A 72,089-nucleotide genomic window follows, 5' to 3' on the forward strand; every position below is an offset into this window, starting at 1 on the left:
AAGTTATTTTTTTATACTGATTTTGATTGACATGTTAACAAAGAACAGAAACAAGCTTACTACTTAATACAGTAGTTTTATTCAAAAAAATGTAATGAATATTGTAGCAGAAAACTATTTAAATATAATTTAAATAATAAATTAGATAATTGCGAGTATTTGATGTCTCGAAGGGCAGCTTTGGCAACTCGGCTAAGCTTTTCTGCGTGATCGATGAGAATGGAAGCACTACAATAAATTACCAATGTGTAAAACAATTCAACCCTTACCCTCTTACATGAGTGCATAATGTTTTAAACACAGTATGTATTTAAAATATTTTTCAACTCAACATTGAAAAAAAAAAAAATACTTAGTAAAATTTACTAAATATTAATGGAGAAATTTTTTTATACGTAAATGAATTATCAAAACTCTTATATTTTCCATTTAATGAAGATAGTTATAAACCATTATATAGTTATTTATAGTGAAATTTCAATTGGAATATGCAGCAGGTGCAGTAATATGGTTTTCATTATAAAAGTGTAGCTTCCAGTAAGAACGCCGCAAAAAAGGTTTTTTAAATACCTCGAAAGTTTTACTACAAACAAAAAAACACATAACGAGTGTCATATATTTGCATATAAAAGACGATGATCGTCTGTGTGTCCTCGATAGACTAAATAACTACTGGACCGATTTATGTGTGGTTTTTAGCAAAATGAAAAGCTTTGCCATGGGTATATTTAATATTCAATATGTTCTGTAGAAAAACGTTAGGAGCGTAAATGTTGTATTCATCTATCTATTAGGGCAGCATTTGACGAGAATGCATGTACTAAAAAAATGGGAGGATTTTATTTATTTGTACATATTCGTTTTTAAAAAAGTTTGTATTTGAATGTTTACAAACACTTTTATTTTTTTATGGATCAATCAGACGTTTTCCCGAAATTCATTTTAATTTCATCCCATTTACTTCTTTTTACTGAATCGTTGGTAATGATAAAATAATATTAACCGACATTTAATACATTCTAGAAAATCGACGGATAACTGAGTCTAAGTAATTTCAAGTTACGAAACTAGAATCTGCATCTTTGGTAGTAATGGCGTCAGGTTAGTTCGTCGTCGACCGGGCGATGATTTGTTCTCTGAGTTTACCACGGCCATCATGAAATACCCCGTTAGTATCATGGTGTAGGCTAGCATGGCAAGGTATGATGACTGATATCTGACACTCATTAAGGGCAATATCAACGCCAAGAACTACCAAGATGTGGTCTTGAAGTCAAAACTGCTGCCCACTATCGATGATTTGTTTGATGTGGATTCTGAGCCGTACATCTTTAAGCAGAATGGTGCGCCATGTCACACCGCACGAAGTGATCATATTTGGTTCAGTTGCCATCGTATCGTTGTCCTTCAGTGGACTGGCAATAGTCCTAACCTCGATAAAAATTAATATTAGTGATTAAAATGATGGTGTCGCGTAGGAATCCAAGCGATAAAAGGGAGTTGATCGAGGCCATCATCCACTCGTGGTTCAAGGTTATCATACCTGAAGATCTCCAACTCAATGCCTCGAAAATCGAGGAGATAATCAAATTTATCAGATGCCCAACAAAATTTAGAAATTATCAGTTTTACCAAATGTTAAATATTGTACCGAAAATCGATAATAAACCATTCTGGAAATATGTTTCTGTTACTGATTTATTCTGCTTGACGTTTTCGTAGATTTTGGTGCTTAATGAAATCATAAGCATGCCAACATATCATAGAATAATAAAAAAAAAACTCAAATGTACGGACTTACCATACCAGAACATATATTTTCAACAATGATTAAAATTAAATCACAATTATAACAAAAAAAATCACGATGAATGCCACCAGTTTATAACAAAGCATACGCATAAGCTGAAATGGGTAAATTTTAGCAATTGATAAATTTTGTCGAAGCTTTCTTTCTTTTTTTTATTCAATTGCCTTGGGCGGAATATTTCCTCGAAAATTAACGTTGGAGAATCAAAGCCATGCTGTTCTTTAATTTTCGAATAATAATAAAATGAGTCACTTATTTCCGGAATTCAACATGTCCATTTTTAATACAAAATAAACTAAGAATGGCATATCAAAAGAGAAACACAAGACTTCGACGAAAATTTACAAAACTAGTATTTTATGAAAACATAGCTTAATCAAAAATGTTTTCACAAATTATTAAGTAAAGTTTGATTTTTCCTCTCAAAACTACTTTCATTACGTTAGTTCATCAAGTCCCTTTAAATCATTTTCAAAGTGCTATAAAACAGTACCAAAAATCTAATTGTCCATAATATTTAACTATTTATCATCATTTCACTGACAAGTCGTATAAATTGGCTCGGTGCGTCCTGTAATAAAAAATAAACAAAATTTAATTTAAATTAAAAAATATATATTTATGTATTCCCTTTCCTATAGTTAGATAGATATAGATATAGACTATATAAATTTCATTCTGTCAGCACTGAAATTACACTTAAAATTCGTTAAGCAGATTGAGGGGCAGACTTTAGCAGTCTAAATAATATGTATTTTTTAATTATCCCTTGCCTTTCTTATCCTTTATACATAAATCCCCGTCCTAATCCCGCCCCAATTACTGCACGTATATTTTTGGTTTTTTCTTTTCTTTTTTTCAAAATGTAATCATAATATCTTACCTTATATAATTTGTAAAAACCTGTTTTTGGTTCTCAGCCCATACAATATTTTTTTATGTTAACTATAAAAATGACTGTTGGTTTTCCACGTGAAATAAAATACATAATGTTTGAGCCACTTTTAGGTAGAATTATATTTTTAATTCAATGTATTTCGTGAAAATGAGTAGTCTTGGGGAATAAGCGCTGAAAATAGAACAGTCGAGAATTTTTAGTCTCGTCATTTGAATTCCCGAGCCCTCGAGTCGGAATTGCAGCCGACAGCGACACCTCTATTCGTTGTGTGTTTGCACATTTTGGTACAAATACACGAATAGCACCGAGCGGAGCGCAGAATTTTAATTAAGTCTGGATTAAAGGGTGATATCCCAGAGAAAGAGTTCTTCCATGCGTGAAATGTAAATTGCAGACCTAGAAATTAATTTTAAAATGGCGAAGGAGGAATAAGAATCGGAGCTACTCGCATTCCGCTGACCCATTCGAAAATCTTCCCATCTCGAATTGTGTACATTGCGAGTAAAGGAGTTCATGAAATATTAATCCGTTCGCGGGCTAATAGTTTTTCAGCATTGTTAAAACCCCGGCTTTTTATTTCGATTTCAGTAAAGAACTACTTACTATTTCATCAATTAAAACAACGTTTGAAACCATTCAAACATTTTTTAGGTATGATAATGTGCTAAATGAAAATTAAAAACCTCTTCTCTGTAATTCAACATTGAGCAGTTCCAATGCATCATATTTTAAAATTATTTCGGTGGGGCTAGTTGTGACAGTTGATTTCAACTAGAGGAAGATGGACGGAGCAATACAGCAACGATCCGTACTCGGTAAATTCTACAGGAGGAGAGAGAGAGTGTAGAGCTTAAGGTTTTAGGCGTTGACCCTAGCGGTGGCGGAAATGTCCTAGTGTTGCATCCTGAAGGGGTTATCATCATTCTCTTTTGGATGATACCATGTGTGTTGAATTTGTTCCTACGTTTCGGGTACCATTACAGGAGCCATCTTCAGGGTAAACAGTTTTCATATTGATAACAGTGACCGTGGAAGCTTTGCACGGATATTAAAAATTAATAAGGTATTTAATTTTAAAAAACTATTTAAAATAAAATATCCAAGCAAAAGAATTTGACGTAAGTATTTTCTCAATTGCCAATAATGCAGGCAAAAGATACTTCGAAACTAATATATGTTCGAAATATATTTCGAAAATAATATTTATAAAATAAAATATCTTATTTCGTACTGACGGGACAGAAAAATACGAAGAACATTTGTAGGAAAAGTTAGTAGCACTTGAAAATCACAATTTAGAGTCTAATTTTATCGAAGTCAACTGCGCGATTCCGTTCTTTTGACAGCAACTGACGGTACCGGGTTCGCACGAAATGAAGACGTGCGGGTGGCGCTAGGTCAAATAACACGAATTTCAAAAGCGTTGTCACAACCTGCCCCCGTCACAATACGCCCCACCCCTTTCCCTAGCTACGTACTAAAAGCAGATTTTTCGTATGTACTTACACAAAAATATAATCTTTCAAAGATGCCTTCATGTTTGTATTTCAAAGGAAAAAAAAAAAAAATGCGTAATTCCAATGCTTTATCTTGAAATTGGATGAAAACAATTGTTTTCTATGGCGCGGTAAAAATTGGGACATTAAATTGCGAAGTTTCTTGAAAATGTGTGAAAAAAATAATAAAAACGATTTAAATAGAAACGAATCACTTTGAACGACGTCATTTATTATTCCGAATCAACCATTCATACAATGTTGTTATAGATTTCCGGCATACGGGAAGTCAAATCACTAATCAGCAGAACTCACAGAAGAAAAGTTGTGACGTCACAAGCGGAGTGATTTTAACATTTCAAAAAATCATAGCGCTGATAATAAGATACAACATTTTTTCATTTTTAGCTTAGATTGACAGTCTAATAACAAATATACATATTTTTTGAACTACAGAACTTCGTAATTGGTGGGAAATTAGACGATTCAATTTTTTTTAAACGTAAGGTGTGTACAACAATATACCTTGTAGCAGTGGCGAATGGTGATTTTATTTATAGGTAAGCTATAAACAAATATCATATATTTGTACCTACATAGAAAGTACATAATATAATGTAATTGATATGTACTATAAATTGATATTTTTCTCTGGTTCTGTGTGATACAACAACTCTCATCCATGAAATCAACTCAAACGACGTAACTTCGTGATATATGATATATTATAGATATATTATCCATTGTTTTAATACATAACTCATTAAAAAATAGCACTGTAAATTCAGTCGATATTAGGTATTCAACTGAAATGTCAACTGGCCAAATTGTTCTAGAAATAAATAGTGCTAAAAACGGCAATATGTCCTGCAATATGACGCATGAAAGTAATTATGGTCTTGTGTCAAAAGTACCTATCTCAAAGAAAAATAGCCCTTAAGAAAAAAATATTGAAATACTGTTTTCCAGATCGAGAATCTTCAAATAATTTGTGTAATCTGAAAGTTTAATCTAGGAGAAAAAATCCGCACTGGGATTAAGACATTCAAAATATAGTATACTTATTTGTATAAAAAAATAAGCTGGAATAATCGGCTAGTTTCTTGGCTCACCGCAGGCGCTGGGCGCGCTTTATTAATATATTTTTTTGGACCACAAAAGGCCAGGAGGCCCAATTACAGTGGTGAATTACATCACAGAACACCCAGGCTTAAGAAAAATCACATTTATTTTTTTAGTTCTCACCGGGAACCGAACCCGGAACCTTCCGTGTGTGAGTCAAGCATCTTGACCACTACACCACGAAGCTGCCAATTATATTGATATTTATATTAGGATAAAAATAAAAACGGTGGAATTGATTAAAAATAAATAGTAATTATTTATTTGTTTTTCTGTAAATAAAATTACGGTAGAACATTATTATGGTTAGTCAAATATAATAGTAAGCTGCGCATAATTGCTTCTATAGACGGTTCGCCCCTGTCTTGTAGGTATATATTTCTATTTCCGGATCACAATTTCAATTATACACTGCAATCGATCACTCAGCAATATCCAACAGATTTCAATCATCTGTGAATGGGATCTAATTTAGAGGAATGTGGTGGTGATCAGTGATCAGCAATTCTCCGATGACGTCTAATAACAAGAGAATAAAATATACCACACAGAAGAAACCCATTCGCATGTTCCATTAGGTCGTCAATTCAATTTACTAGACGGATGAAATAGGTTTTTGGTAAGAGAAATCATAACCATTTCATTTTTTTCTTATTTATAAAAATAAAGTAAATACAGAGTGTGTCATTTTACAATTTGTGTTCAGTGACGATACTTTGTATTTATTATCTATATGTAATTTCGTAGAATTGTAATGCAATTAAACCTACTTTAATTGACTGAAAATGCACTGAAATTTTTCTTATTTCATTAGCAAAATGATTTTTTTTCCTTAATCGAGACCTCCTGCCTACACATGATGATGCCGACCGAAAACAAGCTACATAATATCGCAGCCCAAAAACAACAAATATTAAAGCATTATAAAAAAAATAAACTACTAAATTAAAACAAATCAATTTTAAAAACAATATTTTGAGTTTGTCCAAATTTTTGTAGACAAGGACTGGATTAAACTCCCCGGGAGCTGTTAATATCAACATATTACAACAGAGATGAAGAACATTTTAGAGAAGGTAATATGGAATTCTAGGCATCTACGGGCTTATGACCTGTTATTGGCTGGTTTAAATGGCCACTTTACACACTGTGTAACATTCACCATTCTGCCTGTATTTGAACATCTTTATCCCTTCAATTCTTTCATCTGTTGATGTTTGTGAAGTTGAAGAGCTGAAACCTTTATTTATGCGGGTGAGATTCGTGTAAATGAATTATTTCACCTACATACTAGGCAACGCCTGAAATTTTTTTTTTTTCAATTTCTATACTTCTTCATAGACCAGGTGGATTTATCAACAATACTTTGGATTTGTTCAAATTTTTCTGGAAAAATATCATTTTAAGTCAATTTAAAACTTAAAATAAATGTTAAGTAAAATCGAATACGGGACCTCATGCCTTGCAGAAAAATCCGCCTACTTACATCACCGAAAAAAATTAACATTTTAATATTAATACAAATTTAATGTTATAACAATAAATTAAATGTAAATAAAAATAGCACCTGTCTCTATAAAAAAATATTTATTTTATTCTGAATTTGCGGCATAGATGATTTTTAACTGCAGAATCTACGTTCGAAAAAACAATACGTCCAATAGGGTGGATTAGTCTTGTATGGAGAAAAAAAAAAATGAAATTATCAAAACGGCCTTACGCGGAAAGGTGTTCTGTAGTATGTAGAATAAGGGGAAAATAAGGGTAAGATTTGCCTCGAGAGGTTTGAATTTTAGATTTTTATTGAAAAAAGCCATGTTTTGGTAACATAATTTTGGGATACTAAATTAATGTTCTTCTGCAATATGCATAAATTTTCATCATTAATTAAAAAATACATTAAAATTGCTTTAATTATCGACCCTTTCCTCTTATCCTCTCAAATCAGTTCGTAAAACTGCATTAAATTAAGCGAGCGACCGTCAGAATAGCATGTGCGACCGCTGTTCCCGATAAATAAATTACTATTATACTCAGTGGATTTTGAGTTGATAAACTTGAACTAGTTTTGCACTATAGCCATATTAAGAAAATACATGATTTGCTATATTTTCGGGCCTGGTTGTGATATGCCACCAAATATGCTTTCTACCCGTGAAAACAAAATCTGGTACGTATTTTGGCATTTAAACCGACATACGATATAAGGAAGGCATTTCTGCACCGTGTAAATAATTTTTTAAGAGGTTAGACAATACCTAACAACGAGCATCAATCTCAAAAATTATGAACAATAAAATTGACAGTTTCTTAGTAAATTAGTGTATGACACTCATGCACTCACAAAATAAATTGTTTACACTTAAGACAATAATTTAAATTATGTTAAATGTAACAAATGTAAATGATAAGAAAAAAAAATACGAGCAAACAGAACCAGCGTGTGAGCGAGACTTTTGACTTTCCTATACAGTCGGATATTGTTAAAACCCCATTCTAAATTTTCAAAGACCTCACACTTGGAGAATATTAGATCACTATAGCGTTTTTGATCAAGCAGGGGTAGCTATCGTGTCAGCTGAACTTCAAGATGTTGGCCTTACATGCGCAACGTCATTGATTGAATTTTAATTCGGCGTGAGAGAACAAAAACAACAACCACTTTACCATCTCAGCCAGTTGTAGCAAATTCTGATCTGATTAATTTTTATTTTTACTAACGTAAAGACTAAACCATAGTAGTAAGAAAAAACGGAACAAAGTCAAAACAAAAAACACGAAAGTCTGGTAAAAAGAACTTGAGTCCGGGTTTATTGAAAAAATTGTAAAACACAAGATGAGGTCTGATATTGTTTTCACAAAGCTGGTTGCGATTGAATTCGATGGAATAGTGGTTTGTGTGCCAGTCACATGCCAATAACGTTCCATATTGTCATATTTTTGTAAATTTCGATGGAACTACAATTGGGCTCAGAAGGTTCACGGGAGAAATAGAAAATTTTTCATATGGCGAGAAGCTGCCTATAGTTTTATTTGCACGATAGTTCACGACTGAACCGACAAAGTGCAATACTGTCAAAGAAGCGTTTGTAGCAGCGTTGCCAATGCTAATTTTCCAAATTCCCCAAAAATCAAGATCAAGTTATCCAAATGGGGAGAAAACAAAGTCCCGATTCCCTACAAATTCCCCACATAATTATCTCAAGAAAGAAAAAACATTTTTGATAAAATATGTATACAATAACATAAAATAAGAACTGGCTAGAATCGTTGGTGTAGCGAGGGTCCACCATCGGTTACTTTGCCATTTATGCACGTATAATATTAAAATATTTGTTGATTCAAACAAAATAGACTTAAGATCTAATCATCCTCGATATTTCGAGGGCACATCTGTGGGCTCTTAGAAGAATTTAAACAAATTTTGTTAATAACCTACCTTAGGATTATCTTGCGCTTTTTTATCAACAACTTTTAACAACCATTTATATTTTTTTGCACAAAACCAATAACGGTTTTGAAAGATAATAAAACAAAATGTAAGCAGTCGTTTGTACTAGTACATAATGTGCTCATTTGACTGTGATTGTTTTTATTTCCCGTTAAAAAGGGAATCCCCGAATTACTATTTGAAGTTAATATTGTGTTGCTATTAAAAAATAAGGATTTCATTCATAATAATATTAATGTTTTCATCACTTACCATCAAACCATCGATGTGTTAGCTAAAGGTTAATTCATAAATGGTAAAATGTGAAAATCTCCGCATTTTCCCCGCACAATACCAAACCCCACAAAATCCCCAATCGAGTTGAAATTCCCCGCAGTTTGGGGAATTCCCCACAAATCGGCAACCCTGGTTTGTAGTATGCACTTAAACCTTAGAGTATATACGTATATACTCTTAAGACTCAAACTTTTACAACGCCGTATCGTATGATCCAATGTGACCAATAATGAACGAGATATATTTAGTTGAAAAAAAGGGCGCGAAATACGAAATTACTTTTTCCCCAACCTATTATAATACATATTTGTACAAATAATCGTAATTTCATAAAAACAATCCTTAATTTTGTAAATAAATCTAATAAGTAATTGAAATCATCATCATCATTCCCTTTCCACACATAATGGTGCATAGGGCACTGCATTGATACATCAATCGCAGCGCATCTTAATTATTATTTTTTAACACAAAGGTAAGATGATCAGTTTTACGATTCAGGTACCAGTCCAGGGATATTGTAGTATAAAAACACCTTTTTATTTGAATATTTCATCTCAACAATGTCGGGATCCAAACCCGAAAATTAAAATAATATGTACATCCATAGGAAAATATTTAACATTAAAGTAACATTTTTTTAATAATATGTCTCCACTTGTTAGTAAATATAAGTGTCTTTTATAAATAAATATAAATTAGATATTTTTTCATAATACACTAATTTGTAATCAATATACATTTTTGACGTAGGTGAGTATGTCAAAGATTGTCCGGAAACAAAATTATAAATACAATTATAGTGAAATCTATTGTGTTTCTCCCTTTATTTCCTCGTTTCCCCCTCAAACTTGTTTTGACATTAATTTAAACTTTTAATTCAATTATCCGTTATTTGAGCGGAGGAATTTTCTGGGCTTTGTTCTCGAATCTTCTGTTGCGCCAGTAATAAAATAGCGAGAAAAATAACCAATAACACAAATAAAGTAACTGTATGTGAACGCGTAATCTCTTATGAATAAATTTTGACTATCAATATTTTCAATTTCTTACCAGTCTACTAATGGAAATCAAATTACACTAAAAAATAATTTCCTAAAGTTATTTCCCGATAACCCTTGACCTATGTAGGTTGATGTTAAATAATATTTTACAATTTGTTTTTAAAAAGGTTTTCGAGATTTGACCATGTTTGTTTTGATTTTGTTCAACTAAAATGTATTTTTATCTGATAATATTTGATTGTATCTATCCCAGAATGAGTTTGCTAACTCACGGGAAAACAATTATGTTTTGTACATTTTTGTATTTTGAATTAAAATAATAAGTCGCGTGTACTACTTATTGTGTGCTTGTAAGAAATATTAAAAAATAAAACTAATGCCGATTGTAATTCTACCCATTCTGTATAATTCTGTTGTACCTACTTGAAGATATGTCCATGTGAAATTGTGATTACGAATATCTTCAAATAACCTACTTTTTTTAAAAGTATGCATCTTTGTTGAATGACATAATATATTTATTTTTACTTTTTATAGTGCCATGGCAGTTTTATGGTAAAGGTTGGTTATCATAGCAATTTCTGTTCACAGCCGCTCTAAACGAGGATTTGGAGCTATCTTCAATAGAACCACTCTTTTAAGTTTTTTAAGCCAGAAAAAACATCTTCTTACACTGTATTTTCCTTCAACGTTTCTTTATAATACGATTCATACTGTATTAGAGGAAGAGGAATTTAAGACCTTTTCCAACGTGTTTTTTTTACTTAAGGCTGAATTCTGGTAAAACGAACGCAAATTAGGAAATCATATGATTTTGCCGTTTCAAAACGAATGTTTTTTTTAAATCGCGCAATAATAAAAAAATAAAATAAACATAAATTAAAATATTTTTTTTAGGTATTTCTGTAAAAAAAATATACTTAAAAGTTTTATGTAACTAAAATAAAATTACTTTTAGACCGGCAAATTACGCCATTTCAAATTTAGACTGAATTTAGGTAACTGGGATCTTAATAAAGACTAAGTATTAAACTAAAATTTGTTATAATAATTTAAAGATAATAAATTGAACATGAACTTTACCGAAAACGTAAAAGGCAGGTCTGAAGGTCATAAAAACGTTAATAAGATGTTGCTATAAATTGAAAAGTAATATTTGTTGTAAAACCAATTTTTTTTTTTTTAAAAAAAAGGGGGAATACTAAAGTATTTCAATAATTTTTAAAAAAAAAGTATTACCGAAGCTATGATTTTACATAGAAATAAAGGAAAATATCACAAAAATGTGTGTATTTCTTTTCAAAATCAAAAAATTAAAATTTGACTTCGGCCACATTCATGTTCAATTTATTATCTTCAAATTATTGCAAAAAAATTTAGTTCAATAATCTGCCGGTCTAAAAGTTATTATATTTTTGTTACATAAAACTTTTAAGTATATTTTTTAACAGAAATACCTTTAAAAAATATTGTTTTCATATAATTTTTGATTTTTGATTGTTTTATTATTGCGCGATTTAAAAAAAAAACATTCGTTTTAAAATAGCAAAATCGTATGATTTCCTAATTTTGCGTTCGTTTTACCAGACTACAGCCTTAAACTTCGAATAAACAAATTAGTACTGTTCTGAACCAAAAATTATTCTTTTTTTTACTAAGTTTTATTTCGTCCTTATTTGCGTACGTGAAACTTTTGAATTGGCGCGCGCACCCGCCTAATAACGGTACAATGGACGTCTTTACGCCGTCGCCAGTTCCACTCAGGAAGGCTTTAGATACACGCGCGCCGTGACGCCGACGTTATTCCTACTACCGAATAATTTCGCACGAAGTACTAAACAACTTAACTGCAAAGTTTGAAAGAAGTGTTTTAACTAATGATGATTAAACGTATTGAAGACCATAAAATATTAAATAACCTGAAACTTCATTTTTTCAACACATAAATCATACTCTTATTCGCATGTGATTGTTCATGGGACACATCATTAATACACCAAACGCATGGTGATGAGTTTTACGCTTCGTAAAGCAGTTCGGGGAAAATGAAATTTTACGCTTTTCAAACCATATTTAAAACCAATATTTATTATTGGCCTTGCCAGAAAATAAACTGGGACCTCGAGTATAGTAGGCGAACGAGCCAACCAGTAGACTACGAGGTGGATTTTTCTCCTCAAGATTTTATTTTTAAGGATTTTTTACCCGAGAGTAGCCCGTCTGAGTTTCCGGATCTACGTGTTTTTATTTGGATTTTATTTGAAATTTCTTACATTTAAAACTACGAGTATACTTATGTAGGTAGCTTTACCTGCGACAGCAATAAAATTTTTTGTATTTCAACAAACGTGTAGGCTAGATAACATAAACGAATGAACATAAATAACACATAGTGGGAACAGGAAGATAGATAATACTTATTCATATTGTATTCATTAAAAATATGTTAATAAATTAACTTATTGACTTAGCAATGTTTGAGTATGTCCAAATACTTGCAGACTGGCTGGATTTCTTCCCTAGGGAGTTGTTCATATTTAAATTTATTTTAACAGAGGGGGAAAACATTTTTGAGAAGGGAATATGGAAGTCTAGGCATTTACAGGGCTTATGACCTGTCATTGGCTGGTTTAAGTGGCCACTTTACACACTGTGTAACATTCACCATTCTGCCCATGTTTAACATCCACATTTCCTCAACTCTTCCATCTGTTGACTTTTGTGAAGTAAAGTCCAGTTTGCAAGCATTTGGACATACTCAAACATTGTTGAATTGACTACCTGGTAAAAAAGAAGTATGAAAATTGGAAAATTGTTTTCAGGCGTTGCCTAGTAGGTGATTTGGTTCAGCCGGATGAATCTCACCCACGTGATTAAGGTTTCAGCTCTTTTATTATCACTGGACATTTGTAACTTATGTTTCTGATCTTAATTCCATTACGAAATTTACCAATTACAACAGGATGAAGAACACTTGATAGAAGGGAATGTGGATGTCTAGGAATTTACAGGACTTAATGACCTGTTATTGTCTGGTTTAAGTGGCCACTTTTCGCTTTGTACTAAGCCATGTAAATGCCTTGACTTTCACATTCCCTTTTCTATCCCTGTTGTAATTTGTTAATCTTAATGACTCCCTAAGGGGGTAAATCCACTCTTTTGTCTGCAACCATTTGGACCAACTCATCATGAAATTATAATGATTGATCGTAATAAACTCCGATTAACTAGTCAGGCTCAATTCCATTATGAAATTATAATGATTGGTCGTAATAAAACGTAAACGGATTTTGCATATTAGGAAGTATCAAATAATTTAAAAACACGCCTAAGTCAAAGCTGACAAGATATGTATAATTTCTGAAAATTGTAGTGATGTGATAATCGCTTAAATCGGCGATGTCATAAGCCATGTAAATGCCTAGATTTCAACATTCCTCAGTAATTCTTTCATCTCGGATGAGATATATATCAGTTATTTCGTTTGCCTCTGTTAATATATAGGTTAACTTAAAAAATATTACTAGTTTTAAAACGAACGAAATTAGTTATTTTAACTATACAAATAATATAAAAATAAACTTTATCTGTCGTAAAATTTTTGGGTATTACATTCGATCTAGTTCATGTTCCAACTTACTTAAATTGAAGCGGTAAAACATTTTTTAGAATTAATACATTTATAAAAACAAATACGTCTATCGACATTCTGCAGTTTGCGAAAAGTTTAATACAGTCAACCCTTCTATAACGCAAACGAGTGGAGGCGTATAAAAAAAAAAAAAAAAAAAAAAAAAAACCCTTCTATAACGCGATATTCATATAACGCGAAGTGAAAATGGCGAACCACCTAGGAGGGTATAGGATTAATGAGGTTTCCTTACAACGCATTTTTCGTACAAGATGACATTCCAACTACATAAATGACTTTTAAAAATATCGATTGCGTTCATCTGTACGTTGTTCGATTAGTACAAATGTCATGTATGTACAATCAGGGAATTTTTCAAAAGATAAGCAAACGATAGCGCACAAAAATATGATTGTCTCTAAAAAGGGTTAGGTCAAAAATATAGTATATTTCAGAAATAATGAATAAAAAGCATATAATGTGTATTATATTATGATCTTTTGTTAGAAATTTTTTTTTTTACTTAATAATTTTATTATATTTATTTATTTATTTTATTTATTATCATTATATTACATACACAAAATTATAATTGATGTAAAGTTGCTTTGACTGTCTAACTAGGGTTATTTACCCCGTTTTAAGACAGTCAAAAAATATAAAAAAACAGTAATCAATATATAGAAACAGTTATAAAGATACAGGACAAAGTGAAAAACAATGTAAAAAATGGAATAAAAACATGGTAAAAAATGTAGTAAAAACAAAGAAAAGTGTAATAAAAACATAGTAAAATTGTAGTAAAAACATAGTAAAAATGTAGTAAAAAAACTTAGCAAAAAAAATATGATAAAAACAAAGTAATAAATGCAGTGAAAACATAGTAAAAACCATTAAAATATATAAATATGTCTATAAAAATATTTTGAAACTCAGTATAATGCAAAATAAAAACAGAATACATAGTAATGAAACATGTATAATTTTTAATAAGCCTACAATTAATTTTTTAAATTATAAATATTCATTACCATTTGTATTATGTGTGTAAACAATTTTATTTATTAAACGTATCCTTCAAATCTTGAGCTTTGAGAATAAAATTTGTATCAATGTAAATGTAATGCAAAACAAATCCATCTGATTTACAATATATTTTATTAGTTCTGAAATTCGCTTAGCGTGATTTCTATATACGCGGTACGAATAAACTGATTTGTATTAATTCCGAGTTTTTTATAGCGCGGTCTCCATATAACGCGACAGTGGTTTCTATATAACGCGGTACGAATACTCTGATTAGTGTAAATTCGGGGTTTGTTTTAACGAGGTACGCATTAATAGCGTTATATGAGGGTTGACTATAATAGGATCATGAATTACGTCCATTAAAAACAAGTCTTGAGCTTTTTAGTTAGTTACTTTTGATTTTGTGCCCCACTTGACACTTAAGTATGGTGAGATCCTAGCGTTGACAATAAACAGGGTGGCCAAATATTTGACGTAAGAAAAATCTAGGTACTCCCTTTTTACTTGTTCTACTGAACACCTCCGGGGCTGTAAAAAAAGGGCAAATATAGTCCATGAGTTGTAAACCCTTTCTGAGACATAATTTTTTTAAGTAGATTTCACCACTGTTGTCTGAATTTTTTTTTTCCGGAATAAATGTTAACTTTTTTTTTTTAAAAATCTTCATTTGTTGAATATTAAGTGTGTTATTAAAGAAAAAAAATAACACGTGTCGTACAATCGATAATAACAAATAATTCTCATTTTTTATTGAATAATAGTATTTCTCAATAGTGTATCGGAGACGGCTACTTTTGTTATGAGAGAGTTTATTTATTATTAAAGTTTTTTAAATACTTTGTGGCTTTTTACACCTGATCTTTAAAAAAATATTCGTATCAGCGTCTCCGATAAAATATTGAGAAATATTCAATAAAAAGTGAGAATTTAATAATACTTTGGATTGAACGACACGTGTTATTTTTTTTCAATAACACACTTCTTCTTCTTCTTATAGTGCCTTGCCGGATTCCCCGACGTTGGCGATCACTACAGCGAAAGCAAATGTATCTGTCCTGTGTTAATTTTACATTTCGCAGCCGGGAGGACTGCTTATTGATGTACTCGCCGTAGTGATTCCTGGGAAAAGATGACCAGAGTGTTTTCCCGTTGCCTTCTCTGGTGGATTTTCTGTTGGCGTTACCTTCCCTTAGCTGGTTGGTTTTGGTTTTGAGGCGCCAAAAACTCGCCTTTCATACTCTCGTTATCTGTTGCGATCACACCGTGATGAGTGTGATCACATTGCCCGGGGTTCGCGACGTGGACGCTAACGAGTAGGACTCGTCAGTAGTGTTGCCTGTGGAATGCAACTAGGGGTTCGCAGCATTTTATAGAATCATATCCTCCAGCAAGATGTGACTCACTGCGACCTTACTGACAGTTCGAACCTCAATAACATACTTAATATTTTCTTTATTTGTTAAATAATAACATACTTAATATTTAATAAATGAAGAAATAAAAATTTAAAAATTTAATCTCAGAAACGGTTCTCAATTCATTGACCATATTTGCCTTTTTTTACGGCCCTTAAGGTGTTCTACTCCTTACATTTTTTTACGTCAAGTATTTGGCCACCTGTATACGATGACTTGTGAGTGGTCGAAAATTATTGGTCACGTATTAGAAAATAAACAAGATCCTTTGTTCCTTACGTCAGGTAAACTTTAAGTATTTTAAAGTTACTTTATAAATGTAATAGAGTGGGAAATATATCCAGTGGAGGATGTACCTAAATAATTATCTATAAAAGGCTGGAGAATGTCTTGCACCGCACTTCCCGCGTTGCTGATGTTTGTTGCAGGTAAGACTTTTACGTTTTATTCTCCTAAATGTATTCATTTTACTATTCTGATTTTATTTATTTACTTTTAGGTTCACAACCAGTAAAAAATACCAATATACATAAATGAATATTCATAAAATACAAAAAAAATTACATGTCTTTTAAAAATCAATCCAACATTTTTAAAAAACTTAATAATAAGTAGCCTACAGTTATTAATACTAATGTACTATAAAAATATATGGTGTTTTGTAGGAAAATATTACAAAGTTAATTTATGTTATCAACAAGGCATTTAAAAAAAACTTACAGTACCTACACCATGGCTAGAAAATAAAATATTGAAGAAATATAGGCTGGATGTTAAAGACTCATATACACTGTCCACACGTTCGTGAGTCGTTCTTTACTCAATCACAAATAACTATAGACGTGCTTAAAAACATGCTAAGCATTTGAGCGATCGCAATGAACAATAATGAATATGCTTAAGTTATCTGTGTAATCTCTAAGTCAACGCTCGTGTCGGTTTGTTTTTTGTTTTTATCATAAATAAATACAGTTCACTGGCAAAAAAATGGCGTTTACTATAAAAATCAATACAATAAATTGCATTTTCAAAATAGTAAAGAGTAACTTATACAAAAAAGGGAAAATTAAATAACAATTACTATGGCGACTGCTTTTCTTGACATTTGGCTTGTCAACCGCCGGTTAAATGCAATAAATAGCGTGAATAAATAAATAAAAAACAATAAAAGTTTTTGAATATTTTCCATATTTACACCGGCGAAATTCAAATATGTGATTGCGCAGCAGGAATATACGTCGCGAAATGTAAATATTTTGACATTTAATATTAGGTGTGTACGGATATTGCACTCTGATCGCGAATACGATAAACACGTCGCTTATTAGCACGTCGATAGTTATTTGTGATTAAGCTACAGGTCGTTCTGTTTCTCTCCGACCGAGCCAATGCGCGGGCGTGTCTAATCTCTGGCGCGTGTGTCAAAAGCGGACACAGTTGCAGCTGCTACGTTTTTATAATTTTATTTGTTTATTTTACTTTTTTTTCAATATAATTTATTTGCTTCGAGTAAAAAATATGTGCACTTTAGTGGACTTATTGCTCAAAAAAATATCTTCTAGCTAACCAAAAAACAAACTGGTGGAAAATGGATAAAAAAAAATAGTAATAAAATGAATGAACGTATTTTCGAATCACGGCTTAAAAAAATAACATTTTTAAATATGTTTGTTTAAAAATACGATAAGAAAAAAATAAACCAAAATTAAAGGTCAATTATTCAACAAAAGGCAGATACCTAAAGCTTAAACACTTATTTGTTTTCCACAATTAAATTACGAGCAATGTAGGATGAAAAAAAAAGAAGAAACATACAAAAATGTTTCAAAAGTTTACTTAATAAATCATTTTTAAGAAGAAAAAGGGTTTTTTAGTTTGGTTAAAAAAATATTTTTTAAAATTCAATAAATAAATATACGCATTATTTACCCAAATATTTCAATTTTGGGTGCCAATTTCAACGAGTAGTAAATAACTCACGATTAGAAAAGGAGAATCAAGTTGTGGTAAGGCAGGGTTCAAACCTCGGACCTTTTATCCGTGAGATCACGACACTAGCCACGGGACCGCAACCCGGTTCAAATAAATACATATATTTATACATTTGAATTCTGAAATTCGCGCAAAGAAATTTCATATTTTTGGGCCCAAAAATATTCAATATGTTACCCAAACATTGCAAAATCATAACCAAGATTCTATTTAATAAATTTGTGGGAAATTGGTAACTGGGTTTAGGTCGATAAAAATCGGAAATTTACTAAAAAACATATTTACATAATAAATGGTATAAATTAATATTTTATAACTGTATTGTTAACTAACTAGTAGGTAGTAATATTATTGGTTATTTTGCATAAAAATGTCTGCCTTAAAACAGGTTGTACCTAGTTAGGTGGACCAGACATGATCCAGAGAAATCTATTACTTAACTGTGTATGTAGTAAATAAAGTAATTGTTTTTTTTGTTAATAAACCACGATTATAATAATTATTATTTTACAATGTGTATAAATAGTTTTCTCAATGGTACACCTCGATAAATTAAAAAGTTTCTTCGTTGCTCATGGCTCAGGTCGCCATTTGTCTCAAAACAAACAAAAATATGTAAAAAATATATTATAAATTACTTGAGCCCTCTCCGGTAGCTCGTTGACAATAATGTAGTTTTAGTAAAAATGACCATTGGGCGTATATATATATATATATATATATATATATATATATATACTTTATACAGGGTGTTCTTGAAACCTTGTTACATCCGAAATCACGATGATCAGTATGAGCAAGAAGACATATTGGCATATTAAAATATTTTTTTAGAACGACTAAAATCTTAAAAAATAAAATATACAAAAAAAACAAATGGTTGCTTACTTTTGCAGGGGTGAAACGAGGAGGGGGGAGGGGGAGTCTGAAACACACGGCCACGCCCCCCTCGCTTCTCCCCTGCAGAAGTAAACAACCATTTGTTTTTTTAAATATTTTCTTCGATCCAAATATTTTTTTAAATATGCTAATATGTCTTCTTACCTATACTGATTATCGTGGTTTCGGATGTGACATTGTTTAAATAACACCCTGTATAAATAATCAGTATCATATTTATTTGCTACTTTTTTTTTTAATTAAAGAAGAGCAAAAAAATGCTGCAATATCGAAGATTCAGTTTAAATATTTACGTATGAGTCAATTTATTATACGTATTATATTATGGAAATTATATTTTTCAGAAACAGTAAGTTCAAAGTTCGAAAGGATTCTAGTGGTTTCACACGAAACAATTGTGATGAATTCACTAACATTGCTTAGAATTTGTCTGTCCCAAATAGGTTTATAAGATCTCCAGAGTGGTTGGTCGTGTAGCCTAGGATTTCTTCTTATGTAAATCTCCCCGGTTAAATATATTCCAGCTGACATGAGGTATTTTTCTTGAGGGTTGATGTATCTACGGGACGTTCATATTCAAACAGTGGTTGTTTAGGATTTGTCTGTTCTAAATAAGAAAGATTCCGGACATGGTTAATATGAAAAATTTATTTGAAAGTGTGTTTTTACACCAGAATATTTCATAGTCCTTGGACAGGTACCCGAAGCGTAAGACTGATCATTTTTCCTTCATGTAACAAAAAATATCAAATGACACTTCAATTGGTGTACCAATGCAGTGCCCGATGCATCATTAGGTGCGGAAAGGGAACGATGAATGATGAAAACAGGAGTGAGACGTGTGCTTAAATTATGGTTAATCTAAAAAAGTTTTTTGTATTAGTGATAGTTTTTAATTTATAATAGTGTAATAAAATATGATGTAGTACGTAATGTTTTTCAAGTAAAAATATTATTAATGTAAGTTAAGTACTGACTACTAACTAATCCAACTCGTTAGCGTCCACGTCGCGAACCTTGGGCAATGAGATCACACTTATAGCGGTGTGATCTCAGCAGATAACGAGAGGATGAAAGGCGAGTTTTTGGAGCCTCAAAACCAAAACCAACCAGCTAAGGGAAAGTAACCCCGACAGAAAATCCACCAGATAAGGCAACGGGAAACGACTCTTGTCATCTTTTCCCAGGAATCACTACGGCGAGTACATCAATAAGCAGTCGTCCGAATATATATGCTTATGCTTTCGCTGTAGTGATCGCCAACGTCGGGGGGACCCGGCAAGGCACTAGAAGAAGAAGTATGAATAATCGAAGCAATTTATAAGAACCTGCGGACCAGTTGTATGTATACAACTCAGCAGGACTTTAATTTTAAGACTCTTATGTAAATATTTTAGAAAAATGAATTAAATAAAAATTAAGTTCATTGTGAGCTAAGTTTTTTAAAACCCACTCATGCGTAAAGTGTTCAGTAAAGTTCAGCATAAAAATGGATGTGGAGTACCTAACTTTGAACCTGGTGGTGGTCCCGCGGCGAGTGTAGCAGATTTACATTATCTTTTTCATTAATATTTATATTTTTTATTTATGTTGAAATATTTGCAGATAAGGCTATTGGATTTTACATTTTCAAAATTGCTAATTATAGGTGACTAGGTAACCATATTCTCTCTTTATAAATATTCTCCATCTATCAATATTTATCAATTTATTTATTCATTTTGACGCCCATAGGGTTTGTTCATATAAGTGGTAGGTACTCACGAACAACATAACTACGTTTAATAAAACAAAAAAAAACTAAAAGCAAAAAAGTTTAATGAAATATAAAAAAATACAATACAAAAAAGCACACACAAAACTATGTAAAAAATACAGTGTACAAACAGGCACACATTTTTTTAAATAAATGACTCGTACTATGTAAGTACATATAAAAGACGAAGACATAATTCATGTCCTTTTATATATTATCTTCTATGAAAAATAAGAATCTTCGCATTGAGAAAAACTAAACAATATATATATATATATATTATATTAAACTAAATTAGGTTTGTATTTTTTCAGCAGTTATGGGGTTGAAGGACATCCAAGTGTCCATTCCCGAAGCCGCTGCAGCAGGAGACACGGTAACCCTGGGCTGCCGGTACGACCTGGAGCAGGACGCGCTGTACAGCCTCAAATGGTACAGGGGACGCGAGGAGTTCTTCCGGTACATCCCCAAGGAGTTGCCCCACACCAAGGTCTTCCCTCTGCCCGGAGTGGATGTAGACGTAAGTAACCACTACGTTTTCCGAGTAACAATCCTCTGGAGCACCAGACAAGGTTGGACCTGAGTTGCTGGTGAGACCTGGAACACCATTACACCGGTATCTCCGCGGTGGTACTCCGCTCCGTGACGCCGCCCATCTCCGGCCGCTACCGCTGTGAGGTGTCGGTGGATGCGCTTTTATTCCACATAAGCTAATCCATGTGCATGCAATGTATATAGAATGCAGTAATAACACTTACGGGCTGAACATTCCACAGTTGGGAAGGTCCGGTCCCTCGGCGGTGGTGCTCCGCTCCGTGACGCCGCCCATCTCTGGCCGCTACCGCTGTGAGGTGTCGGCGGATGCGCCTTCATTCCACACAGCTATGAAAACAAGCTACATGCATGTTGTTGGTAAACTATTTCTCAATTCTTATGACACTAATGCCTAATATTTTTGTTATCATGTGTTCGTATTTTTTTTTTGCAATAACTATTTGTTAATTGAATTTAAAATCGTTAATGCATTGTTGGCGAGCCCTGCACTGTCGGCTCATATTAATTTTAGGTATATGTGAGAGTGCCTAGGCATGTTCAACCGTACAATTGCAAAATTTATAACAAAATATAAAATATACGGCAACTAGCAATTAAATACTGAATCAGTTACATGCGCTGGGCAATAAACACTCGGATTTAGGTGATGTATTTCAGATTAAATTTTAATCACATAAACAATTACTAATAAAAAATTTATGTACTACTAGAATAGAATAAATCATTAATAGGGAAATATCACATACCATAAATACCGATAAAAACATGAGAAATTGATTTAGGGTTTTTTTTGTATTCAAAATTGATTTGGATATTGTTGAGAAATGTTTTCATGCATTTTTTTTTGTATAAAATTGTTAAAAAATATGACATGTTTGGCCTTGCCGATTGTGACGGCAAGTTTCGTGGCGATGTTCTATTCAAATTTAAATGGTCACAAACAAAGTTCAAAATTTAATCGAATCGAAACGTATTAGGGGCGTGGCCAGTGCGCTAAACTGTTTTCGCGGAAATTAAAAATTTAAAATTTAAAAATATTTTTTTGCTACTGAGTACTAAGTTTTTTTTTACTCGATAGTATTTCAAAGAACCTTATTAATTTAAAATTATAAAAAAACATTATGTTTCCCGATTGTATTCTCAGTATACTAAATTATATATTTAAAAGTAGATCGTTATAGAAAAAAACATGTTTCATGTAACTACCTATACATTAATTAATAAAAAAAAGTCAATTTAATTTATTTCAAAACGTATTTGCTATTGTTATTATCTATCACCAACTGATTCTGTATTGTAAACTTAGAGTAATAATTTTCTAGAGAAGCCCTTAAGCTCTATTGCATAGAACAAAAAGGTTCCAAATTTTTGGTTTGGTTTTAGTTAGGTTTTTAGTTTAACGACAAACGTGTAATGGACAGTTTCGGTTAGCGCTCGCAATTTTCTACCCGTACCTACTGGTGGATTTTTTAAAGCTGGCGCGTTCGCAATACTTACACAGATGCATTGTGTAGTATCTGTGAATAAGCCCATGGTATGACTATCGCACGACATATGCATTATGAAAATAATATCTGTCTCTCTCGCGCTCATGATGAGATAAAACAAAAAAACTAACCCTTATTACGAATATGTAAATAGCCCAAAAAAGTCCAAAATAAATAACGTGTGTCTTTATTTACGAAAAAACGTTTGCTGAACCAGGTTAAAGCATGCAAGCCAACGTTCGGGAATATTAATAATTTTTACTTTTGGAATTCAATCATAAACAAGTACTTAGGTACCTACCAACTTACCAATGAAAAGCCTTTCTCCTTTTATTCGAACTGTTTTTGAACGTTTCCATAACACAATCAGGCATTTAAAAAAATATATTTTGGTTTCGAATTAAATGTCAAGGTCACATAGAAACGCGGCTGGCGGTAAAAGAATGACTAAACTCACGTTGGGCATAGGTTAAGTGTCAAAATTTTAGAGGGCTCAGGGTAAATCGCGTCTCACTTCTCTTTATTAACACGTATTCCCGTATTTTATTCATGGATTATGGCACTAGAGTAGTGATTTTTGCATGATTTTGATTTGAGCACGACGAGACCTCTTTACCAATCACATGAGGAGATAACAAGGAAAACTAACCCTTATTACGAATATATAAATATCTCAAAAAAGTCCCAAAAAAAACGTGTGTCCTTATTTACGAAAAAACGTTTATTCAACCAGCTAATAGCAGGCAAGCCAACGTTCGGGCAGAACAACGTCTGTCGGGTCCGCTATTGATAAATAAATAAACAAACATAAATATTCCTTTTTTTTGCAACAGCGGTAGCGAGGTAAAACCTCTTTGAGAAGGGAACATCAAAGGCATTTATAAGGCTTACGACCTGCCATTGACTGGTTATGTTTAACATAGCATTAACGAAAAATTACTCTCACATGAGGTTTTTTAAATACTCAAAAGTAATGTTATCTAAGTTATATTAATTATTTTTTTCATGGTAAAATAATTTATACAGTTGAGAATAGAACCAGGGCCTCAATTATAATAGGAAGATAAGGACGTCATACCTTCACCATGACGGTATAGTTGAAGATAAATTCCCTCCAGTGATTAGGAAGATACACTATCGACCCCCCACCTTCAAGTTTTGTATAGGTACATCGATATGTACGTAAATATGTCAAAATATGTAAGAAAAATACGTAAATTTTGATGTCGAATTTAATTCCGACATAACTGTCAGTTTTGAAAATGAGTGGCTAGATGCAGTGGCTAAACTGACTAGATGCTGCTATATTAAGATACAAGAGCATCTACCCGTAAATTTAACATTTTAACCCACTGTAAATAATAAATTGAGTTATATTTTTTTTTCTATTTGTTTTACTATATTTTTGAGTGTACGTATCGAGAGCGGCTTTGTAATTGCTCAGTAGATAAATACAGACGATTGTTAAGCATATAAAATCATGTTCAAGCGAGCATTTTTTGCTTGAATTGAGAATTATTGGAGTTTATAATCCCTTTGAAGTGGGCACTTTTTATCGCAGAAGCCTATTTCAAATATATATTAGATTTATTTAAAATGATAATGAAGTAAGGAACGCAGAGTAAATTTTCGGGGTCATTCATTGGTTCTATTCGATCATATGACGTCGGGATGACAAGTCGGTAGAACATACCGAGGTAGATACAGATAGTACAGAAGTTAAGTATACCGTCTACTAGTATGTACAGATGAAGATAGAATTCATAATCGAGGCCCAGGAAGCTTTATACATCGTAAACTATCACTGATGTATGTATTTATTTATACTGCATTTATACATGTCAATATTCCAATTATTATAAACGTGCACTTTAGGGTGGTGGAAACATGACATTTTATTACATTTAAAATTACAAAGGTTTGTAAAGTATGTAAAAAAATGTTAAACCAGGTAAAAAGTGCGTTTTCTTATTTATGAATTCAAAAGTTTGAGTAAACTCTATCACATCATTCCGAGACGGTTATCTTTTAATATTCATGGTAGAATATTTCATATTAAAATTTAATTTGCTTTATCTTTGAATTATGCTTAAATTTCCTTTTGACGTACGTTATACATAGAATTAGGCGGAGATGCTTTTATACTTTGCTTAGTAAGAACACAGGGGATTACATTTTATCGTTTTAGATTTCATGTTCTCAAGCAGAAAACATCTCGTAAATTTAATAACCAAGCCAGTCTTGTGTCAGAATTTGCAAATGGATCTGTCGCAAGAGAAATTAATGAATATATGAGAGCCATTCTATTTTATTATCTTAAAGCACACCTTGATGATTTCCAAATTCACCCAAAATACTGTGGAGAATTACCTAATTTTAAGAAGTTTTATCAGTTAAGTAATATATACTATTTGAAAACGCTATACTTTATAAGAATACTAAATTTGATAGCTTTATTTATTTAAGAACGGTGACCTAGCGGAAGCTTTTTGCATAATATTAGAAGTTTTTATAAAAAAACTTTTTTTCATCGTCGGGCAGAATGAATATAGTAGTAATGTGTGTGAAAGAGAACCAAAATCCTAGACGAGTACTTTTGCTTCGATTACTACAATCAGGTAAAATTCTGGAAAAGAAATTTGAGAGGAGAAAAGTTCGCCTCGTAGTTTTATGGTTGGCGCGTTTGCCGACCATGGTTGAGGGCCTGCAAGCGAAAGTTCAAAACGAAATATTTTATCAAAAGTTGGTTGTACGCTAGACTGGGCCGTCGATGTATGAAGAATTTTACGGAAGAATTCATGTGAACGGTAGCCATTTTGATTTATAACAATTTATATATTACTAAGGTAACTTTTGAGCCAGTTTAAAATGGTCCCAAAAATTCCTAGTGCTTCTAAACTAGCTGCAAGTATGACATGATTCACCTTATCAAAGTCTTAAGAGAAGACTGTATAATATATATTGCATCGACTCTAGATTGTGATTAATAATACTTACTAAAAATAATAATGTTATTCTGGCACTACTATATGCCAGTGGCGAATGGTGATTTTATTTACAGGTTAGCTATTAAAAAATATTATATATTTGCACCTACATAGGAGAGACATAATATAACGTAAGTAATATATACTATGAATTGATATTTTTCTGTGGTTTTGTGTGATACAACTCTCATCCATGAAATCAACTCAAACTATATAACTTCGTTATATATTATATTATATAAATATATTATCCATTAGTTAAATATATAATTCATTAAAAAATAAATAAATATTACCATTATGAATTCAGTCGATATAAGTTATTCAATTAAAATGTCAACTGGTTGCATTGTTCTAGTAATTAATAGTGCTAAAACGGCCGCGTGGAGTGCTATATGTCCTGTAATATGACGCATGAAAGTAATTATGGTCTTATGTCAAAAGTACCGTCTCAAATAAAAATAGGCCTTAAGAAACATTGTTTGAAATATTGTTTTCCAAATCAAGAATCTTCAAATAATTTGTGTAATCTGCAAGTTTAATCTAGGAGAAAAAACCCGCACTGGGGTTAATACATTCAAAATATAGTATACTTATTTGTAAGAATAAATAAGCTGGAATAATCGGCTAGTTTCTTGGCTCACCGCAGGAACTGGGCGCGCTTTATTTAAATTCATATTTATATTAGGATAAAAATACAAACGGTAGAAATGATTTAAAATAAATGGTAATTATTTATTTGTTTTTCTGGAAATGAAGTTACAATAAAACATTATTATGGTTAGTCAAATATAATGGTAGCTGTGCAAAATTGCTTCTATACACGGTTCGCCCCTACTATATGCTTAAAGCTAGATTAGATTTTATTTAGTACAATACCCTCAAACAGCTCAGGTCGGGTTGAGAGTATACAAATTGGAGTAAGGAGTCTCAAAAAGTATATTAAAACTCTAGCGACATTTTCAAATTCAATAGTACTTTTGGCCCTTTAGTGGGACTTGAAGTGAGGCTATTTGCGAAATATGAATGAAAAAGAATGTATAGCATATAAAAAAAAACATGTTTTATGTATAATTGACATATAAACCACTGTCTGTTAAATTTCTGCCCTGTATGCTGAATTACACCACGTTTCCAACGATGTTTGTTGCAGTGATATTCCACATGTTATTTTATTCATGTCTAAGTCGGTGTTTACCGCAAATTTCGTCATAGAATCAGAGATAGCTTTGCCAGTTCCAACCATCGGTGTCCCAAATACCGGGATCGGGGCTTTATGTAAAATACTCGAAAGAAAATACAAAAACACATAAGTAGAAGTGTAAAACAATTTAGCTATTATCTTCACATACTTCGCACTCATAATAAAGCACCTTGGTGTTATTGTTACAATTTCCACATATCCACCATTGGCAAGTTCAACGCGCCAATCGACAAATTTCAAGCAGGCCCGATAAACGTTCTTAAGTTGGATTTGCATATTCTGCAGACATTTTTTTGTGGTCCAATAAAAATCCATCTAAATGGATTTTTGTTAAAAAACTTTGTATTGAAAAGTAGGTATATCTGGCAGCATTTTTTAGGCCTGCAGTTGTCTCCTTTGTACAATATTTAAACTTAATATTTGCCCCTGTTAATTTAATCTACGAGCTCCCCTTAATAATAAGTATAAAAAATAAATTAAACTAAAGCAATATATATATATGTTAAATCTATTACTTTTCTAAAAAAACCGAGTGAGACTACATTTAAATTGATTAGCAGAATTTGTTTTATAAACTTAAAATATTTGCTGAAATTGATTACCATACTTATGGATTCTAGGTATAGTGAGTGCATTTCGAAGTTGGTTCATCAATCAATATTTTTAATCTGTTCTCGAAAACGCGACATGTTTGGCCTTGTCCGTTGACGTCAAGATTCGTGACGATGTTCTATTTTGATTTAAACTGTCACGAAGAAAGCTCAAAATTTGACCAAATCGTGACGTATTAGGGGTGTGAACAATGCAATCAACCGTTTTCGCGGGAATTCAAAATTATAAACTAAAAAATATTTTTTATGCAAGTAATAAATACATTTTTTTATTATTATTCGACAGTATTTCATAGACCATTATTAATTTTAAATTGTAAAAAAAAAGTGATACTTCCCTGACGGCATAATTCTTAAATTATATTTACGTGATTTTAAGATATCAACTGTAATATTTGTTATGTCTACTGTCATCTGTCATATTTAGCCATGCTCATTGCTCATACGTCTAGTTAAGTAACGTAAAGCCGCTGTTTGCTGTTTGCTGTTTGTGCAATAAATAACAAGTAATCAGATTTATCAATCCATGTTTATTTAATCATATCTACCCTCCAGAGCTTTCCTAATTATAATCGTTTTAATGAATAAACTTTCGAATTGTAATTTTCATTTGAAAGTTTCGCAAGAAGTTATAAATAATTATTCAATTTTATCTTATAAATCTAAGGTACAAAGTTCATTTATACATTTAAATGTTGACCCATTAAAACCTTTGCTCTTTTTGAGTTTCGAGTAAGACATCACCATATAAAAATATCGAAAGCGAAACTTAAAAATTCTCTGTATTTTCTAATTAAAAAATTCTACCCTGAAGTATCTCGTTCCCGTAACCTTGAACTCTTTCAACCCCTTATGTACCTATATATATTTATTTATATTTGGATAATTCATATAGCGCCGTTTTTGTGAAAATCGCCTCAAGGGCGCTGTACAATTAATAAATATCCCAGCACGTCTTGCAGATACAGAGCGCATGGACGGTTAGGATTCTTGTTTCTCGTCTCCAGTTATGATGTATAGGAGCTAGATTACACGTCTTGCAGCTACAGAGCGCATGGACAATAAGAAATCTAGCTCCTATTTACATTTGTATTTATTTTATTTGACAATGGAGTTTGGAGTTTTAGTGATATTTTAAAAAATGAAATAAAAAACAAATTTATAAAAATGGAAGTTAGATAACAAAAGGTCTTGCAGCTACTGAGCGCATGGACTGTTGGAATTCTAGACCTCATTTACTAAATTAGGATATTTGATAGTTGATAACATTTACCTATTGAATCTAGATTACCAATCGTCTTGCAGCTACAAAGTGCATGGACGAGTGAAATTCTGGCAACTTAATCTACCTATCTAATATCTTCCCATAAATATTCCCTCAGGGTAAATTCTTCAAGTTAGCCTACTTCTAACTCGGGTTGAAGATTTGTGGATTCGTCTGAAACGGTTATCCTTGTGCAGGTATGTTTTTCCGACATTCTACAACATTGACGTTGATGTAAGAAGATTTATCAATTTATTTCTTTCGTTCGTTTTCCCAAGTATTTTAATAATGAAGCATTTGATTTTAGTCATAAATAACTATATGGGTTTGGTTGTAGAGCTACGTTTGAACCTGAAAACTTCATAAACGGGGTCTGCGTTGCCCACAACACATCTGATTACCACGTAGTATTTCAATTGAATTTATTTGTAGATAATTATTAAGGGTCGACGAGGCGAGGGTAGACGGTATATCTTCTGGCTCCGGAGCATGCGAGACTGGACGGGGATTAGAACAGTCGCGGCGCTGTTTAGAGCCGTCCAAGATAGCAACACATACTCTCAAGATAATAGTCGACGTCAGGGGGACCTGACACGACACACTAAGAGAAGAAAAAGTAGATATATGTTTGGTGAAAATCTTAATTAGGCATGTAAATGCCTCGCCTTTCATTTATACCTATATGCAAAAAAATATATACATTATAGTAAAGAACTATAGCATTTTTATTTTTTTACAATTTTAAATTAATAAAGGTCTATGAAATACTGTCGAATAATTAAAAAGAATGTATATTAGTACTGTAATAATTTTGAATTCCCACAACAACGGTCTATTACATTGGCCGCGCCCCTAATACGCCACGATTTGGTTGAATTTTGAAACTTTTTGTGGCCGTTTTAATTTAAACAGAACTTTGTCACGAATCTTGACGTCAAAATTTCCAAAGCGAAACATGTCGCGTTTTTGTAGGGATATATTTAATTATTTATTTTTTAAAGTTATGAATGAAAACATTTCTTCACAATATCCATTTTGATTTTAAAAATACAATTAATTTTTGTAAATCCATTTTACGTATTTTTATCGGTATTTGTAGATTGTCATATTTCCCTATCACATCACTTTAAACCAAATGAAAAACAAAAAAAAAATATATTTTATTTATTTTTTATTTTCTTTCTGTTGACGCCCATGGGGCTTTTACATTATACATACTATATCATAAGAAAAAGTTACACATTAAACATAATTAACATTTTTTCAAATATAAAAATTGAAAAAAATATATTATTAAAATTTAAGAATAAAGTTACATGGTTAACATAATACACTATTAAGACATAATACATACATTATATTATGTTTATAATATAAGGCATAACAGGATTCAAATAAAACATAATTATATATTTTTTTTAATTTTTTTTTTTTTACACCGGTAAACTAAACTTTAAAGTGAAGTTATTTAAAATGTTGAAAACTGAAAAGGGTTTTATAAACTAAAAATATAAAACATAACACGGGCTAACTTTCAAGCATACATAAATACGATCGAGGATTTATTGACTAGACTCAGTCGCGTCAGTCGCCTGTAGTACTTTGGTCTTGAATATGCTCAATGAGTAACGATTATGAAGAACCCACAGTTTTAAATTTAGCGAATCCGTCCTTTGGTATTTTACCGATTATACGCGATGTCACGGAATTGATTCCCGACCAGGTATTTTATATCACACAATTTCGTGCCTTTTTTAGACTGGCATCTGAGACGCAAGATCCTTTTTAGGAAAATCTCCGTTCCTTTCTCCGCAATTAAAATTTTAAATTATGTACACCTACACCCAATGTGGACGCTTGTTCCAGAGTTGCCCGATGCGGCGCCCGAGATCAGCACGGAGAAGACTCGCGTCTCCGTGGGAGACACTATCCGGGTGATCTGCACTGCACCCCCCTCGCACCCTCCCGCCAACCTCACCTGGCTGCTCAATAATATTCCAGTAGGTAAAATAATCATGATAGTCCAGTCATTGGGACCTGAGCTTGGAGAAGGAGACTTGGCCATATATATGAAAGCACGTACCCTCCACTTAGTAGCCCGGACATAGAATTAAGAATAGTCCAGAAGGAGCGTAGAATCATATTTGAATACATCATCTGTGTCTAATAATTCCCCCACTATGCCTCAGTTTCGCCGCGCGCATTCGTGATGCCGCCGCGTAATGTTGCACGATGGGAAAAAATATAATTAAAACACAAATGTAAGGTAAATAATAGCAATCTGTCAATTTCTCTAAAATTTTACTGTGCAAATATTGATTGACACAACAGAGTAAAGGGTCATTTAATAAGAGTTATTGAATTATGAACTTTCAACTTAAAATATAAAACTAATTTTATTTTACATTAAAAGGATATTTTTATAAAATTTTAAATCATATTTTATGTTTTAAAGATAATGTCGGTCAAATGTCCACGATACAGTTGTTTAATCCGAAATCCAATTTTTGTAAGTTCTCTCATTAGATGAGCGAAGTAGGGTAAAAAAATTACTACCCTGGTAACACTAACGAAATGTTCATTTTGTTTCTTCGACAATCTGACAGATGGAAAAATAATTCAATTTTTAAGTAATGCATTTGTTCCATGCATATTCATTTACTAATTACACATGAAATGTGATTGCATCCTGTTTCTTTAAGATCCTACCAGTATTTTTACACTTTAAAAGGACACAACACGGCATAGTTGAATTCAAATCAGGATTTGCGTACTGAGCGACGTCTACAAAAAAACTAATGGGTCAAAACGTAAGCCTACTCATTTATGAGTAGTTTAGTCGTATTCTGTTTGATGTGCGTATGCGTTTCTGGACTATTCTATGAGCCCGGGCTTAGGAGGCGGGGAATCAATTCATAGACCTAGTGAAAAAAAAGGTTTTTGCTAGTGTGACATTAGTCCTGCTTGCTTCCATATTAATAAGCGCGAGTTAAAATGGGAATGCCAATTGAAATATGCAATCTGATTCTATTGTGCCCTAGAAAAAGAGAGTACCAATAACAGAACTTCGTATTTGTGAACATTCGCCGATTGTTCGCATCGAAAGTAATATCTAAAGTTTATCATTTGATATCAGTACTCTGTAAGGTGCATGCAACCTGTAATTCAATTTATAAAAACCGCTCAAAAGATATGCGCTCTCAGCTCCCGGTACTAGAAATAGAGATCGAATACTGACAGAAAACAGATTGGAAGTGAAGCAAGCCAAATGGCTGCTGTTACCGCTGAATTTGTCAGATATAGCGCTCTGCAAAACGTTTTATCTACGTTAAGTAAGTTTTCCTAACTGTGATTTACATTAATTCATTGAGAATGGTAGAAATAATGTTCACCGCATTTACTATCAAAATGGTGTCGTCTGCACAATATATTATTTTACTTTTCAATTTTAAAGCAAAAAATTCATTCATATGTATGAGAAACAATAAAGAACCTAAAACAGGGCCTTGGAGTATACCAAAATTTATTATTTTAAACTGGCTTAAAACATTTTTACTTTTCGTGTAGGGTTAGTCCCATAGCTTTTAAGCCACAGTAAAGTTTTTCTTCCTTGATTGATGAATTATGATATTTGTATTTATTTTATTTGTTATGATATTATATACATAGAATTATAAATTTATACAAAGTTACTTTGCCTATCTAACTAGGGTTATTTATCCCGTTCCAAGCTAGTAAAATATTTTTAAAAAGTAATCAATTCATAGAAAAAATAAATAAAGGTAGTAGATATAGTGAAAAATATAGTAAAGTACATAGTTTAAATAATAAAATAAAAAATGTAGAAAAAAACGTATATTCAAAGGATTCTCCTGGACTGACATTTGTAGTATAATAGTATATAACTAAACATCGTGCCTTTAGTCCACAGTTAAGAATTCAAAGTCAAATCACAAATTTCTGCGGATGTCTTTACCAATAATATTCCTATTAACCTTTTCTTAGAATCGTACCGGAAATTCAACGTTTCATATTCTGTAGAGAAATCTCTCTTTTCGATTGCCAGGTTTCTCTTCTCTCCCTAATGGATGTATATTTTTAATTTACTCTCCTTTAAGGAGCTAAATATAACCGGCCAGTAACATCAACAATTAGGCTGCTTTTTTGTGTAAATAAAATAGGTATCTATTTTCATTGGCCACGGGCTCAAGCTCAAACTGCCCTGAAGTACATGTGATTTATCCCAGATTTACACTACCAACGCACAAAGATCTATTTAGATAAATCGCAAAATGTTGTCAAAAATCACGCAAGATAAAAGTACCCACAATTTGGAACCCAAAAAGATTATTGACAAAATTTAAGAATAGTTATAGTGTGAGAAGAGAAACGACATCGCAAAAATAGCAATACAGATTTGGTGTGAATGTGGATCGATGCAAAAGCGTAATAGGAAAAGAAATACCCGGCCCATATTGTATTAGGATTTTTAACAGAGTTATCTTCAATTGTCTTTAAAGTAAAATCGAATTTTCTGCATGAAAATACTAAATATATTTGTATGTAGATGACGAAATATCGTCGTCAGTAATTTATGATTGATCAAATTTAAGAAAAAAACTCTTACAATTATTATTCACATTTTCGTACAATCGAAGATACGTAACTTTCCATCGTAATTGCGGCCCTGGAATAATAATCTTCAACAAACAAATTATTGACAGTAGGAAACACGTTTTAAAAACAATAATCGGCGTGTGTGCATTATAAGATGTAGATGTAAAGCTAAATTATTGCATTATTTTATTTTTGAGAACTGACATTATTATTCGGTAGACGCGAAATGAAATTGAATTTTTAAAACTATTTTAATATCGAATTTTGTATTTTTTTTATTCAACAATAAGTTCATATATTTTTTAGCAAAATGTGTTAATTATTTTTATTCTATTAGATAAAGGGGCTTTCAATGGATTCGGATCCATCTGCTCACCAGAAGTCAACTAAGTGGCCTGCAAATCACACATTTCTCCAGAGTAAGAACGTTACGCCACTGTTTGGGCAAATCAACTCAAATATAAGTAACAGGATAAATAAAGAGTCGATAAACGCACCGAGAGAGCAGAGGAATGCAGATGATTCGAAGACTCAAAAGTCGAATATAGAGGAGTCGTTCACCCGAGAACATTCGTCAGAATTACCTGGTATGAAGAAAGCAGTTAATGCGGTGGAACCAGTGGTTAAAAAAAGAAGTAGATCTTCTCTCGTGCTATCTATCCAGCGACAAAGCTTCCAGCAGGGTAAGCTTGCCCTGACTTGCAAAGCCACGATGTTTTCACTTTACAAGGCTCAAGCGCTCCTTCTTCTGGAAGAAGAAAAACCACAGATTGCTTCTGTTCTTTATGTATGGGAAAGCTCTAAAGGTAAGATTAATATAAATAAAACTCTATTTGTTTAAAATTTTAAAATTGGTAAATAAGCAGTAGACGGCATTAATTTTTTTTTATTTATTCAGAGGTTGAATAACTCATCATGGGACAATAAAAAATTGTCATGGAGCATGACGCATGTGCATGGAACTTGCTTGAGACACAGAGCTTTAACCCTCTAGGGAGTACTCTTACTTCACACAAGTCAATAGAGGGATGAATTATAGAATTAGGGATGTTCAAACATAGGAAGAGTGTGAATATTTCAAAATGCATAAAGTAATAACTTAAGCCAACCGATGGCAGGTCATGAGTCCTGTAAATACTATTCCTGTATTCCCTTCTCCTAAATTTTCTCCATCACTAGTTTATCTCTCTTACTTAGAAATATAGTATGTTCGAACACCGTGGAACTCCTGTCATGAAGTTTGTCAAACTGACAATAATAATTTATTAAGAAGAAAACAATAAACAAATAGTAATTAAATTTTTAATGTACTCCTCAATTATTTTTTTGTAGTGTACCTAACGTGTTTGAATATTTAAATTAAGTCATGAAGTAAATTATTTGTTATATTCACGGTGAATCTTTATTTTAGGGTCTGTCGCTGATCAGGTGACGTATCTGGTGTATTTGCCGTTTCTACTTGTACTGCGCGCCAGACATAACTTGAAGATATTTTGCACCATATTCTAATACAATCGTTTCATTGTTGTGTATTACATGTTTACAGGGAATTTTAAGCTTGATATAATATTTTTGAAAAAACGACGATTTCTCCATTGTTCGTAAATAATAACGTGTGTAAATATAAGTACTTATATGATTACAGCTTTTAAAAAAAATGTTATCTATCAAGAAAATAAGAAATTTTATGTTGATTCAATACAGTAGTCTTATATTAAATAACAGCTAACGGAATATAAAATTCAGTCCTCTGAGGAATATTCAAGAGGTTGTTTTTAAAATAAATATCTACGTTGGAGTTAATTTTCACCATTTCCTTAAAATCGTAGCGTCCGTACCAAAAATTAATTTGAACCTTATTGACACAAACAAACACAGGATGCTAACAAAATCAATGTCAGTAGGTAAATGTAACGAATAGGCAAGATTTTAATTAAATATTATTTTTTTGTTCTACTAAAAATGCGCAACGAACTGGGAATGTAGTACCGCAGAGTTTAATATAGTTTTATGTTCATTTATTTAATATAAATTAGTATATGTCATTTTTCGTTTTAGTTTACCGTGTAATATATAATATGTCTACGAGGGTTGACTGATATGCTCCATCCCTTGCCTGCTTGGAGTTGACCAGTAGAGCTGATGTATAATGCTTTGTTGCCTAATATGCCAACGTGGAAAGTACCGAGTGGCAAGTTGATATTTAGGACAGTTTAGTTACAACAGGCCACTGACTACTGCGAAATTCTGCGAGGTGCTGTCTCATCAGGACTATGTTCCAGCACTAGGGCTTCCATTCGAGACTCGAAATTTCGAGAGCTCCGAGACATTTTTAATTTCGAGACTAGAGATCGAAATTTCGAGACCAGCATTGCGTTTCTGAAGGCCCACTAGGGAATAGAGAACGCGTAATTTACCTATTGATTACGTGCTGGCAACGCTTTCCCTACCCACTAAAGAGCGTTCAGAATCACACTGCAGGTGTTAAACTAATGATTGTTTGTATTTTTCTTTCTTATTTTTTATTTTCTTTTATTAAGGAAACATACAGTACAATATACATAGTTTTAGAGTTTACAAAATTAGACTTTATTCTAATGGACCAGTAAAGTTTTCATATATATTACACGCCAAAGCTCCACATACACTCCGATTCCTCGATCCCTCGTATATGTGAAACATATAACAAAAAAAATAAAAGTCTTGATATATTTAATACTCCATATAATATGTATAGAAGAGAATTAATAGGCTTGATTCATGTTCTTCATTCATAATTCATTTAATCATTAAATCAAATGCAATTTTCCACTCTTACTTTCCTTCAATCATCGCTAGTTGACTTTACACTTCACTAGATTTTTCCGTTATGTTATTTTAGCTAGGGTATTGCCATCTATTTGTATTTGGTAATATAGGGATATTTTAGTTGGTATGTTTCGTATCATTTTAATCAAAAGTTTAATAATTATTATTACGCTATAATATGACTTATTCACTAAACACATTTTTTATATAAATTTTCGTTAGTATCGAATAATCTCAAAGTCTCGAAAAGTCTCGAAATTTCGAGATTTGGTCTCTCGAGTCTCGTCTGTCTCGCAACTCAAATTTGAGTCGAGACTGGAAGCCCTACCCGGCACACAAGGCGTCAGTGTCAATGACTACTATTCACATAGCTGGGTTTGAATTGGTTGATACCCTCTGTATTTTTATTAGTTATATTTATTTTAACCACTGAATAGATAATACACTACATCTGTGATTTTAAAAAATAAGTAACATACATAATTGTATTTTTGCTAACGCAAAGCCGAAGCTTGTCTGCGAGTTACATAACGTTTTTTTTTTAAAATTTATAAAAGGCAAGTACATAGTTTAATAATAAATGAAGAATATAATATATTTATGTGCACACTACTTTTTGACTATTTTTTTAATGAATTTATGTTTCTTTCCTCACGATTTTTAACTGGTATTAAATTCACAGTTTTGGTACTACACTCCCCATTAATCTATCTCCATAGTAGTTCTTCTGTCGTTGCACCGTCAGCAGCTGTGCCGATACTTGTCAGGTCACGATCTCAAACGAACGAACTTACGAAACGAAATTGCTACAGAATAAGCTTGCTGTACTGACAAGAAAAGATTTGGAGACATTTTCCGGTCCATCACATACGGTTCGTAGGCCGTACGATTAAGTCTCGAAGGTCCGATTAGGTGAGGCTCGATGGGCCGATCAACTGAGACCAGGACTTTCTTGCAGATAACAGACTGCTATTGTTGAGTTAATTTAATTACTACCTATGTTGCGTAGCTGGATTTTTTTGCACATCAAAAAATTTATTCCATTGTAATTTCTAAAAAATAATTGAACCTTTGAAATGCTACAATTTTTACTTAAATTTTATAATATTTGGTTTGCGGTCCCGTGGCAGTGTCGTGGACTCCGGATCGGAGTTCCGAAGGTTAAACCCCACTCTTCCACAACTTGAATGGATTAATTTTTTGGCATGGTTTTTTACGACCTTTTGATGATGGAACAAATGTATCTACTGGTACTGATCCCGTACCTATAATGTTGATCCTTTCTCAGTAAACCAAATCCAATTTTGAAAAACCCTGTGCCAAAAACATCCAAGCGTTACAGTGCTGTGTATTTAATACACATACATAAAATGAGAGATTTTCAATCCGAAAAAATGGTTGTTCATGGGAAATTGCGTCGATCATTTATAGTTAAAGTCAAAAATGTTATTTTTAATCTAATTGTTAAAAACATGAAAAAACCTTTGGTTGACGTTCGCAGCGAGAAGAGAAACCGCCCCCGACAAAATCCCGAAAGCAACTGCACAAAACAGGCGACTAGCGTACTACAGCAGTAGTGCAGGTCACTTTGTTACTGGCCTTCGGGACCCGTGAATTCGTCTCTGTCACTCGCGAATATACCTATATCATCGAAAGTGAAACGTAAATAGTGTTCAAAACAACCGTATATTCGGTACTCTTATATTATACCACATACGTCACATTGGTAAAATTTAAAATATGTTGGTGATTCATTTCCGATTTGTATCAAAATACTTTTTCTGTACCCAATAAATGTTTATTGTTTAATAATAAATTAAGTCAATCGATAAGTAAATGTATAGGAGGGGCCTTAAATGTATACCTCGTTTCAATTACCAATAATTTAATAATTGTAGAACTTTCAAATGTTTTATTTATTTTTTCAGAAACTACAATAAATGGAAATTTTAATAATATCTAAGTTTTAAAAATTATATTGTCCAAGTGAGTTCCGCCAATATGTTTACATTGTTTAAGGCGGATTCGCAAATTCTCAAAAAACACGTCGAAAAGTCGCCCGTGGGATGGCGTTAATTTCCCGTACAATGTTTTGTTTTAACTGATTTATTGTTGTTGGATTGTCTTCATAGACTCTTGATTCTATCACATGGGCTGAGATTCGGGCTCAGTGGAGGCCACTCAATGTCTCCTCCTCGTGAAATGAGTTTCCCAGGCAACATCTCCTTCAAACGGTTGAAGATAGGTACCATTCGGCTTCAACTCTTGCATCAGTTAAATTTAAAGGCTTTTAGATGTAAACCGTGACGTAAAATTATTCGTAAAGTGGTCCTTTGTTGTTTAAGGCTTGACTTCTCTTGCGAGTTGATTGTTGCTGATTTTCCTTTACTGATTCACTAACACGCTGAATAACTTCTATTATCCTCGCTGACGGGTGGCCTTCATTCATTATTCTAACTGTTGAGCCGGTTGTCTTAAACATTTTGATCAATTCCCGAATAGATTTTGCGCTTACTGCTTGACTAATGTCTTGTAAACCGAAGTGAGCCCGGTACATTCGTCTCAAAAACGTCACGGAATAATTGTTTACGTAATATAAGCGAAAACAAAACACGCGCTGCTTTCCCGTAAATGGCTCCATGGCGACTAAAAATTCCACGAAATAGAGCATCTAACACTACCCTTAGCACCGCGCCTGCCCTTTGTATTAACAAAAAAAAAAAAACGAAACAAACCGCGAACACAGTTAAGGCCCACCCTGTATAACAAAAGAATACCAAAAATCTTAATCCAGAGTTTATTATATTTATAAAGATATTCATGTTATTATAATATGCAATTTGTACTTGATACACATCACCGGGAAGGGTGAGTTAAAATGTTCCAACCAACTAATAAAATAATTTATGTAATTTTAGTTTCAAAACGTTTGCGCATACGGGAATAATGCAGATACAAAAATAGAACTAGGGTTTTGTGTATAACATAGATCAATTAATATCGTTACAAGTGTTAAATGGGAAAAACAAAATAACGAGAGAAGAGAAGAGGAGAGATTAAAGAAGGAAAGGAGATGTTTTTTAGGCGTGATTTAAACTACTGTAGAAACGCCATGGGTAGTGGACTACAGATCATTCTACAGTAAAGCCGCCATACAGTAGTATACAGTGAATAAAGTTATCACTTAAACCGACCAATGACATAAGCCTTATGAATGCCTAGACTTTTATATTCTCTTCTTAACATGTCCTTCATCTTTGTTGAAATATCAGTGCATTGTGTATATATATTTAATAACATAAAGTTTTATTTTCAATGTTTTAATCAGTGTTTTAAATAATTTTAAAAGGTTTAACGAGTACTATTTTTGTGTGAAAATATGTGATAAAATGATGAGGTAAATGTTTTATTGATTCTTATCAATTAGGAAAATAAGTATAACTACAATTCTATTTTCCTCTAAAATAAACAATTAATTGATGTTAAATGTTTTAATCAAAGAATTGAATAAATAACGATGTTTAATCATAGGCAGACTGGTAAATGTTACAGTGTAAAAAGTGGCCTCAACCAACCAATGCCAATGAAAGGTCTTAAGCTTTGTTAATAAACCTAGACTACCATACCTCTTCTCAAAAATGTTCTTCATCTCTATTGTAATATGTTAAACAAGATTATTTTTATTAAAAGTCACACATAGGCTTATTGTAAATTTTGGTGTGAATCAAAACATACCCACGGTAGAAAGGAAAAAGTTTCTAAAGCTATGGTTTCCTAGGAAAGCGGTGGCATTATCTAGTGGCCGTAATATATCGCAATGCGGTGGGCGTAATAAAACGGCCACCTTGACGGTCTAAAGAGATGTAGAGTCGTAATCTGGCTCATCTGTCCAAAATATGCGCAGGAATGCGATTTGTCATGCGTCGTATTTTTCAGTCATGGATAGTTTGAACAATTCCAAAAAATAAAGACATGCGACATTCCCGTACACGAAAATTGTAAAAAAAATAGCAGTATGTATAATTTTTTTAATCTTCTAGTATTTTATTTTATTTTAACCTTAAAACAGGTTTAACCTGGCTCTATATATTTATTTATGAATTAACTTAGATGTTACGAAATAAACAGGAACGAAAAACAGTTTCGTAGACGTTCCACATTCCACATTCGTACGTCTGTGGTTAAAGGTTAAACGTTTTCCTTTCCACCGTCTATATGCAAATAATAATTATATGCAGTTGTAAATAAAACATTACAAAATGTGTTTAAAATAAATATCTTTAATGTTTTGATTAAATGATTGAATATATGATATTAAAATGTGATGAAAATAAAAATATCTCTTATACAAGCTTAATTTATTTCACAAAAGTTTAATTTCCGTAAATTTTTTTTTTTTAGAAACCTGAGATCGAATTAACGTTTTCACACAAAAACCATAGAAATAATCACGGTTCTTACTCTTCTTTACACAGAACCCCCTCGTGCTTGTATTGATAAAATAAAATTATATACGTCTATTTTTAATGTTTGAAGCACTAACTTTGTTGAACATTATTATTCAATATATTAAAATAGAATAACTGTTTTTTTTTGTTGGCGTTATTAAATAATTTAAAAATTTGGTATATAAAAAAAAAACAGGGTTATTTAACTTTAATCTAATGTATTATATACCTCTTTCTAATTTTCCTACTCATTTTATCATATTTTTCAATACTTTTTCTGCCACTTCTCATTTAATTTTCTAAATTATGTTTGATTTATTTCTGTTTTATTACGTTTCTTGTATATAATTATATTCCATTATACTATTATTAGACTTTTTATGAGCAGATTTCTTGATATATATAATTTTTCAATTTGACTTACTAGAGGATTCCGACTATGTCTTATCGCGTATGCACATTGATATTTTTTGTATGATATAATGCTAACATTTTATTTGTACTTTAGTTATGATACAGTTAGATGTACTCTTGTCTAATTTTTATTTTTAGACTGTTGTGTAATGAATAAGAAACAATGTTTATGTAACAAATATAAGAGTACAACAGGGCATTTGAGAAAAAATATCGATGACTTGATTTTCTGTCAACAACGCGATTCGTATTCAGGCGGCTTTATAACAGACAAAGCTCCTAAAAACTCAGATTTGCTAGGCGGTAAAATTTGCTATAGAGGGAACGATTACTTCATTTTTCTTGGATTATTCAATTCATATGTAGGCGGCCTAAATTTGAACACGCGCGTCTCGACGGCGGGTAATTTGTATCGGAACTAAGTGTTTTCCTTTATAAAAGGGGTAGACGTCGACAGCTCAGTTAGATTAATCAGACAGTCAGACGGTTAGTTGGATTAGTGAATAATGTTAGTTGCACCGTTCCTCCGCAGGGGTAGCCGGAGAGGATAGAACGCCGTATTACTCTGCCACTGCATACGAACCGAACTTCCTCTACATTCATAGGTCTTATCTTTGCACTTTACTTTCAGCCTTATTATACTGGATATCTACGCTCTGTTTGTCGTTCATCTAAAAAACCTACTCTATTTTTGTACTTTTAACTCTGCCCGATAAATAAAGTGAATTATAAACAATAATTGGTGCTGAAAGGAAATGATGTTGATGACGATGATTAAGCAGTCGGTTTTAATAACTGTTATTTTACGATTACGGATTTCTTAATTAAGGTGTATTTTATAAATAAATATGGTGGGTACGAAAGGTTTAGTAGAAATTAGCCAAATCAACATATTATTAGATAAAAATTCCGTTTGTTAAGCTAGGGTTTCCTAGGACAGCGGTGCCCGTATCTTAACGGCCGTAGTGAACGGTGATGCGGTGGACAGCCGTCGTAGTGGTGACTAGAAAGTGGTTTTATTTTTTAACGGTGTTATCAACACCATTTTTATAGGAAACCACTCTTTAGTCACCGTTACGACGGCTGTCAACCGCATTAATGTTCACTACGGCCGTTAAAATACGGGCACCGCTGTCCTAGGAAACCCGAGCTTTACATTACGTATGAATTTGTTGTTAAAATGCTTTGTCCTGTTTGCCTTTTCTATGTATTGGAAAAAAGCGAAGAAGATATTGAAAAAACTTTAAATGAAATGCGCCCTTTACAAATAATCTGAACTACGGGAAAATAATATTTTGTTCTTGTTTATGCACCAAAATCTCATTCTTAACATATTTATTGTTGAGCCCGTTGGTTTAGTAGCCAATTCCGCTAGAAGTATGTCAAAATATATCTAGGATGTGAAAATCATTTTTTGAAAAAATAAATGCAAGAACTATGCTATTCATTATTAGTATAAAACGCAATCTAATTAACAGATTATGTAATTTATTACAATTTTTTTCAATTTTAATTAAAATGATGCCAAAAGTTTTTTGGTTGTACTTATGTTTATCAAAACGGGGGTTGATCCGGTAAGAGGATCTAGAAAATACACTCTTTAAAGGGTCATCGGAGGGTCACATTTCACATCTCGAACCAAACTTAAGTCGGATAAGCAGCCATCTGAGAGAATCCTAAAATAATAAAATTGACCCGAGAATATTTGTGACATCGGATCACATATTATGAAAACATGGTGAAAAATACGTATGAAATGAAAACATATCACATACTTGAGATCCAATAAGGGAAAAATAAACATTAACCGAAAATGGCGAAAATCTTTCTTTGGGCAATTACTTTGATAAAAAAACTTGTTACCAAATACTTGTATGGCGTGTACAGTGGATATTTAGGTAATATTCGGTAATCGTCTCATGTTCATTACAATTTTTCTTCCTCATACAAGTTTTGTTATTAATTATTAATTTTATTATTTTAGTTAGTATTTTCCGTATTCGTCGTCACCCCCGCCTCCTTCCGCGCCTCGCCGGCGCTGGCCCTGAGACTCCACGATCCGAATAATCAGAATTACTATTAGCTGTGATAATTGTTTCTGTATTCATAATATTTTATATTTTTTAGACCCCAGGAACAGATTAATTATAAACACAGAGGTTCTATTTTAGTTGTTTTCTATTAAAATGAAAACACCAACTTTCTGGACTCACTTCACAACGTTATTAACAATATTTTTAACAATGATAAATTTGGAGTCAATGAAATAAATGTTTTAAGTTAATAATAATGTTTGTATTGAATTATATACATTATTTGTTATTGTAATATTTTCCTTAGGAAAATCATTTAAATCGACTTTTTCATAATATAGTTGTAGGATTTTGATGGTTGAGAGGATTGGAATTCCTACCCCAGTTAGAGATTGACAGAGAAGACGCGAGGTTGCTGTATAATGTGTATTTATTACATGGAGAATAAATAGTGAATTATGTCGGACGAGTGTTACGGCTATAAGGAGTTAAAGTAACTGCGCTTGAACTACATGCTGGAACTGAGCGACTTCGTCGAGCTGGACTGACTGAACTGAACTTGTGGGGCTGACTGACTGGCGCTACCACGCCCTATAGTCTTTATTTGCGGCGTTCCCTTGTAGTTCATTTTTTTATAGTAGGGACGATGTGAACGTACTGCAGAACGATGTTCCCGATTTTATGTGCAATACTGTTGGAGTTGTAATATATGTTATATTGGATTCTATAGAAAATAATGACGTTGCTTTCTTCGGTCATCACACTATTTCAAGTGAAACGTTTTAGCAAATGAGTATCATTGATTATGGAATATGAACCCTACAGTACCCCCCTCCCAGTGAAGTGATCTCACTATGCATGAAGTTTTTCTCTTGATTTACTGGTGAAGATAGTTCTCTTTTTGTAGGAAACTTGTATCTTGGTGCGAAGTACTGCTTATTGTAAGTTGTTCAGGTAATCTGATGACAAAGCTATTCTTGAATATGTTGTGCTCTGGTGAGAATAAACTGTTGAATGATACAGCGTTGCATTGTTTGAAATGATTATCTATCGCAAAAATAAAACAATGCATAATGGAAATTATTGATTTTATTTTTTGTGCAAACGTTAGTGAATTGTTATCACTAAAGTTCAAAAGTCATCCTTTGATATATATCCAGCTGTTGTTTATCAGATGGATAATGCCGAAATAATATCACAGACATCCACAGGGTGAGATGATGCGCTTTCTCGTGGCAGTGAGTGGTCCACGTCGGAGAACGAAGATTTTCAGTGCAAACCAAATATGTGAATGCATTATGAAGATGCTTTCCATGACTTGCAAAGGTTGTATATGATGCTTGCAGGATACTTGATAAAGTTATCATGTTGATAAGATGGTTGTTGGTACGTTGATGCTTGTGCAGGTCAACTTAGGTGGTTGAAAACAATGCCGTCGTGGCGCGACATTGTTAAAACATTGCTCTGCAGAATCGGCATAGATAGGCAAGTTCAGCGTAGCTTTACGTAGATGCGTGATTAGCGTAGATGAGCGATTTCGGCGAAGCTGTGCGAGAACGGCGTAGATACGTGATCGGCGTAAATGCGCATTGGTAGATTGTCAGTGCAGAGGAGCGAGTTCTGTGTAGTTGATCGTGCTCGTTGCGGTTGAGCGGAATCAGTGAAACTGCTAATAAATCATGTTTTCGTAATATCAGCATATGTTAATTTTCTTTTTCATTTCTTTTCGTATCATATTTTTATGCTATAAACTTATGAATAATTAAAAAAAGGAATAGCCCTCGCTCAGACGCTGAAGTCTTTGCGGGCATTTATTCCAATTTTTGTTATAGCTTATTTTTCTAAAGTGTATTTTTGTTATTCTGTTAAGTCTAAGTGTATTGCTGTTGTTTTTCTGAATAAATAAAAAAAATGTATATTTATGTTTGGAAAAATAAACAAAAATAAAAATAAAAGTTGAGGATGAGCGTAATCGGCGTAGTTGTTTGAGATTAGCGTGTTGCATGTTGTCTTCTGTCGTCTAATTAGATACTCCGTAAATGCTGCATAGAGTGCGGTGTTTCTAAACACGTCGTTTGGAGAAGATATATGCAGCAGTTGTCGCAGAACGTCCTATAGGATACCACCATGGTATCCCAGCGGAAGACGTCTGGGTCATTACTATATGTATGTGTTAGTGGGCGAATGTCATCGATTATGGACTATGAACCCTACAGTTTACAGTTAAGTTTTACATTTAGTTGTGAAATATCTTCATCAGCATTTTATTTGGAATAACTTCATAGTCAATAATAAAAGGCTATTATATTTTTTATATTCAACACTGCAGTCGACTACCAGAGGGCAACACGTAACCATCATGAGAAAACAATCATCAAAAAAAGAAATTATCGTCCCCCAGACATCAAAGGACATCCATATGGAGACGTACAAGTTGCAATGGGCAACGCTATCCGTCATAACAATAGCAATAGCGTTCAAGCTTAGATACAATGCAAGAAATACTAAAAGAAGCAAGCAGTGGAGGAGATGCGACCCAACGGAGCGTCATTAAGAGCAGCACAGCCCTTTTCATCGCGAGAGTAACTCGCTGAGGGGGGAGTTCTGTGGGGAGCATCGAACTCAGGTCAACGACATATCCACACCACGCGTAAGTGAAATCGATACACTCAGTGCTTGCTGACAACTACCACTGACCTGAGTGCTGATGACTCAAATTCAATTGTTTGGCAGTGTAACGCTCCGGAGGACATTACCTTCCCTTCGTCGTAGTGGGAAATCAGAGAACAAAGGAATTCAGCATATAAAAGGAGGACCTGTTTTATAGACCACCGCACATCTCTCCAGTACTCTCTCACGAACGTTACTGTGTTCGTCGTCATTTTTATTAAATCCTTAACTTGTAATTAAATGTAAAATAAATAACAAGATCGACATTCTAAGCTGTTTCTTCTGTCTACGCTTCGACTGGTGTAAGAACTTCTCAACACACTTTAAAAATAATAAAACACTGGTTAAATTATCAGCTCATCAAAAGATATTGAATATTTATGAGATTAAAAATAAATAAATCTTGTAAAGAAAAAAAACATAAAATATTCAGATGAGAACAATATGTGCATATTCTTACATGAAAATAGTTACGGAAACGGTTTGGTTTTATGAAACTGGGCCCCGATTACAATGGTAAGTTAACATTTATCTTCAATTTTGCAAAGTAAAATTATTTTTTCTGTATGAAAAGCAGAATATGCATGCATTTTTTCTTTTAAACATGTTCAATTATAGGTTACCGATGAAGATACTTGAAAAGTTCATGCAAATATACTCATTTTCGTACACAAATATTGATTTTTCTTTAAAGACAGTTGAAGATAACTCTGTTAACTTTCTATTTTAATCGGGACCCTGCTGTTATTTTGTGTTGCCGCGACAGATTAGAAATAGTGTTTTGTTTTACTGTTTTTATTGACCGTCGAGTCTTTTCACTTAAGCGGAAATTTTTATTTTTTGGAAATTGTTTTCATCTGAACTTAACAGGTTTTTGACAATTTTACAGGTTTAAGAAAATAAAAAAATGTGATAATTATATTCACAACCAGAACACTATTCCAATCTAAAAGGTATCGAAAATACTGTTTCATGCATTTTGTTTTTTTTAATCAATTTTGTACAATTATTATGTAACATTTAATTGAATATTAATTTTGTCATGAAACATGATTTCTCTTATTTTCCAAATTTATGCCACAGTATTATCACATTACAAATCGATCATGTGATAATGCTGTGACGAAAATCAAAACAAAAAATATCCAAAACTCCACATTTCTTGGTAATGTGATAATGCTGTAGCAGAATCCGAAGCTGTGTGAAATATGTAATGATATATTACCTTAAATTTGCATGTCACAAAGTAATAGATTATCCATTTATCAAGCATATCACATGTGCGATCTTTATATTCTGAAATCTCTCTCCAATATTATAAATACATATGATTTCTATACAGGGTGTTCTTTAAACCCTGTTACATCCGAAACCACGATGATCAGTATGGGCAAGAAGACATATTAGCATATTTAAAAAAATATTTAGAACAAAGAAAATTTCAGAAAATAAAATATTAAAAAAAACAAATGGTTGCTTACTTCTGCAGGGGAGAAGTAAGGGGAGCGCGGCGCAGTATCAGACTTCCTCCTTTCCCCTCCTCATTTCACCCCTACAGACGTAAGCAACCATTTGCTTTTTTTGATTTATAATTTTTTTAAATTTTATTCGTTCAAAAAAAATATTTTAATGTGCCAATATGTCTTCTTGCTCATACTGATAATCGTGGTTTCGGATGTGACAGGGTTTAAAGAACACCCTGTATAACCGTGTTTTTAGCATCTTATTAGTTTTGCTTATATAAGCTTTAAAAAGAAATATATCAATCGAGGTATTGTCAAACGTCTGTTATGATACATAATTACTATGTACGGTTTATGACGCATGTCTGAGAATCGTCTTCGTGGCTTTCTATACTCAGTTTCAGAACTACACCATAAATAAAAAAAACATGGTTTCGATTCCTGTATTGAAGAACGAGTGTTTCAAATACGTAATAAAATCTTCCATCGAAGATTTACAAGAAGTAGTAGAACATTACTACTACCCATTCTAGATTACGCTGATGTTTCCATGACTGATTTAAGCTGTGAGCAACTCGATAAACTTGAACGACTTCAGAATACATGCATAGGGTACATTTTTGGTCTTAGGAAATATGACCACATTTCTGATTATCGTAGGCAACTGAAATGGCTCAAAATTAGACAGCGGAGAGACTATCACTCCCTCTCACTTCTGTTCAATGTACTTCATAGTCCTAACGCTCCTATATACCTGCGTGAAAAATTTCAACGCTTATCAGTTCATGGTTTACCTCTTCGTTCTAATTCTCAAAGCACTCTCTTAATACCCATCCGCAATTCCTCTTTCTTCTCTAACTCATATAGTGTCCATGCGGCTCGACTGTGGAATCATCACCCATCCACCATCAAAGATGTTACTACATTATCTCTGTTTAAATCACGTCTGAAGAAACATCTCCTTTCTCTTCCTTAATCTCTCCGCCTTTCCTTTTTCCTTTTTCCTTTTTCCTTTTTCCTTTTTCCTTTTTCCTTTTTCCTCTTTCCTCTTTTTTCCCTTTTCCCATTGAGTAATAGTTTTGATTTAAGGTAATTTATAAAGAAATACGTTTATTTCTATTTTTATATATTTTTAACTTTTTAATCTTTTTTTTTCTAATGAATATGTTCTGTAACTTGAATTATAAAAATAAAACTTTTATTTTATTGGTTGGTTGGAAGAAATTGCCATTTGACAATGAGCCTGCCAATGTACAAATAACATTATGTACAAAAAGTTAATTAAATAAATAAATAAAAAGATTTTACATAAATAAATTCGTTTATTATGTACTTAATAGGGATATTCATTATTTTTTTTCGTGAATAAAAATGAAATAACAAACGACGCGACGAGACGGTGGCATAAATATCCAACAATCACTCAACAATACTGCCGAGAAAAATCTTATTATTCTCGACATCCTCAGTCGGGAAAACAAACAAGGGTTTATTGATTATATATTATATGGGCATTTTTAGTAGTCTACATTATTTCAACAATATTTCTGATAATTGAACTGTTGGAACAGAAGCAATATTATTGGCCTTACGTTGGGACAAAAAATGAAATAAATAAAGACCTAATTTGAAAGGACGAAGTAAAAAAATAACAAGAATTTTAATTTTCTTGATCTACGAAAATAAAAAAATTGTGCCAGTAGGAAGTACCTACCGGACTCGTCAAATTATCATGGCCATCGATTATTAGGTCACTGCCTCTTTGTCAAGAAAAAAAAATAGTTACACACCTATTAGCGCTTGAGGTGCAAAAAATCTATTTCTATTCGTGCATTTGACAATTAAGAACGTGAACCTTTTTCACAGATTCACAGAGAATTCTGTCAAACCAAGAATGTAAAAAAATATATTTTTTGTTTTTCTACGTATCACTAGGTTCACACAATTATTTAAACTTAATTTTGTGTGGGAAATCTTCAAGTCCAAAGAATAAGTACTTTACGGACTTATTGCTAAAAGCAGGTATCTTCCAGCCAATAAAAGAAAAACAAATATGTATATCAAACATTAAAAAATTAAAAATAGCATCTATTTATTTATAGGGAGATAAGGCCTGCACATATTAACTTTAATAACAGTTATAAGTACATATTAAAGGATGATAACTGTGGAATCGGGTAATGAGTTTGAAAGGAGAAAGAAAGAGGAATCAAGGAAAGAGAAGTAATAAAATTATTATTAAAAAAAAAAAAACAATAAAATGAAGGGAGGTCAGGTTTCTAAGAATATAAAGTAATGTTTCAGACGTTTTTTTGAATGTGACCAGAGAAGGTGCATTTTTTATGTGAAGAAGTAGCTCATTCTAAAGTCTAGCACCTCGAACAGAGAAAGAATTGCTGAAAAATGATGTGCTATGTTGAGGAATGGAAAGTTTTCTCTCCTGAGAAGAGCGAAACAAAAGACCATGATCAGAGTTACAAACGAAATTCTCAACAAGATATTTTGGAGCGCAAGGGTTGTACATTACACAAACAATAATGGAACGTAGAGTGAAATGTGTATGTTATTCAATTATATATTATTTGTTGGTATTTTTGTGTGTATTTTTTTCATAATAATCATTACATCCAAAAACAGCCTCAAAGTCTCTTTATCGGTGCCAGCTCCTGTGCATTCTCCCGAGTCAGACTCTCGTCCAGCAGTTCTGACATGAACTGCTGACGAACAATCAGTCCTGGGCGTCGAGAACATGCTACCTTGTAAAGCAAGCACGCGTTGTGAAGGATATCCGCAGTACATAGCTAAGACAACTAACATATTTCCCTTCCAAGTCAGTCCTTAAATGCTGAGGATCGTGACCACCATGAACACTTCTTTTTAGTTTGTTCCACTCCAGTCTGTCCTCAGCCCGACGAACCGGGACATCAAATTTTAGACCCGTAGCCTCCTTTATTTGGTTAAAACATCTATATGGGATTCTAATTCGGCTTCTTTTACCTTTAACTCAGCCAGACATTATTGCATTTTCAGATCGTCTAGCTCACATCTAGCAATATGTCCAAAGAAAGATAGTATCCTCCTCAGACACACCACTGACAGACCAGTTGTAATATGGATCTCTTTCAGTATCGATGCATTCGGCCTTCTATATATATATATATACGCAACTCGCAAAATACCAAGAAAATAATTTTATCCGTTATGCATTATTATTAAAGTATATTAGATTTTTCAAAATTTGTTAAGAAAAACGCCCGAGGTGATTAAAAACAAAACTGTTTTTTAATGCGTGTAATGCCAACGGAAAACACTCTTTTGGTTAGATTTCATTTAAAGTTTTCTATCTCAATTTCTTTTGAGGTTTTTGTTAAAGAAAAAGTTCGAACGAAAGTTCAAATTAGAGTTTTGTAAAAAAAAAAAATTTTCCTTAAATACCTGTTTCAAAGAACAAATTGAGCAGGTTACTTCAGACTTTTAAAAATTTATCAACGTACTTTGAATCAAATTTTTTTTTTTAAATACAGTTATTATTTTTTCCATTAAAACAAAATACATTGAATTATTTATACAAATATTGCAATATATTTACATACAGATCTTAGAAATTTAGTCCTTTTAAAACTTACATTTTAAATAATAATCCGTAATTTATCAACAATGCATGCAGAGTTACTCAAAAACAAATATTTTTTAATACAGTAATATTTACATACATTTGAAATAACATAATAAGTTTGTTTTTTATTTATTCATAATTTCATTTTATTTATATTCATTGGGGCCAAGGCCCCTTGTCCAGTAGGGACGAATAAAAAACTTGAACAAAATAGCATAATAATTATTATTTTACAAAACAAGAACACCATTTTAAAAAAATCACCTATCACATGAAAGTAAAAATAATGAAAAATAAAAATATTTTATTGACATTAAACCACCAAAAACTAATTTTAAAATCATCGAGGAGTTTCCAACTCAAATTCACCCACCCCAAAAAAAATTCAGTCCTAAAACCCTATCTCAAAAAAATAATTTTGTTCTTGAGAGCTTAATACACTCTTTTAGAGCGCTTAATTAAACACTCGGTGTTATGTAAGAGAGATGCCTCTGAGCAGAGTTCTCTCCTCATTGTTCGATCAGAAGTATATCAATATAGATCTATCGGCGGCCTCCGTGGTGTAGTGGTCAAGACGCTTGACTCACGCACGGAAGGTTCCGGGTTCGATTCCCGGTGAGAACACAAAAATTAAAATGTGATTATTCTCAATCCTGGGTGCTCTGTGATGTAATTCACCACTGTAATTAGGCCTCCTGGCCTGTTGTGGTGCAAAAAAAAAATGTAAAAAATACATGCGTTGATAATAATACTTATTTAAGGCAAAATTGTCTCACATATTGTACTTTCGTGCACTGGAACAACTATTCTGACTCGTATGTTGCTACATAACAAATTTATTTTAAAATACGACTTTCAAAAACGTGTGTAAATAACTTGATTACAAAAATAATATTTCAGTACATTTTTTAATACTAACTTTTGGCATATAAAATTGAATATATATTTTTTTCATTAAAATTTTCACTATGTATAAGGCATAGAATTTTTTTTAATGTACTAGATAGAATTCTGTCTAAAATATTTTTGTTGATTTTGATAAAACCCATATTAATCTAGTTTTAGTCTATAAAGATTTAGACAGATTAATAAAATGTTATTTTAATATATTACAACCAAGATGAAGAACATTTTATAGAAGGGAATATAGAAGTCCAGGCGTTTACAGGGCTTATGACCTGTGCTGATATACGATATTAGTTTATCAATAGTGTGCATCTATCCATGACTTGTAACTTGTACAAGCGTAGAATGTATAAAGATTGCTTTAATCTCCAATAAAATGTAAATTTCGTTCTAAAAAACGTACCGGAAAGTTTCCTGTATCTATTGTCACTTGTTTAAATCTAAAATCATCGACAAGAGTAGGGTTGTGAAGTGTGGTTAGAAATTTATTCTGGCCGTAAAAGGGTGAGAACTAAGAATCGGATATCCTAAACTCGAAGTGCTACCGTATTTTTGGTTTTCCTGGTCCCTCAAAAGAAAAACCCCTCTGTGATACAGTTAGGAACTGAGTTTATATCATCTCAGCACTCTCTTCGGAATGAATATATTATACTGGACCTTTTTTCTTAATTCCTAAAAGGCACGATCAATAAACTCTTTAAAGTGGATATTTGAAACATTACAGAATATTGAAAAGGTTTCGGTACTTTTTCCTATTTGACAATTACGCCAAGATTAAAAGTAAATTTAAATATAAACTAGTAAGCCCCGAGTTTAGAATTAAGCATTGAACGTTGAAATGTAATAAATAAAACTTAAAATTAAAAACGACAAATTGATGAACAAAGAGACGAAGGTATTTTTGTAAAGGATGGGTTCTCAACCTCATTTTGCCCACCGTCCACTTTAAGAATAATCCCCTCCCCCCCAATTATTCCTCTCCTGATTCATTTATCTAAATAACGTGTTCTTGAAGATTAGCAAACATCTAATGCATCAACGCGATGTTTGAGTGGTGCCAAAAGTTGGTTTGCATCCAGTAGTCTTTGGGTAAGTCTGCTTTTGGGTGCGAGAGTAGATACTCACATTACCTCAAAACGTATAAATCGAAATATTTTTTTAAAATGTTCTCTTGCCATGAATCCATACTTATATCGTTTATGTTTTTTATATTAAACGCATCTCTCAGACTTAAAATCCGACATCTTTTACATTGTCACTTTATTATCCTGGTGCCTATGTTCAAATAAAAATAGTAGATATAAAGTATAGGAATATTGGTGTAAATACAATTTCCTCCATTGTCTTGAGGGCTTACGGTTGCAAATCCACGGATAAGGGGCAGAACAAGGAATTTTCACAAAAGCCAACACTCCAAAGAAGGAGCATTTTGTCTTTTGCTATTTCCGTAAATCACAAATCGTTTTTATTCATCTTTGCCATTCCATAAGGAATGGTTTTTATTTAGTCAATACCTACTTTAATAATATATTCACTGTCTTCGCAAATATTAACAAGTTTACGAAGAAGGGATTTCACTTGATAGGAATTTGGTATTTGTAAATTCAGAATTTATTTTAGATATTATTATTGGTGGGAAACGAATTCCCACGCGGATGCGGGGCGAGAAATAGCGGGGGCGAAGCCCTAGGACTTCTATGATATAGAGGGCTGTATTTTAATTTAAATGTAAATAAATTAATATCCTTCTATACGGTATGCAATGTCAATCGGTCACAATCCCAACAAATGAAATGAATCAGAAACGGAAGCCACTAACCTGGTTCGTTCTTGATGGAATTGCTTGGGTCCGACGGTCACTTCCGAGCGGCACCAGCACAAGAGCAAACACCAATCTGATGCTCAACACTGGTGGTTGGTAGAAACAACGAGTTTAATGCGGCACACGTTCAACAAAATAATATATACGGCACGAGGTCTTGCTGAGGCGGGTTATCAAAGGATACTGGCGGTGGGAAGTGAACAGATGTTGTGGGTAAACAGGATTTAGAAGGGTGACAATATTTTATTTTATTTTTATTTTATTTCATTTTTTTGCACCACAAAAGGCCAGGAGGCCTAATTACAGTGGTGAATTACATCACAGAACACCCAGGCTTGAGAAAAATCACATTTTAATTTTTGTGTTCTGACCAGGAATCGAACCCGGAACCTTCCGTGCGTGAGTCAAGCGTCTTGACCACTACACCACGGAGGCCGCCAATTTTAACAATACATTCCCACATAATTCGCAACCAATTACGAATCAAATGTACTTTTAGTAGTTCTATGGGTGTCACAAAACCTACTTGAATTCTGAATCTCAAATAATTTTCGGAGTGTTTCACATGAAAAGGGGATATTTGCAGCTGTCGTCAGCAAAGTTTATGGTTAAGTCATGCAGAAATTTTTAGTGAGCAACGCATAGAAATTACATAAACTCACTACCGAAATGGTGAAAACTATACGGAGACGGTTCGCAAATGTCACACAATTTTCGGGAATCGTTATGCACCATCTTGAGCCGCTGCGCTGCGGAGGATTTAATTAATAAATTTGAAACCGTTGGCTCCGTTCAGGATGTAAAACATGTGGCCGTCCCCGTACGAATCGATCGCTTGAAAACATTGCGGCAGTTAGAGAAAGTGTACACGAACTCCCATCCACCTCCATTCGTCATTGTGTCAACAGTTAAACGTCTCCAGAAGCTCTATGCAACGGATTTTAACTAAAGACCTGCACATTTACGCTTACGAAATTCAATTAACACAACATCCAAACCCAACAGACCATATGCAGCGCCAAACTTTCTTCAATTGGATAATCGAACATCAACAACTCGATGGTGATCTTTAAAAAAAAACATCTTTAGCGATGAGGCGCACTTCCAACTTGACGGGTACGTGAATAAACAGAAGTGTCGAATTCTGGGGACGGAATACCCACGAGTGGTTCGTCAACACTTTTTCAATATTAAATATAAAAGAAAGTCCATTTCGCATTTTTCGCACATTCGTCGTTGTTCTACGATCCCGACGAAATGACAAAATCTAACTTTACTGTCTTGAGTTGTACAATGTACATACATAATTAGCACGTGTGAACAAGACGAACTTCATTATCACAATAGTAGCATGAAGCTCCACTTCTCTATATTCTGTTATACGAGTATGTATGATAATCCATATAATTTAAATGACAATTATCACAGACTTGTTAATTGTGATTCAAAATACCTATGAACAAAGCTCAATTATTGTTCCGTAAGATATAATTACAGTAGAGGTGTGGTTAGGAACTTGCACTATTAAAGGCTATTGTACTATGAGTATTTACTTGCAATAGTCTCATTATATGGTAGTTCTAAAGTAAATTAAACAATACAATATTTAAATTGTTAATAAATCAAATTCACTTACAATATTTATGAGTCAAACTGTTTTATCGTTTATTCCATTGACTTGGTGTTTATTTTGTAGAATTCCATATTATATTTTAGATAATAAAAGCAAACACTGATTTGAGTCTACTTTACGAGGACCTTTAGTCCATTTAATCTTCTCATTCGTTTGAAAACGCCCTAACGAGACGAAACCATTGTCCGATTTTTTGTCAAAAAATGAAATAAACTATTTTAGTAGACTCAAATCACTGTTTTATTTCAATATTAAAATTGTATTACCGTGAATTATTTTTTAGACATATTTAGATATTAAATATTATTTATATTAAAAGCATCAACTTTGGGGTCAAACATTTCAAAAACTGTTATTAAATATTTGTATATGACCACTTACAGACTTTATCTACAGACCCTTCGGTATAAAGCTTTTGTAAATTTTACTATTATCAAACAACTGTATGTATTTGTTTCTTCAGTTTTGTACTTTTTTATTAAATAAATGTTAAACGTCATCAGTCATATAGGTACCAACCAAATTTCGAGAGAACTACAAGATAACAATACAAATTGTTTATTTCAATATGTCCAAAAGTGCTTAGATACGTGTACATTTTTTTAGAAGAATATTTTACGTTCTGTTAATTTATCAAACTATTTTTATTTTGGAGCCATTTTCAATAAGCATTGAATGTAAATATTTTGAATAAAACCACAAATAGGTTTATAATAACTTGGAGAAATACACCGCGTTTGACAATTTGCCGCACACCCATGAATCACGCAAAAATTCCTTAGTTTATGCACTGATGGCGTTGCAAAAACGCACATTTATTCACCATTGACAGTACTTATGGAGAACGGACTGCATGGCGATGGCATCGAAACAGTTATTGAATTACAGCTGAAAACCCAAGGTAAGCCTGAAAATGTCTTCACTCAAAGTTTATTGAAACTATATTTGTGATAATTACTGTATCAAAATTGCGGCTGCAGATGAAATTTTCAGAATAAATTTGGAAAATGAGGTCCATGAATCGTAACTCGATGTTTGTTTGTGATGTCATTTTGCATGCGTTTTGATTTTAATGTCACGCGGTGGCTATTTGGGGTTATATGGCGCAGTCAGTTGGGGTTTTATGCTAACGTGCTTTCATTTATTATAGAATGCCTCGACAGTACAAAACGAAACATCTTCGATCACGATGAACGGTGGAAGCACTGCAGAAAGCTGTAGAAGATTTTATGCAGAAAAAAGGCTGTATTCGCGAGATCTCCAGACGTTTCAATGTACCTGGACGCACGTTCATGGTGCGCATAAATTATATTAATTTGGAGAAGATTCCTCTTGGTCGTCAGTGCTTTGTGTATGTGCAATAAACTTATGTGTAGGCCTTAATTTTTAGTTTTGTCATAATACCCCGATAGTAAAGTAATAACGTTTTTCGACTGCGTTTTTCTTTCTTTAATTATAAAAGTGTTGTCAATGTATTTTTTTTTCTTTTTAATGAATAGTCTTGCTTAATTAATAAACAAACTATTTTCTGCTATTTGGTTTTTGATAATAATCATTCTTCCACATACGAAATTCTCCAAATCCAATTATTTTTTGTTTCCGTACTACCCCGACTTACTATATACTTTTGATTTGTTTTAAATATGACTTAGAGCTCCGTTGTTCAATTCGACTGCAAACTGATTCTGTATTTTATCATGAAATTATTGGATCTTTCTGAAATCGCTTTGGGAGTACTAGGATTTAAGGACTTTCCCTCCACATACGTTTTCTTGGCTCCCAAGCTCGAGCCGCGATTCTCATAACCCCTCTCGCTACTCTCTCGGCTCCTCCAGTACAAGAGCTTCGCGCATGAAAGAGTTATTACGAGAATATATCAGAGCGGTCGGCAGCCGAAACGTAATGTGATAACGGGCGAACAAGCTGGGGAGATCAACTGTGTTATTGCCTGCCAAATGGGACCTCGTTCTGAAGGGGAAATTCTCAGCACTATTTATAGGTTATCCTAACTATCTTACCTGACCCGAATTAACTCCACTATCATTCTTTTGTCGGTAACTGGAAAACCTAGTCCAAAAATGTCCATTAGAGGGTGAAAGCGCTTTTTGGTCGGATAAAGATTTATTTGGATAATTGCATAATCAAAAACGAAAAAAGGTTAAAGGGATAATTTTTTGATTAGTCACGCCGATAGTAATCTTAAAGGTGTAGTCTAAAAAAAATAAAGAAATAGTACGATTTTTTCATTTTAAAATTCCGTTCTTTCCAAATCGCGCTAAATTGGATATGCGGTGGACGGGAATTTTGATGAATAGGTGTTTAAACATTGTTTTTCAGACACTCTCTCGCAAATGCCTCCCCGATACTGTGCGAAAAAGACAACTGCACGTCGAACTGATTATTCCTAACTAAAATCGATAAAATCAACGTTTCATTGTCCCGTTTTCCACACCCCAAAACTGAACTGATTTGTTTTTTTTTTAAGAAAACTCTTTCTGTGAGGTCTTTCTTTACACTCATAAAACATTTTCTGTTATGTTACGATTCGCAAGTTATTTTATTTGTATGCCGTATACCGTACGTCTAAAGACGGCAGATAAAACTGGCCGATTTTTTGTGCTTTTGGATGATCCTAGTTCCCATAATAAAAAAAATATAAAAAATCGAAATTCAGACACACGCCAATAGCACATATCTAGTGTGTAAAAAAATCACTTCTCTAGTGTCATAATCCAGGGAAAAAATACTAGAATATGTTTGAAATAAAATAAGTTAGCTTTTGATAAAAACAATCATTTTGTAAGGAATTTCTGCTAATAAATTTACTTTATTTTTAATAACGTAAATACACTGGATTACTTTTCGACCGACAGATTACGCCTGTTGAAATTTAGGCTTAACCATCAAAAAGGATTTCAACCAAATTATTTCACAAATTTTATATTGTCAACAATTATTGGAAACATAATTTAAGAAAAATATCACAATTTTTTGTCATTTAAAATTGAATCGAGTTGTGGTGCTGTGGCTAGTGTCTCTGACTCGCGGAACAAAGGTCTGTAAGAAAATGGGAATCAAGTTGGGGTAGAGTGAGTGTGTTCGAATCTAGGACCTCTGATCCACAACCAGATAACGTCACCAATTAACGATTTTCCTCCTCAATTAACGTTTTATCCAGAAGACGTAATTCGAAAATGAGCAATATGTAACATGTAAGGTGTGCCAAACGAAGTGTAGCCATCAGCCGTCAGTCGTCAGCCATCACCTTGTTCGCGAGAGAACCCGAAACGTTGGCTTATAAAACGATTAAGTCGATAATAACTCACCTCCATAGGACACGGCCGCTTGGCGTAGCTTCCTCCTTAATGAGGATAACCCGAGCTCATCAATCTATTTTATTTATCATACCTTTTATTTACAGATATTTTCTTTTCCTCTAAGTTTTTAACGATATACTTATCGTTTTTTTATAAATTATTGTTGAGATTTAAGTATTTATTTACAGTTCGACTTATATAATAGTTTTAAAGCGTATGCTGCAAATAAATCTAACATTTTGACTAAACATACATTTTTTTTCAATACATCTATAAAATAAAACAAAATTGAGAAAATTTTACGTTATTAATACATTATGTTCCTTAAAAACGACATTGCACATGGCATATGAACTTATAGATACGAATATTTTGTCATATCTACCATAAATACCGCTTCGTCTATTTGACCTTTACTTAGTGCACGACTAAAACCGGGTTGTTTGGTCATTAGTAATATTTAAAAATTAAAATTAATGGTCACTTATAATTTTTCTTGAAAAAACAATGTTTTTTAAAAATTTCAACTACTTATTATCGTATTTTTTATTTTTAACTGTTACTACTGATCAGAGGCACTCCTCACATGTTGGTCCAAGATCCTTCAATTTTCCAACCAAGGAACTACAAAACATCAAATCACTGGTACATTTTAAAGTAGGTTTGAGGTCTTAGATCTGCATGGAAGGAACAGATAAAATTAAAAATAAATGCATTCTGCAAATAAATAATGTTTTCGTAATATCAGCATATGTTAATTTTAGTTTTTCTTTTCTTTTTCTTTTCTTTTTTTGTGCTTATGTCATACCATATATATATGCTATTAACTTTTTAATAATTAAAAAAGGAATGGCCCACGCTCAGACGCTTTTTTCTCACAAATCTTTGTGGGCATTTTTTCCAGTTCATGTTATAGCTTAATTTTAAGATGTATTTTTCTGAAGTGTATTTTTGTAATTATATTTCTTTGTAAATAATATGTGTATGGAAAAATAAACAAATATTTTTTTATTTTTTTAAAAAACAACCCGTCCAAACGTAATTTGATTTTTTTTGTTATGCATACAGTACAATAACCATCCATACTTTTTACTTGCACCTGATGCGTAAGACAAATAACCTTACCTTTCATGCAGTAAAATGAATCCAGATAGGCTGCAATTGAAGTAAGTATAGAACAAGGCAAACAAACGAGAAACCATTTCGTCGCCATTCTTTCGTTTTGGCTACTTCGATGGACGCCTCATAATATTATCGAACTTATGTTTAAATAGAAATTCAAATTTGGCTGCAAACGACGCGACGATGCGAGTTCTTCGTATCTCACTTCTAAATATTTGTTAACTGCACCAGGAACTCGTAACTCGCAGTTACGAGCTTTTCCAGTTACGAGGTCCAAGGTGGGAAGGATTAAAAGGAAAACTTAAAAAACAATAACAATGAAATCGGCCCGCATATCAAATTTATTTATGTGATACAAAGATAGATAAGTTTTATGAAATTTGTATGTTGAAGAAACCTCCTACAGTTAAAATATTACAACCCACTGATGTTACTAAAATCGTTTTTTTTTAATGCAGTACTATAATACTATCTCACGACAGCTGAAAGAGTAAATATTACGTAGATGTAGATTATACAGATTAAGAAATATCTTCAAAAAGTAATTGCTGTAAATTTGCAGGCAGTGCCGCTCGATTGAATTAATGTTATTATCGCACGAGGGAGATGGTGGCATAGATTAAAATATTTTTACATCCCGTATCATTGATTTTTTGCGGCCGCTATCCTGATCAGCAACCCGATCTTCAGTGACGGCTGTTGCTATTAAAACGGAAATGAAATTCTTTACAAAACTTCAATATTTAATATAAAGCAAATAACTGAACATTATTTTTTTATGGTAAGGTCACAAACAAATGTCGTGTGATTCAGTTTACTTTATTTTTTAGATAAATAAAACGGAAAGCTGAGTGGAGGCGTATAAAAAAAAATAAATAAAAAAAAATAAAAAAAAACGGAAAGCTCGTCGCACCGACAGATTTTGCCAAGCTGATTAAATCTGCAAGATCTGTAAACCCCTACCAAATACGGTACTTGAGTCACAAGTTTTTTCTGAATTATGACGCATTGATAAATTATTAAAATCGATATAACCGTGGAGGAATCAAGGGCATCTAAGGGCAATTGAATACTTAGAATCAGGAATGCATTTTAAGATTTAATTTGATGATGATTTTATGTTTTTTCCCAACGTTTCAACGTAGGAAGTTCATTCAATTAATTAATCAATCTAAAAAATGACAAAAGTATAGATAAAAACCTTCAAACGTTTTACTTTGTAAAGAAAAAATAAGAAACCGGCTGACAAGCCGGTTACGCGGTTTAGTGGGTTTCATTATTTTTCCATTTATATTTTTGTGTTTATGTTTACCTTGTTAAATAAAAATAAATACAAAAAAAAAAGTATGAAGGAGCTAAAGTCAAAATATTGTCACGCCTTTAATGACACCCTAAATTTTGAGGGACGACCATAAAAGCAATTTTCTATATTATGCACTTAAGTTTTTGTTATTAAAAAAAAATATTTTTTTTATTGTTTTGATTGAATAACCTTATATCGTAATACCAATGTTGTAATCTCCTGAAAATTCTTCATTTACCCGAAAAGCGTAATTAAATTATTGGTTGCTACACCTAAAAGTATTTATAAAATGGCATTTACTTTTTTTTTTTATTAATCCATGGGAAAATAAGTTGTTTTTTTCATCCTTCTGTAAACCTGAAAAAAACAGATACGAGGTTCATAAAGAAAGGTAAAAGATATGTATAATATTACAAACAGTAGCAATCCTTTTGCTTCTAATTAAATGGTGTTATGAATACTGTAATATCTGTTTCGGCGTTTTCCACCTTTTAAACCAAGTGTATAGTAATAATATTATGTATTATCATCGTTTGAATATAATATCTTACAAATATGTCCGAACAAAGTAATACATAATATCTCCAACATTAATTTTCAGATGGAAAACACCTATTATTATTTGAAACGTTAATTAGTGGAATAAATTCTATAATTTACAGTAAGACGACGTAAATAATTGTCAAATGAATAGGTATTTATATCTACGTATTAAATTACTGTAAATTAATTTTCGTATTAAACGTTACGGTTGCTGTCTTACCTGTCTTCAAACTCCTCAAAATTTAGGACAATGTTATTAAAAGTCGCGTTTTTTGTTCTTATTATTAATATTATTTTTAAAGATTTTCATTAATTTATTTTATTTTATTTGAGATTTTTACAGCTAAGAAAAAAACTTTAAAACTAAATAAGCAGAAAAATATTAACAATACTAAAGCCAATTAAAAAAATCCACTGTAAATCTAATGACACATAATGGATAAGAAAAGAGTTTACGTAATTGTATGTGTGTGACGTTTGTATTCATGTGTATGTGAATGTGTGTATGCGTAAATGAATGAAGGAGAGGGTACATGTGCGTGTGGGAATGAATGAGCAACAATTAAATTCAGCAACAATTAAAAAATATTTGCATTTATACAGTTTACCCAAATATTTTAATATTGGGACCATTTTCTCTTAGTCGAAAATAACCGTGTTAGAAAATTCAAAAGTTATTATTATTAATAACTTATCTTTTCATTTCTATATGAGTGCAATCTGTTAATTACATTAGGGTTAAATTTTCGACTAGCAATATCGTAAAAAAAATCCAGCTCGGTTAGGCAGGTACGTTCAGATACATTGAAACAGGAACATTGAAATTTTGCAGAGTAGAACTACCTTTAAAACTGCAAGGAGTGTAGCATGCGCTGTTCGTCCATAGACTGAATGAAACCAATTTTGTGCATTAAATAAAAATAAAAAAAATATTTCAAAAAATGCTCGTTTAAAAAATTGACTTGAAAACAAGCATTCCCTAATTTTCTTTTGTATGAGAAAATCAGCTGCTAGTTAACAAATATGTATTAATTTGTTTGTTATTAATCGTAACGATCTAAGATGGGTTTGATGTTCATCCACTTATATGATATAACTTCTAAAAAATTGCGACAAACCACACACAAACTTTAAAGAAGTAAAATATATTGCTCTCCGTCTAATTCTGTAAAAAGAAGCTGCTTTGGTCTGTTGGGTCCTATGAGGCGGTCGTTCAGTACTGAATTCATAGGTCCGTGCACGTGCATATTGAGATCTTACAAGCTCCGTGGAAGCAGTTCTATTAAACAAATCCATGTCTATTTTACATATGTTGTTACTGTGTTATAAGATATTTAGCATAGTGTCATATAACTATTTTATGCCGAAATTATGGCATAAAATTGCTTTTTACTTTATTTCAAAGCATTTAACTCGAATTCCGACATATTCTGTCCAAATATCTGAGATGGCTAATTTTACCCAGACGGGTTTAATTTTCATGTTTTTTGGAGTCGAGAATTCCGATTTCGAAATCTTCTGTTTGAAGATCCAAGACGGCGGATTTTATTCAGACACCGTTTTCCGATATGAGTGTCATTTCCATTGGTTTTGCAGTCAAGAATTCCTATTTTTGCGTTTGTCTGAAGATCCAAGATGGTAGATTTAACTGATGTTGGTTTTCCATACAGGTATATGTTAAGTGATCGATGGAGCTGCTACATACCCTATTACAACATTTGTTTACAAAAATACAAGATATTAGAATGTGTTTGTTTTCAATATAAAAATATATTATTATCTGACACTGTCTAAAGTTATGTCGATGTGAGAAAAATTACTGGTTTCACTCATTTTTTCTACAGTATTTGTAGGGTGGAGGAGAGTCGGTGGGGGATGCTGACATTCAGCCAGTCGAAGGCATCGGGAGTAAATTGATTTAGTACAGATGTGCCACGGGAAGCTGGTGCATTGTACATTCTTGGACAATGTGTTGTATTGTTTTTTCACGGGTGCTAACAATTATTCATTTATTGATTGTAAATAAATAAACAGACGGCGCATTGAACTGACCATATAAAACAAAAATGCCGCGGTTATAAACTATTTTTTCACTACACTGAACGTAATTATAGCGTAAGCTATAAGAAGAAAATAACATAACGAGTGGTTGGCTGCAAACATTATTTTGCCTATCTTGGGCACTTCTAACACCCATCTCAAATTGTTAAATTGGCAGCAGGGCCATTAATAGCTTCACTGAGGCTACCGCCGCGCCACTTTTCTGAAGTGAGTGACCAATCGAAGCGCATGAAAGTATTCTCCTGGCTGGAAACAAGAACTCACGGAGAACTTATGTTATCCTTTTAAATTTATAAATAAAAAACTGTACGTATTGATTTTTCATTATCAATATGTTTGCAAAGATAGAGTGAAAGGGCGTTCTATCTTTTCTGCTTTCCCCTCAGGAAAATAGCGTCATTGTGGTGTTTGTTAATAAACTTTTGTAAAAATATCATATAAAAATAGTGTAGAATAAAGCTACGTATATGACGGGATTAAAAATAATTATTGTTTGAGTTGATTTTAACAGAACCACAGAAAAAATAGTCATTTATTAGTTACATATTATGTACTTATAATGAACATTTTTTGTAGATTACGTGTAAAAGAAATCACGGCTCGCCACTGCATTTTGTACTATATCAAATAACTAAATGAATCATCAAAATACAGTTAAACTCGGTTTATCCAAACTAGTCACCCGGATTGTCAAATATCCCGATCGTTATCAGGAAATAAAAGGAGATGTTATAACAACAAATTAAAAATGGCGCTTACTGCGGCGCGGCGCGGCGCGGCGCGGCGAATATCTTCGTCAAAGAAATTAACTTTGCTGGACATATTTAAGTAAGTTTTTATGTTTTTTTTTTTTTTTTATCAATATTCCTACAGAGATGAGGTAGATTTTTTTTTTTTTTTTAACTTCAATATCAATACATAGATGGTGCTCCAACACGCTAGTGAAAGCTTTCTCATTTAATAAGATATATACAAGAATCAAAATGATACCGTTGTCGATATTCGCTAATAAGCGGAATGGGGAATGTTGTACGTAAAGTGGCCACTCAACCCAGCCAATGACAGGTCATAAGCCCTGTAAACGCTCGAATATCGATAATCCTGAATTTGAAAAAAAAAAAAAAAAAAAAATTCTACCTCATCTCTGTAGGAATATTGATAAAAAAATATATACCTACTTCCCCTCGGGAGAAATCCAGATTTGTGTATGTACAAAAATACACATACCAAAAAAATAATGTTGTGTAAGTTTTTATGTGTTAACGTCTGGCACTCATTAATCCAAATAATTGTAGTTTTATTGTTTATAAAGAGCAAAAAAAGGATAGGAAGGAAAGCCGATACAATAAATTAATAAATTATGATGATGATAATACTAATAGTGTTGATTTGTAAATATGTCATTTAATAAATAAAAAAATTGAAAAGCAGACAGAGTATCGACAAAGCGATAAAAAGAAGAAATAAAATATTATTAACGAAAACAAAGATAAAAATGCAGGTTCGTAAAGGAACATTAAAACATATTTTGTCAAAATTAAAGAATTAAGTGGTAAATATATTATATTATAAGCATAGGCATATAGAAAAGAATAAACCGAGTAGAGATAAAACCTTTGAAATCACAAAACAAAAAGGGGGAAATGAGGGGAAGGAGAGAAAAGTGTCTTTTCTATTGTCCACCAGCCTGATGACTTTAATCTTATAATGAGGGGGTATCTTCAGCCCCGTTCTATCGTCAATTTCATTACTCTTTCCTTTCTCTAAAGAAGAAAGTTTTTATATATTTAATTACGCTTTCTAGAGCAAAGCTTATCAGGAAAATTAGGGGAAAGAGAATCGCTTTTTGTTCGGGGTGTTAAACAGAATCTTATCAAATTACATTGAGCTATGTATTAATGACACCGCACCGGTTCATTTTGTATGGTAAATATAATTAAACTCTGTTACATCAATCTATTTAATTGTTAATTTATCTAATGTTTCAGATGCCTCAAACAAATAATATTTATTATCTCTTTATCAAAAAAAAAACATTGTAAATAAGGGTAAACATATAAAACAGAATGCTAAGCACTAGTTTAACATTTTTCCATCCTTGCAACTCATATAAGGCTGTACATATCCCGATCCCACCTACATCCTTCCTTATTCAAATGGTTGTTGTCTTACCGTCATGTGACAAAGTAACATTGTGTCAAGTGTAACGCTGATACATCCTTGTCATATCCTGCATCTGCGTACAAATACAAAGTGAAACTAGTGCTACGTAAACATCCTAAAATACACATCTCATCATCGTCCACGCGATACGACGATACCGGCATCCATGCAATAGTAATAGTGAAGTGCTTCATAAAAGAAATAAACGGAAGAATTTAAAAGTGAGTAAACAATTTTTATACAGCAGTGGCGAACAGTGAATTTTTAAGTAGGTAAGCTAGAAAAATTAATGTTCATAAATACATGTATCTGAATAGGATTTTTTTTACAATGTTGTTGAACTCAAAAACGGTTTTTTTTTTTTTAATGTATTCGTTAAATCAAGAAAAATCAATTGCCTCGACATGAGGTGAAACATTAATACTTAATTATTAATGTCAATGGAAAAAACATATTGCCCAATTCAAATTTATATTTTCCCTTCTTATTTACGTATTTATCTTAAGTTACATAACAGTTAGATCTTTCGTGAATCGTGAACAAGAAGTAAATACGTCGTACCTACATATGTCATATTTGAGAAATTCATTGATGACTCGGTCGAAAAAATCCCTTTCCGTTTTAAGTTTGATTAATACTGTTTTTTCTATAGATAAAGAAGCTTAATCTGATAATCGGTCATGGTTTTGTCTGTTTCTACAATAATTATGGATACGTATTAAGGCAGAAAATGATAGCTCTGATGCAGCTGTCGAAGACAGAATAGTGATAACTAAATCTAATAAAACAATCGATTGTTCAAAAACATTGTTTTATTTTATTTTATTTATTTACTTAAGTTAGTTAATATTACATTGTATATTAACTAATATATTTACAATTATAACAAATACTTATTAAATATTTCTTACATAACTACATTATTACAATAAACATAACATTTTTTTTTAAATCCGTAAGTTTTCTTTCATTCTTCATACTTTCAGCCATCTCATCATACAGTTTTAACCCTTTATACATTAAGCTATTTTGTGATTTTGTTTTTTTCTTAAGTGGTAGTCTTATCCTATTTCTATTTCTTGTTCTATATTTATGTACATTTCTATTTAATATAATTTCACTTATAAAATACTTTGGCATGAGATTATTAAACACTTTATATATAAATACAAATACATTATACAATGGTATTTTCTTTATTCCTATCCAGTTCAATTGTTTTCTCATTTTTTCAACACTATTATATTTGCTGTTTTTCAGTATAATTCTCATTGCTCTATTTTGTAGTATTTCAAACTTGTTTATGTCTCCCTCGTTAGCTAAATATAATATAGTAGAGCAATAGTCCCAATGAGGGGCAATTATTGTTTTGTATATAAGTTCTGCACTCTTTTTATTTATTTTTTTTCGAATTCTTCCTAGGAAGAAAATCTTTTTTGAAATTTTCTTATGTATATATTCAAAGTGTGATGTTAAATTTAATCTGGAGTCAAGAATAATTCCTAAGTATTTCATTTCATCAACCCTTTCAATAATTTTACCATCAATATTTACATTCATTGTTATGCCATGTGCTTTATTACCTATTTCCATATATTTTGTTTTACTAACATTTAATTTCAATTTATTTATCTTTAGCCATGACGATATGTTCTGTAGATCTTCATTCAATTTATTAATTGAGTCTTCATAGTTTTCTCCCGCTATATATATAAGGGTATCATCTGCGAATAGTCGTACTTTGCAGTGCTTTATTATCTGTGTGATGTCGTTTATATAATATATAATGAACAATATTGGTCCTAGCACTGATCCTTGGGGGACACCTAGTTCATTTTCAATCGGTTCCGATTCTGAGTTATCTATTTTTGTTATTTGGTTCCTTTCACTTAGATATTCTTGAAACAGTTTGATAGCACTATTAGATAGTCTAAGTATTCTTAGTTTTTGTATTAGTTTTTTTCTATCTATCGTTTCAAATGCCCTCTTAAAATCTAGAAATACAGCTAATATAAACTTATTTTTATCTATATTATTTTTCCATGTATCTATCACAATGTTGATCGCCGACTCACAAGAATTTTTATTTCTAAATCCAGATTGTTCTTCACATAATAAATCATTTTCTTCTAGATATTCAACTAGTTGGTTTTTTATTACTATTTCTAGTACCTGTTCGTATTTTGGTAACATATTTATAGGTCTATATTCCTCACATTTTTTTTTATTTTTTACTTTAGGTACTGGTATTACCGTTGATGTTTTCCATGTGTTTGGAAATTTCCCTCTCAGAAGGGATTCATTGATGATACTCAATAGTGAAGATCCTATGATTGGCATTGCGTCACTCATTACTTGAATGGTTATGCCATCGGGACTTGTCTTTGATTTTGTATTTTTTGTATTGTTAAAAGGTTTATCTGAAGTAATTGCATCTAAAAGTTCTCTACAATTTAACGTTTCAAATTATTCGAAAGAAAATATAATTTTCAATTTATTTTTAAGACCAATTAAATCAAATTTAGTTTTAAGCGTGTCGAATATGGCATCTGGGATTTTTTTTCAATATTGTATGATGAAAATGCTTATATAGTAAATGAAAATGCATATACCTATGGCAAATGAAACATAAGTCATTTTTAGTCATAACACTTTGTTTTCCACGTTATCCACGTTTTTAAATTTGTTAGTCAAAATGTTATTTTGAAGTTCCAGTTTGATCAAAAATAAGTTTTTCAAGATGAATTTCCAGAAGTCGAGATCATAATGTATTAGATCGCATTTTAATCGCGATAAAAGCAATATACTCGCTCTTTATTGGAGAAAATACTTCGGTCGAATGAAAGTACGAGTAGGTTAGGAATATCGAGAAGTTGCTATTTGCTATCCATGGAAAAGTTCTTCGGCGGATATTGAAGATTTAATAACTGGTAGTGGATTTTCTAACCGCTTAAGTTGTTTCCACCCAGAGACGTTTTTTCGTCAAAATTCAGGACTGAAATTTAACGAAAGTTTTAAAACAGTTTTCGTTTTATAAGCACAACCGATTATCTTGATGAAAGTACTATTTATTATAAAATCAATTGTTCATTATCTTGCAAGTAATTACGAAATATAACAGAATTGCTATTAGAAAAAAATTAAAAGAAATAGTGTGACCGCACGACCAAATTGAAACGTTTTTGGCGATTAGTTGCGCCGGGAAGCTGGGCGGATCAAATATTTACATTCATTGGCCATACAGAATAATCTTTATGCACTAAAAAAATTTCGCTCCTCCATGATATGTATGTTTGTGTTTTTTTGTATACCTATAACAACTAATGCTTAACTATAATTTATTATAGAAAATAAAAGACGAGTGATACTTTGATCCACTAATTTTAATTGTAAAAAATATATATAGAATACTATACGAGTACAATACTTAAACTTATTAGAAATATAATTATTTCAACTCATTAATTAATCTGAAACACTTTATAAATGATCCTTAAGACAAAAATAATTTATTTAATTTACTCTCACATAATTTTGAATTCTCTATCCTCACCTCAGTTTTGTATAATTTTTTTATTTTTTTATTTCACGTTTCACATGAAACTTTTTTTTTGAAATATGAATACCTCACTGGGCACAACCCGTGTCGAGGCAAGTATTTACATGATTTTTCCAAATTCCAAATTCGTGGATTCAAGTGTCACTCGTCTTTTATGTTCTTGAACTTCCATCAAGAATTTTCACTTACAAACTTAAATGCTTAACTATAATTTTTTTGTTTATTTATTAAGTATTTTTGGCATTTTACAATAAACACATGTTGCAAATACACTAATGCATAAACGCAAAAAAAATCCCACTAAGGTATGACGTGTGTGTGAGTGCACATTTTATTTCAAATTTCAATAAAGGCTACTGGAAGAATACGATAGATGTATAAAACAATATTATCCATTAAATTACCCTGAGGCTTTTGTCGCAACTCATTGGATCATATTCTTATTTTTTTGTCATGAGCCTAGACTTCAATATTCCCTTTTTTTAAATATTTTTCATCTCTGTTGAAATGTGTGCAAAAATTTATGAAATGTGCATGTTCAATCATAAACAGAATAGTGAATGATAAACACTGAGTCGCTAAAAAGCCTAATATTTCTATATGTCTAAACATATTGAAAAAAAATTATCTAAACAAATAATACAATCAATTTAATTCAAATAAATGATAGAAGAACAATTTCAGATTTGGTGTTTATATAAAAGATAATTAATATTTTTTTCGTTTCAATGTACCTTACAGAACAAAGCGTCATATTCCATTTAAACACATACATAATAACAAAGGCAGTCTCAGAACAAATGCAGAAAATATTTATTCTTAGTTTCCAAGATTAATTTTTTTAGGGAACGAACACACTACAGACATTGATTTATTAAACTCGACTTTGAGGAATTTCAAAAAGGTACATAACTTATAATTTTATTATACTTATGGTATTTGTCTATAACTTTCCTTGAAAATGGTTATTTAAAATAAAGAATGAATAAAATAAATTAATCTTTTTAACATCGGAACATGAAAATACAAATACATTTTTTTGAATATTTATCCATTGAAGTATAAAGACTAACTATCATAAATAAAGATACGTCTTGATATTATTAAATGTGTTTTTATAGTTCCAGTTTCTTTTTCAATAAAACGTTTCATCCTACTAGGTGAGTTTTAACCACAGTTTACAAATTAATGATAAACAATTTAGAGGGGGAGCTGAACAGGAGTTTAGGGAGGTAATGAAATTTTTGACAGCTGACAGTAAAGTTGTCAAGAACGACTTGTAAGTAAAATTATAATTGTTAACGTCTATTATAATTAAATTTTACGTAAAGTAGAGTAAAAATTGATACACAAAATGCAGCTTATGTACCTATATTTTTTTTTGCTTTTTTCCTCTAATTATTTATTAAAATATCTCTTTAATTTTTTTTTGTCTTGAAACTATGATATACGTATTGCAGTGTAAGCCTTTTTGGTATTTTGAGTGTAACCAAATGATTGCAGACAAATTTTACCGTCTAGGCAGTTTAGCAAAATTGATGAAGCGTGAGTCTTGAGACCTCAAACATGATAGCGAAACGTATTTACTAACCAGGAGCCCTTTTATTAAATTTTGAACAAAACAACAAAATCCAGGGTTCTGGTTTTATTTCACACAAAGACCAGTTTTCATCATATTCGGTGCGGAAGTGAATAAAATGATACTTTAAAAATTAAAGTTAAAAATTGTTTTTATCATATTACATTTTAAAATCTGAAATTGAGCACATTTAGTGCTAAATAATGTTAAACTAATGAGATAACGAACTTATTTCAGCTTTGTCTAAATTTACAAAATGATGTCTTTTGAGCATTGTAATTACATGCATATAAAAATAATGTTTATGGCATCATAAACCGCATTATTTAGACTATTTAAATTTCAGCCGTACGTAAAGTTCCGTTCACATGATTCACAGTTTACATAAATTTCTCGCCCCCAGATTTATAAATTAAGCTGAAAAAACGCTTTATAAAGTTAATTGCGTATGAAAACAAACAACCACCGCGTCGCCTGAAATGTGAAAACTACTGTTATAAATTAAAAGTAAACTGCTCCAATTGGACGAAAAGTCCTTTATGATGATGAAAATGTTAAACTTAATACTTTTATCACTTGCTTAGTTAGCGAGATTCGGTTCATTTGGCTAGAATTTAAACAGTATAATTTAATATTTTTAACATTTGATTTATTAGTTCTCACTTAATTTAGTCTTATTTTATTCATGAAGTTGTTGATTCAGATAGTACTCGTAATTATGTGTTATTTTATAAATTGTTTGGAATGGCGCATAAAAATAGGCAAATAATTGTTTGTAGCTTCTATTCCATGTCCTGGCTACGACATAACACCCACAAGATAATCTCAAAACAACTAAATTCAATATTGTTACCATGTTTTTAAATATATAACAATTAAATGTGCCAACATTTTAAAATAAAATGAGAAAATAATTCATTACCGATACAGTAATATAATCACGTTGGCCAGATGTTTTTTTTTTTAATTGCTAAAACCTGTTTTAGTGACAACTTTTCATAATTACTCGCAGACAACAGTCGGCTATCGCTGAATGTTAAATGGGAGGAGAATTTTCTTCCTTTTATTTATTACTTTGGCAAAGGAATCTGTTTTTTTTTTACTGTGTTGTAGGAAAGTCAATA

At 32.2% G+C, this 72,089-nt stretch overlaps 1 protein-coding gene across 1 annotated transcript; it reads left to right on the forward strand.

Annotated features, from left to right (window-relative positions):
- Positions 1–16,517: 16,517 nt before the first annotated feature.
- Positions 16,518–43,258, forward strand: LOC148272892 (uncharacterized). Its single transcript, XM_088239440.1, has 5 exons — positions 16,518–16,560; positions 21,095–21,300; positions 21,557–21,692; positions 30,755–30,888; positions 43,160–43,258. Exons 1-5 carry the CDS (start codon positions 16,518–16,520, stop codon positions 43,256–43,258), a joined length of 618 nt encoding a protein of 205 aa, XP_088095566.1.
- The last annotated feature ends 28,831 nt before the right edge of the window (positions 43,259–72,089 follow it).

This window comes from Micrasema longulum, unplaced genomic scaffold, assembly GCF_059751315.1.
Source record: "Micrasema longulum isolate JH-2025_06_02 unplaced genomic scaffold, ASM5975131v1 h1tg002168l, whole genome shotgun sequence".
NCBI lineage: Eukaryota > Metazoa > Arthropoda > Insecta > Trichoptera > Brachycentridae > Micrasema > Micrasema longulum.

Coding starts and splice junctions, on each gene's coding strand:
- LOC148272892 (XM_088239440.1), top strand. CDS start 16,518: ATGTCTTGCACCGCACTTCCCGCGTTGCTGATGTTTGTTGCAG. Junction 16,561..21,094: donor GTTGCTGATGTTTGTTGCAG/GTAAGACTTTTA, acceptor GTATTTTTTCAG/CAGTTATGGGGTTGAAGGAC. Junction 30,889..43,159: donor GGCTGCTCAATAATATTCCA/GTAGGTAAAATA, acceptor TTATTATTTTAG/TTAGTATTTTCCGTATTCGT.